The following is a 72,089-nucleotide window of genomic DNA, read 5'->3' as shown; positions in this document are numbered from 1 at the left end:
TACTGGCTGAGTGATATAGGCCTGCAGGTGCTAAGCGGTGAGATTTCAGCTGAGCACAATATATAATGTTTTTCATTATTGTAGATGCTGCAGAACAGAACGTACACATTTCCACTGTGCACAATGATCTGCAAGGTCATGAGAATTGAACAAGGTTTCATCTAGGCATTCTAGTACTTACTGGTATAAAATGTCCTGAAAAATGTTGTTAATGAAGTGTTGGAATACTGAAGGCAGAACTGCATGACAAGGCGCAGATGTAATAATTGCCACAATTCCAGCTAGATATATCCTGAGACCTCATTCCACATCCCCCTCTGTTGAAGGTCCAGGACAGAAAGTAGTTTGAACCTTCTTCTGGTTATTGAGCCACAGATTTGGGCTTGGATTTAATGTGCAAACACTGATGTTTCCATTATCACATTATGGAGAAGTGTGATTCACACTGGTACAGGGCTGTGACTGTCATTATCATGGGGTTATGATGTTTGTCCTGCTGTGTTTAAAGTCACAGTCACATATAATTGATCAGCCATAGCATTAAAGAAGCACTTCTCCAATTTTTATTTATTGTCTGGTAGATTAAAATAGTTAGATGATATAAATTGTAGAGAAGATAATCTTCTTACCAATGACTGTATTTGTGCCCTAACCTCTTCTGTGTCATGTAATTAGCAATAAGACTCTGCAATTTACACAGCTTCTTATGTTTACAAAGGAAGTCAGTTTAATCCCTATGGGTAAGTTCACGTGGAGTTTTTTAAATCAATAGGAGCCGCTCAGTTCTTTTTTCCGGGAGCCGGCTTGTTCCCGGAAAAAGAAGCAAGTTGCTCATTCTTCAGTCTGTTTCGCCTTGCAATTCGGTCTGAAGACACTCCCTTCTCCCGACTAGGCCCATTCATTGGGCCTAATCCAGAGTAGAGTGCGTGACTGGATGCCGGTGCAGTGCACCAGCATTCAGTCGCGGCTACCCGTATTTTGGTCCGGAACCTGAGGCGGCCTCCACCTCAGGTTCTGGTCCAAAATACTCCTTGTGAACTTAGCCTTATATTGAGGATTTCATAGGAATGAACAAAGAGACAGACTTCCTATCCACACCATTGAAAATGTGGGGGGTGAATAACTGTGATTATCTAATTTTAATAGCACCTGTCAAGCGTGGCATAATGGGAAATAAAGCGGACCCAAATCTGATTGACCAGATGATTAGGTCAGAGCATTTTTGAAATGGCAGGTTCTATGAGGTGTTTCCGCTTCCATCATTAGGCCCCGTTCCCACGGAGTAACGCGCCGCTCATTCTGACACGTAAACACATGTCAGAGTGAGCACTTCAAAACAGAATCCCATTGACTTCAATGGGTTCCATTTAACATGTGTAATACATTGAAATCAATGGGTTAAAAAGCCTCCCATTGATTTCAATTTGTAGCGCACATAAGACAGAACCCATTGAAGTCAATAGGATTCTATTTTGAAACACTCACTCTGACACGTGTTTATGTGTCAGAATGTGCAGCGCGTTATTCCGTGGAAATGGGGCCTTACATTGGTTAGTACTTCCTAAAAGTGGTCCAAGAAAATTCAACCAGTGAACCAAGTCTTGCTGATAGAGCATGAGAATTGAAGCTGACACAACTGTTCCAATCCACAAAAGAATTACTGTAGCATAAATTTCCCAAAAAAGGGGTTGTCCAGGCAAAAATTTTATATTTTAAATACACTGGGGAGGTGAAAAAAAAAAATCATACTCAATTTTCCCGAAGCTCTGGTGCCATCGAGCATGGTCTGAATCTACTGGTTCATTGTCGTCTTCCAGTAGAAGTCCTCGCCACATTTGACCACTGATTCCAGTCCAGGACATCACAGCTGTCGGGCAATTCCAATTTGATAAGACAGCCCAGCAGAAGGAGGGGACCATTTTTAAAAATATTTATTTGGCCCGGGCAACCTGTTTAATGCTGCACTTCTTTAAATGCCTTCTTGCATCAGAGTTGTATTGCTGGTGTAAGGAGGACATGTACAATATTACATAATATTTGTGTAATAGTGCTTTATCAACAACTGGAAAATCACAACACAAGTCAAGTAAAGTTCTAATAAGGCAAAACTACAACTGGCCAGATGTTAGAAACGGCAATGACAATAGATGATACAGAAATACCAAAGTGGCAGAAACAGCTGAAGCAGCAACCAGACAGAAGCCCAGAAGCCCTTGAAACCAGGAGGTGCCAGGAACATTACTCAAAAGTAACCAAACTTGAAACCAAAAGATAATATGAACAGCATTCAAAAGCAGGAGGGATCACATCAAAGAAGCAAAGTTTTGGCAAAGGAAGATCATTACCAACACAGGTAGACTCATAACAGACCACAGGACACAGGCCCAGCAGGGTACTGGATAAAGTCATGACTTTAAAGGGATTCTACCACTAAACCAAAATTTTTTCTATTTACCACGTTGGAATAGTCTTAAGAAAGGCTATTCGTCTCCAGCCTTGCTCAGTCGCCTCCAGCCCGCCGTAGAAATACAGTTTTTTACCGGTATGCAAATGAGTTCCATTGCAGCAATAGGGGTGGGTCCCAGTGCTCAAACGGCAATAGAGGCGTCCCCATTGCGGCCAGAGAAATGTCTCCAGCAACGCTTCCATCTTCAGCTGCAACCACCTCTTCTGTCTTCTGTCTGGGTCAAACTGCGACACCTGCACAGTTGGCTCTGCCAGTGAGACACCAGCAGAGCTGAGTGCGCATGCCGAACGCCGGCCAGCATGCGCAGTCGGATCTACTGCACAGGCGTCAGAGTTGACCCAGACAGAAGACGACGAGAGAAGGGGAGGATGCAGCTGAAGGTGGAGGCATCGCTAGAGAAAGTTCTCTGTTTGAGTGCTGGGGCCCACCCCCATTGCTGCGAGAGAACTCATTTGCATACTGGTAAAAAACGGTATTTCTACAGAACAGCGGGCCGGAGGTGACTGAGCAAGGTAGGAGACAAATAGCCTTTCCAACGTGGAAATTAGAAAAAATGTTGGTTTAGTGGTAGAATCCCTTTAAGTGTTGGCACCCCTGAAATTTTTCTAGAAAATTAAGTATTTCTCCCAGAAAATTATTGCAATTACATGATTTTTTTTTTCTCTTATACACGATTGTTATACACTAGAGATGAGCGAACAGTGTTCTATCGAACACATGTTCGATCGGATATCAGGGTGTTCGCCATGTTCGAATCGAATCGAACACCACGTGGTAAAGTGCGCCAAAATTCGATTCCCCTCCCACCTTCCCTGGCGCCTTTTTTGCACCAATAACAGCGCAGGGGAGGTGGGACAGGAACTACGACACTGGGGGCATTGAAAAAAATTGGAAAAAGTCATTGGCTGCCGAAATCAGGTGACCTCCATTTTAGACGAATAGTGGATTTCAAATCCGGGTCATATGAGAATGTGAACTTTGTGACTATGAGACAGGGATAGCTGTACAGGCAGGGATAGCTAGGGATAACCTTTATTTAGGGGGGAATGTTATTAAAAATAACTTTTTGGGGCTCTATCGGGTGTGTAATTGTGATTTTTGTGAGATAAACTTTTTCCCATAGGGATGCATTGGCCAGCGCTGATTGGCCGAATTCCGTACTCTGGCCAATCAGTGCTGGCCAATGCATTCTATTAGCTTGATGAAGCAGAGTGTGCACAAGGGTTCAAGCGCACCCTCGGCTCTGATGTAGCAGAGCCGAGGCTGCACAAGGGTTCAAGCGCACCCTCGGCTCTGATGTAGGAGAGCCGAGGGTGCACTTGAACCCTTGTGCACCCTCAGCTCTGCTACATCAGAGCCGAGGGTGCGCTTGAACCCTTGTGCACACTCTGCTTCATCAAGCTAATAGAATGCATTGGCCAGCGCTGATTGGCCAATGTATTCTATTAGCCTGATGAAGTAGAGCTGAATGTGTGTGCTAAGCACACACATTCAGCTCTACTTCATCGGGCTAATAGAATGCATTGGCCAGCGCTGATTGGCCAGAGTACGGAACTCGACCAATCAGCGCTGGCTCTGCTGGAGGAGGCGGAGTCTAAGATCGCTCCACACCAGTCTCCATTCAGGTCCGACCTTAGACTCCGCCTCCTCCGGCAGAGCCAGCGCTGATTGGCCGAAGGCTGGCCAATGCATTCCTATGCGAATGCAGAGACTTAGCAGTGCTGAGTCAGTTTTGCTCAACTACACATCTGATGCACACTCGGCACTGCTACATCAGATGTAGCAATCTGATGTAGCAGAGCCGAGGGTGCACTAGAACCCCTGTGCAAACTCAGTTCACGCTAATAGAATGCATTGGCCAGCGCTGATTGGCCAATGCATTCTATTAGCCCGATGAAGTAGAGCTGAATGTGTGTGCTAAGCACACACATTCAGCACTGCTTCATCACGCCAATACAATGCATTAGCCAGTGCTGATTGGCCAGAGTACGGAATTCGGCCAATCAGCGCTGGCTCTGCTGGAGGAGGCGGAGTCTAAGATCGCTCCACACCAGTCTCCATTCAGGTCCGACCTTAGACTCCGCCTCCTCCAGCAGAGCCAGCGCTGATTGGCCGAATTCCGTACTCTGGCCAATCAGCACTGGCTAATGCATTGTATTGGCTTGATGAAGCAGTGCTGAATGTGTGTGCTTAGCACACACATTCAGCTCTACTTCATCGGGCTAATAGAATGCATTGGCCAGCGCTGATTGGCCGAATTCCGTACTCTGGCCAATCAGCACTGGCTAATGCATTGTATTGGCTTGATGAAGCAGTGCTGAATGTGTGTGCTTAGCACACACATTCAGCTCTACTTCATCGGGCTAATAGAATGCATTGGCCAATCAGCGCTGGCCAATGCATTCTATTAGCGTGAACTGAGTTTGCACAGGGGTTCTAGTGCACCCTCGGCTCTGCTACATCGGATTGCTACATCTGATGTAGCAGTGCCGAGTGTGCATCAGATGTGTAGTTGAGCAAAACTGACTCAGCACTGCTAAGTCTGCATTCGCATAGGAATGCATTGGCCAGCCTTCGGCCAATCAGCGCTGGCTCTGCCGGAGGAGGCGGAGTCTAAGGTCGGACCTGAATGGAGACTGGTGTGGAGCGATCTTAGACTCCGCCTCCTCCAGCAGAGCCAGCGCTGATTGGCCGAATTCCGTACTCTGGCCAATCAGCACTGGCTAATGCATTGTATTGGCTTGATGAAGCAGTGCTGAATGTGTGTGCTTAGCACACACATTCAGCTCTACTTCATCGGGCTAATAGAATGCATTGGCCAGCGCTGATTGGCCGAATTCCGTACTCTGGCCAATCAGCACTGGCTAATGCATTGTATTGGCTTGATGAAGCAGTGCTGAATGTGTGTGCTTAGCACACACATTCAGCTCTACTTCATCGGGCTAATAGAATGCATTGGCCAATCAGCGCTGGCCAATGCATTCTATTAGCGTGAACTGAGTTTGCACAGGGGTTCTAGTGCACCCTCGGCTCTGCTACATCAGATTGCTACATCTGATGTAGCAGTGCCGAGTGTGCATCAGATGTGTAGTTGAGCAAAACTGACTCAGCACTGCTAAGTCTGCATTCGCATAGGAATGCATTGGCCAGCCTTCGGCCAATCAGCGCTGGCTCTGCCGGAGGAGGCGGAGTCTAAGGTCGGACCTGAATGGAGACTGGTGTGGAGCTATCTTAGACTCCGCCTCCTCCAGCAGAGCCAGCGCTGATTGGTCGAGTTCCGTACTCTGGCCAATCAGCACTGGCCAATGCATTTCTATGGGGAAAAGTTAGCTTGCGAAAATCGCAAACTGACAGGGATTTCCATGAAATAAAGTGACTTTTATGCCCCCAGACATGCTTCCCCTGCTGTCCCAGTGTCATTCCAGGGTGTTGGTATCATTTCCTGGGGTGTCATAGTGGACTTGGTGACCCTCCAGACACGAATTTGGGTTTCCCCCTTAACGAGTTTATGTTCCCCATAGACTATAATGGGGTTCGAAACCCATTCGAACACTCGAACAGTGAGCGGCTGTTCGAATCGAATTTCGAACCTCGAACATTTTAGTGTTCGCTCATCTCTATTATACACCATTTTCTGCTTCCATTTTATACCTATGCTGACCTACTGCCGGAGTTTCCTTAGTTATAATTGACATGCTGCAATTTCCAAAACCACAACATTTTTGGAAAGCACAGCATGTCTACAGTACATATTTTTTCTCAAGGTGAGGATGGGATCACTAGAATCCTATCCACCTTGCAGTGACTGTAAAATGGCTTGTTTTTTCCGCAATGTGTACGCCATGTGGGGTCCTGGCCAAAGTGTAGCAGAGGCAAAACAAAGATTTGGGTGTTCGAGGTTAGTATTTTTTACAGAGAAGTACATGTGTCAGTTATAACAATCATTAATTAAATTTTCAATGGTACAAGTTACAAATTGGCTTCTGCAAGGACTTTGAAGGTGTCCTGCATTAACTTTTTCAGCACTTTATGCTTATAATATATAAGCTATCTTCACAAACATGATGGAAGACAGCTTCAATCACGTTGCTTACATTAGTGTCAATGGGAACAGGCACAGAATGAGCCTTTGTCCATTCTCTGTGACAGTTTAATGTCCGTTGCTGTCATCCTATGACAGCAGACAGCAATGGACATTAACAATGTTAGTGTGAACCCACCCTTAAGGGTTAATGCTTCACCTGCAGGTATGGATAGATGAAAAGGATTATTCTAGTCTTAGTGGAGATAAACTATTAATTGCAATGTTTTAAGTATAAATGAAAAAATACTTCTTCAGCATTTTTTAGGTGTTTTGTAATATTTGGACTAAATGACATAAAGAATGTGAATATCTATAATATTTTTACCATTAATGCATTTATGTGGTTTATTCTTTAAGGCCGGGGCCCCATGGGACGTAAACGCCACGATTTGCCCGAAGCGGAAACGCTGCGGGAAAAATCGCTGCGTTTTACAGTGCAAGCAAAGGGGATGGGATTCGTGCGAATCCCATGCCCACTTTGTGGAAACAGACGCAGTGCGGACACGCTGCGATTTGCAAAGCCGTTGCGGTTTTGAAAATCGCAGCGTGTCAATTATATCTATGGAAACACCAGCGGCTTTCCCATAGATATAATGTTAAGAGAAAGTCCAGAGGAAAACTCTGAACTTTGTCTTAAAAGCACTGTGGAAAGAACTACAATGTGTTCACGCAGCGGTTCTTTCCGCAGCGCTTTAGCACTGCGATTACATCCCGTGGGGCCTTAGCCTTAATGTGGAAACTATAGGATACATTAGTATGTATGACCCGCACAAGACCTTAAAAAGCACGTACGTGTGCAAAATAATTGTAGGCCAGTGGAATCGCCACATGAGATGTCAAAAAGCAGTTAAAGGCTGACTGATATTTGGCGAGTGCTGCGGACATTGTACATTCTTCATTTTAATTTAGAACTTTGACTGACTGCAAGAACATCGGCTTTAGCCTTTGAAACAATTATTGATTACTGTAGGAAGTGTAGAAACAAATGGTTCTCTACTGTGTCGATCTTAATGGGACAGCGTTAGTATAATCGCTGCCAGTTTGATTTATTTCAACTTCAAGAACTGTGCATTTGCTGCCAAATATATTTCACACCTTGACAGGTGAAATTGATTGTAAAGGTAAATCAATGTTTTTCCATTTAATGCTATGGCTGATCAGTAAATACTTTTATACACATAATATGGGTACTATTACATGTAAATGTTTGGTTAAGAAACACATTAAAATGCTCATATGTAATAAGCTCTAAATGATAGAAGGTATTTACTAAGTAACAAGTTTGTTTCAAGCTTTAATGTGAAAGTAGTCGGTAGATTTGAAGATGGGGACTGACAGAACTTTCCACTGATTTGCAGAATACAAGCATGTCTTTATTCCTTCCTAAGGCTAAGGCCCCACTGGGCGGAAATGCAGCAAAAAAAAACGCAGCGAAAAAAACTGCAGAGAAAACACTACATTTTCTGTCGCTGAAAAAACGCGCATGTACATGCATTTTTAATCGCGTTTTTCAGTTTTGTGCTGCGGAAATTCATATTTTCTGTTGAGTTTTTCATCACGTTTTTGCTCGAGTTTCTCATGTGCAATAAAGGTAATTGAAAGGCTATGTTGAAAATCCTAAGGAATTATGGTCCTCTGCATGGGCCGGAAACGCTGCGATTTGGCTGTGGTGGAAATATTGCGGCGTTTTACAGTACTTGCAAAGTGGATGGGATTTATGTGAATCCCATGCCCATTTTGTGGAAAAAAATCGCAGCGCTGACACGCTGCGATTTCCAAAACCGGCACGGTTTTGAAAATTGCAGCATGTCAATTATATCTACGGAAACGCTGGCGGCTTTTCCATAGATATAATTGTGGTCCTCTGCATGGGCCGGAAACGCTGCGATTTGGCTATGGTGGAAATATTGCAGCGTTTTACAGTACTTGCAAAGTGGATGGGATTTATGTGAATCCCATGCCCATTTTGTGGAAAAAAATCGCAGCGCTGACACGCTGCGATTTCCAAAACCGGCACGGTTTTGAAAATTGCAGCATGTCAATTATATCTACGGAAACGCTGGCGGCTTTTCCATAGATATAATTGTAACAGAAAGTCAGCGGAGGAAAACTCTGTGAACTTTCTGTTCAAAGCGCCACGGGAAGAACTGCAATGCGTTCACGCTGCAGTTGCTCCCTCAGTGCTTTAGCGCTGCGGTTCCGGCCCATGGGACCTTAGCCTCAACCGAGCAAAACAGTGAATTTTTGTCTGCGGATTTTGATGCTTTTCCACGGTGTTTCTGCGGAGTTTCCACAACACATTTATCATGCTGCGTTTTTACTGCGGTTTTCACACTTTCCATAGAAATCTATGGATGGAAAAACTCAGCGATTCCGCAACTATAATTGACATGCTGCGTTATTCAAAAACGCTAAGTTTTTGAAAAACGCAGCGTCTTTTTTTCCGCACTGTGGGGCTAGGATTAGACAAAATTGCATTCACTATACTGGTACTGTAAAATGCAGCATTTTTTTCCGCTGAGTTTCCGCAATGCCCAAAAATGCTGCATTTCCACCCAGAGGGGCCTTAGCCTAAGTCTTGAACAATTGCTTTAATTAATAATTAATAATAAAATACATAAAGTTGAAGCAAAAATATTTTCATTTATTTACTGATGGTTCTACAGCCATCTTAGCTACCATTGAGTCCAAAAGATAATATTCATGGTGTTCAAAAACTTTGCTTAAATTTAGGTTATTGCTGGATGACCTTTATGATACGGATATCTCATGTGAAAAAAAGAGCTTAAGAGCTTTTGGGATGCCTTGACAGTCAAGCCTTATGTGCGAGAGCTAAATCTGCATCCTTATGCCTATATACATGAGAGTATTACTACTCGGAAAAAGAAATGGATTAGAAAAACAGAAGTGAGGACCATAATGATCACAATCTTTCTATGTCTGTCCTTACTTGTTACTGTTGCTGTTCACAGTAATATGGGGATCACATCCCAGGGGTCTGGGATCAGATAAATTTACTTGAGAAAGGAGCCTAGAGTTCCGAAACATTGTAATCTGTCATCATTATTAGTTGGCCATTAAAAAGGTATCAGCTACTGAAGACTATCAAGTTTTTTGTTTTTTTATATTTCCTACCCACTGGCTAACACGGTACGAGAACAAACTTTTTCCTCAGACAACTAAGGGCATGTTCACACAGATTGAATCAGTGTGGAAAGTGCTTCAGATATGCCTTGTATTATTTTCAATGACAGTCAGTGATGTCCTCTTCTCAGTGCACAAAAAAAGCATTGTGACTTACTAGCATTTCAACCTGCGACAATTCATAACTGCAACTTGTGGTACAAAAAAAACCCGTAGGCTCAGCATCGATGAAAATGTACACAGCAAGTTTTTCTAACTATTATTGCTGTGTGTACATACACTAACACAGATTAAATAAAAATACCCGCTGTTCTAGGAGTAGCTCATCCTGGCAAAGATAAGCAGCAGTACAGGTACAATTCAGTGCTAGAAGCGTTTCATAGAAGTACTTGTGGTGAACAGCTGGATCTTCTTGAACTTGTATGGTAAATGTGGCTTCAGATTACAATGGACCAGGGAAGTCATTCTGAAGATATAGTAACCTGAGGCCATTGCAATGAGTGATGAGCGTATGACTATTAGATCAAACATTCAACTATTATACATTGTATATGTATCTGTAGACAAGCAGTCTAGTTTGTACACCTAGATCCTTTATTCAGGGTATGAACTGTTCCAGGGGGAACAACAGGGACTTGTTGCCCCTAGGCCAACATATTTTTCTGACCTTCCAATCTATCAGAATATAGAATTTTTAAAGCACCATTGGTAGTAGCACACAATAATGCAATCAAAACCTCATTATTATGGACTTTAAGTACCAACATGCTGAGAGAATTCACTATTCTGGTCATTAAATGCTTCAAACAGCATTTTTTTTCTTCTGACTTAGAAAAATACAGTCATTTTGCTTAACAATTCTCTTCACACCAGTACATAATCTTGTTCCCCTGTGGTTATAGTGAAGCAGAACACACTTTTATTTCTGAGCTGAAAGCATAAAATACAGAAAGCTTCTTTGTGAACAAACTAATTATTTTACATTTCATTTGCTTTATTGCATGTTTATTGTAATTAATGCGCTAGGGATATCTTATAAACTGCATTTATTTTACCCTGCTTAAATAAATGTCTTATTCTTATCCAGATTGTCAAGTAAGATTGCCAAGCAAACAAGAATAAGATTCCTTAAAAACTACTATGCTACTGTGCTACTATAAGTCTGGGTTCACGCGGGGAATTTTGGACCGGATTTTGACGTGGAATCCGGTCCGAAAAAATGCCTCCCATTTATTTCAGTGGGAGCCGTTCACTTATTTTTTCGGCTAGTGGTTTTGTGCCGTTCGCGGAAAAAAGAAGCGACCTACCCCTTCTTGCCGCAGCATCCACGGCGACACCTCCCTCCAGACTAGGCCGATTCATTTTGACCTAATCAGGAGCAGAATGCCGCGACTGGATGCCGGTACGCTGCACCGGCATTCAGTCACAACGAGCCATTTTTTGGACCAGATTCTGAGGTGGCCTCTGCGTCGAAACCTGGTCCAAAAATCCCTGTATGAACCCAGCCCAAGTCTTCAAGTTGTGACCTCATTTGCATATGCATGCCATATAATATACTAAACATTAGAGATGAGCGAACACTATTCAAAACAGCCGTTTCGAATAGCACGCTCCCATAGAAATGAATGGACAAAGCCAGCACGTGGGGGGGTTAAGCGGCCGGCCGCTGGCAAAGTCTGCATGCCGGCCGCTTCCTTTAATTTCTATGGGAGGGTGCTATTCAAAACGGCTTTTTCGAATAGTGTTCACTCAGCTCTACTAAACATAGCAAATATGCAAACACAATATCACAATAGGAACAATATACTTCCTCAGGAGCCTTTAAATGGAAAACGTCACCAGTTGTTTAAATTAAGTTTTTATATTAAACATATTTTTGTTTCAATGATTTTTATTGAATTTTTCAACCAAGAAATAAATAACAAAGAAATTGTGTGGCAGCCAGAACACAAGAAACACCAATTACAAAATACCTACATACAGGGGGAGAAAGAAGGAGGATACAGGGAGCGGGCCAAACGAGAGATACCAGGAAGTCTCAGAATATATTTTTTGGCTAAGGCTGAGTTCAGACAGAGTTTTTTGGTCATGATTTTGAGGTGGATTTTGAGGCGGGTCATTTTTTTTTTCTGTGAGCAGTTTGTTCTGGCTCCCGGACAAAAAGAAGCGACATGCTTATTCTTCAGGCGGATGCCGCGGACGGACATCCCGACTAGGCCCATTCATTTGGGCCTAATCCAGAGCGGGGTGCGCGACAGTCGTGGCTACCCGCTTTTTGGACCAGAGTCTGAGGCAGCCTCTGCATCAAATTCCAGTCCAAAAACCCGTCTGAACCCGGCTTTAGTGTCCAAAGTGAGATCTGCAGGATTTTTTGATGTTCCAAGGAACTTAAAGAAAATCTCCAGCAAGGAGGTCTGCTAGGTGTACAGCCTGTATTCAATTAACTAAACACAATACTAGCACAACCAGGAAGTGTCAGGGTCACATATATATAGGCAGTCCAATCAGGGTTAGCTCAGGACAGGTACTAATCATTAGATAGTGATGATGAGCCTCACAAGTAGGTTAATAGTCCAGTAGACAACTATTCAACCAGCTGAATAGCTCAGCAACCAAGGACACACAGAACAAGGCACAAGGACACAGGTTCAAATCCTGACAAGGATCTTGGCTCTCATGGTAATGGGATGCCAACCCTGGGACTTGCTGAAGCTGCCTGTGATGCCCTGCAAAATGAGGGCACACACCGAAAAAATAATGCCTCGGACAGTTTTGACGTAGCAAATTGCAGCAAAAAAAAACAAAAACATGGTGGGAAAGTATCATGGTTTTTGCCACAGCATTTTTCACTGAAAGTCTGTGGAGTTTTCCTCACTAGACTTTCTACCTACACGGTATACTTTATACTTTCTACCTCTATGGAAAATAACATAAGTTTAAGTGATATGCTGAGATTTTCAAAAACGTGAGTGTTTACAGGTACTGTAAAACATTTCTACCACAGCCAAAATGCTGCGTTTTCGCAGTGTGGGGCCACAACCTAAATTTGGTATTCCTGTAATAGTACCAACCTAAGAATACAGAATATAGAAACTGTTTTTTTCCAATTACATCTCATTCAGAATTTTTTCGAGCCTCCCAGTACATCGTATGGAATATTAAATTATGCCATTATGAAGTACAATTTGTCCCGCAAAAATTAAGTATTCATATGGCTGTGTGAATGGAACAGAAAAACAAAAATGTTATATCTCTTGAAAAGTCAGGGAGTCAAAAATAAAACGCAAAAATTGAAAAATGGCTGTAAAGAGAAGTAGTTTATGGTCAACTGCATGTTTGCAAGGTGCCCAGGTTCAGTGGCTGCAGATTTATGCCATGCTGCCATGATACTTTTAGGCTTTATCTTGTCAACCTTTCCAAAATAGCCATGTTCATTCAGTCTTCATTTTCAGTCTTTTTCTAATTTACCATTGTAACTGAAACTTGTAGAATCTTTAACGCTTTGGTTTTTGCCTTGTCTCTGAGCTTTGCACCTTCTGACGCTAGGTTCACACCTTGGTTCGGGTCTCCGTTCTGTGCTTTCCGTCTTCTGCATGTAGAAGATGGAAAGCACAGACCGGGTCCGGCCATGAGCGGTGGTGAGCATTTTATTCTCTCCGCCGCGAAACCATTTTTTTTAAATCCGGACACAGAGTACTGCATGTCCAACTCTGTGTCCGGATTTTAAAAAACGATTTTGCGGCGGAGAGCATAAAACGCTCACCACCACTCACGGCCGTACAGCTTTCTCACCCATTCACATGAATGGGTGAGAAAGAGTCCTGCAGGGTTCGGTATCCTTCCTCTGTTTTGTGCAGGAAACGGAAACCTGCAGAACGGACACCTGGCGCAGATGTGAACGAGCCCTGACTTTAGATGAATTTGTCCATTCCTGGGAAGGAATGCCTTTGTTTTAATGTAGTGCTACCTAAGAGATTAAAGATCACCAGCATCCAATATTATTGGTCCACCTTGTCCCTTGTGCACATTGTTTTCTCCAGGTTCTCTGAATCTTATGATGATATTATATACTGAAGATGGTTGAATATTCACAGCATTTGCAATTTTACATTGAGAAACATTTTTATAAAACTGTTCCACAATCTTTACATGCCGTTTTTCAGAGATAATTGAACCTTTGACCATCTTTGTTTCTGATATTCTCGGCCTCTCTAACTTCATTAGTTGCAAATTGACCCTTCAGTTGTTTTTCATTAGTACCACTTAATTTTCAGCCTTTTGTTCACTCTGTCACAAATTTTTTTTAGATGTATCACTGCTATCTATTTATAAAACAGTTAATTTTTTCAAATGAAATGAAAAAAAAGGCTAATTTTCTGCTGCTATGTGTTCTATGTTCTATTGTGAATAAAATATGGTTATATGAGATTTCCAAATCATTACACTCTTGCTATCTTTACATTTTACACAGCATCCCAATCTTTTTGGAATTGGGGTTGTACTTGGTACTATTAGGATTCAGATGCAAGCCCAAACAAAAGTAAAAGCAGGAACTGGCTAATAACAGTGAGCAGTAGAATCAGCTACTTAAACTCAGCACAGCACTGCAAGAAACCCCCAGACACTTTCACCAGAGCCTACCATGAGGCAAGGTGGACTTTAGCAGAATCTAAACAGAATTCTGTACTAATAATAAATGCACTGCAAAACTGAAACAAAAAAAAGAGAACCCAACAACTGACTTACTGAATAGAACTTCAGATAGTCATACAGGCAGAGGTCAAAACCAGGAGAGCTCATCAGAGGGAATATCAGAAGACAGAAGCGATATCCAGAAACAAGCCATGGGTCAAAATCTAAGCAGGTAAGAAAATGGCAGAATCAACCAGCAGATATAATATCCAGAGAGCAAGCCAAGGGTCAGTATGCAAACAGGAAAATAAACAATATGCAGAACCAAACTAGGAAGCTGAGAAATTAGCCAGTGCCTGTGTCAGGAGGGAGGGGTCTTATGAAATTGCAAAAGCTTCCCAGGTTGACATGGTAATGTTAAAGCTAAAGCAGCCAAATTGAGAATCCTGACAGGTACATGTCAAAAGTATTTCAACAACAGACAGAATTTAAAGAAAGAAATCAATGGTGTTATGGAATTGCTAGGACAGCAATTCCAAGTAACTGTTTAAACCCTGGGATGGGGCACAAGAGACAGTGAGCCCTAATCTGAAGCCCCCAACTTTCCCTTCCTATTGCCAGGCCCTATCCTAAGTAATAGGCGGCAACCACGAAGACGTTCCCTCCCTGAATATGTGAAACACAAAACGCAGACAAGACGAACAACAACAACGGGAGGTCAGCTAGCCAAGGGTCAGTAACAGTCGAGCGATGCAGTACCAAATCGGAGTCCAAAGAATAGTCAGTGAGGAAAGCCAAAGGTCAAGGATAAGAAATGCAAGCAAAACAGTGACAGTACAGAGCGAGTATGCACAAGGCAATAGCAAGCATACTTGTGAATGAGAGCCAAGGGTAAATAGGGAGGAAGAACCCGCCCATGGAGTTGACAGGAAGGCAGCTGTCAATCACAGGGCAAGGCCAGATTAACCGTTAGAGGAGCACAGACAAACAAGGGCAGAAGATGGGTGTGGTGCAAATACAATCACAGCAGTAGAGCCGTGTTCACACAGTGCGACCAAAAACTTTATGCCATGAACCAAACTGCACACGCCTCCTGCGCCGCAGCACGCGAGCAGAGGGTGGCGCAGAGACCCGAACAGGCAGAGATGTTACAAAAGGATTCTATCACTAGGAAAGTCAATATAGACCAACCACAATGCATTGTAGCGGACATTATGCTGAGTGCTATCACATTTTTAAATGCACTATTTTCTTTTAAAAAGCTTGTTTTTTTTTAGAAATATGAAAAATTGTGCAATGGTATAGTCAGATTCTCCATGTGTTCCAACTGAGAAATTCCAGTTCTATGTGTAGGAATTCAAAAATCAGTGTAAGATAGGAAGAGGCTGTCAATCTTATGTACATGGGTAGCAATTCAAAACAGGAGTCAAAACCCTGGGGGGCTGTGACAAGGCTTTTCAAGGAAATGGTGTATCTAGTGGATTAGGTATGATAAAGATATTATGGTTTTCAACATAATGCCCTCTACAGTGCAGCGTGGCTGGCTTGATATTGAGTTTACTGGTGACAGACTCCCTTTAAGCAAATCTAGGATTAAAATAAGTTATGAACACCCACAATACATTGTAAATTCTAATATCCTGAAGCATTCTTAAAATTGATCAAATATGACAAAAAATCTCAGTAGAAATTAAAGTTTTAATACAAATAAGCTAAACCAATACTTAGTATGTGACTAAAGTATGTTTTGCCCTTTTATGCATGAAATATTAAAAAGTTCTGTACATTCTGAAATGTCTTGAAACAGGAATATGTACTAGCTGTTACTTCTTTGTCAGTGCTGCAAGATATTACCTATTCTTTTATTTCCCATGAGATGTATCAAAGCATGTGCTTATGGGCGTCTTGTTTTATTAATATGAATATATGTAAAGTAAGCGTTGGCGTAGTTAAATGTGCATTTCCATATTTTTATGTGTGGCAAAGATGGAAATTACATTATGTCTATATTACTTTATGTACTATATTTGTGAAATTTTATATCATATATTTCTACAGTGGTAAAACCTATATAGTAGGAAAATTGCAACTAACAAAGAATGGAATGCGCTATACAGTATATCATGAAGCTGACCGTTTATTCCCACATATTATCACTGGTTGATCTAGAAAAAGGGAGGGGATGTTTCTCACAGCCCATGAATGATGCTGAGCTATAAAGTACGCTCTTCTGATATTGGGGAGATATTGGTGCCAAAATTAATCTCCAGCACCAGGGAACATAGCAAGAAAGCCAACAGTGCGCTGAATTCAGAGCACTGTCGGCTTTCAAGCGATATATAAAACCACACATTTATGAGGACATGAAAGATCCTCTTAAATGTAGTGAGGTCTCAACCCAGACTGATATAGAGGTGACTATTGTATTGAAAAATTTAATGTTAGTGCATCTGATGCACAATCATTCTATTACTGCATCAGAAGCACAATCATGTATTGAAAGGTGCCTCTTTCGCACATAGTAAGCACAAGTGATGGACGTGTTTACACGTGGAATAGCCCCACAGTTTCATCTAGGTGTATTGAATTTTAGGTGAAGTGACTCTGTAATATGTTTCCCTGCCCCCTGTCCTCGCCAGGCAATCGTGACATTTGTTATACTTTAGACAATCTTATAGAATGTAATGTAGTATCTCATTATAAGAATTTATCAGAGGAGAGCTGGAGCACTAGCAGCTGTCGTAAGGTAAATCTGGCAAGTCAGGCCCGATCTCCCAGTACACTTGTAGGCTGATTTGCATATCCATAAAAACATGGTTTTCTCTGCTTTGCTTCATTGGTTTGTGGCCACAAAGGTATGTTTCTCATCCTAATGAAAGCCTTAAGACTTATTATTCAGACCTAGCATATAATAGAGATGTATCAAAAAATTAATTTGATACTGACTATCCACAATGGGACCGGGCAACGATGCCCCCTATCTCCCTTCTTTTATATGTTAACTAAACAACAACTTGCAACAGGGAATAATGATAAGACAGACCCTTTAAAACTACATTATTTGCCAATGATGTCTTATTAAGGGGTACTAATCCTTTCATTTCCCACCCTAAGTTATACAGTTATTTATCTGGGCACTGCATTGACACTTCTAAAACAGAAGTGCTACCTCTTAGCCTCTTGTCTCAACTGATCACCCAACTGTAATCCTCCTTTTACTACACCTGGTCTGACATTCCTGAAAGGGGATGTCCCATTTCAGAACAATATTAAAAGACAAAAATTAAAAGTTATAACATTTTCCAATATACTTTCTGTACCAATTCCTCGTGGTTTTCTAGATCTCTGCTTGCTACATTCTGGATAAAAATCAATTCAATGGTCATGTGATTTACAGTCCATGGTCATGTGATACACACAGATGCACAGCTGGTTACCAGGCAGGTGTCTAATTACTGTGCTGTGACTATAACGAGCTGCGCACCTGTGTGTACATCACATGACCATGGTGTAACATCTTCACCTGTCCGGGCTTTAGCATCATCATCTGGTCGCATGCTGTGGCGCAGGAGACGTGTTCCACTGTGATTTCTTCTTTTGGGTTCATTTTGCATTGTCTGAACACTGTCCTATTCCTTCACCTTGGTCATTGATTTCCCACCACACCCATCTCCTTCACCTTCATTTCCCTCTGCTCCTCTAATAGTTAATTTAGTCTTGCCCTGTGATTGACAACTTGCCTTCCTATCAGGTCCAGGGCGGGTTCATCCTCCCTATTTACTCTTGGCTCACATTGACATTTGTGCTTGCTCTTGCCTTGTTCGTTAAGGCTTTCTCTTGCTGTTTATTCTTGTATTCTGATTCTTGACCTCTGGCTTTCCCTATTGACTACTATTTTGGATATCAATTTTGAAACTGCATTGCTCGACTGTTACTGACCCCTGGCTAGCTGACCTCCCTTGTTGTTGTTTGTCTTGTCCGCGTTTGGTGTGTCACGTATTTAGGAAAGGCCTGTCATCCAGTTGTCGCCTATTACATAGGATAGGACCAAGAAGCAGGAAGGGACAGTGGGGGTTTCAGACCAGGTCTCACTGTCTCTTGTGCCCCTTCCTCCAGGGTTCATCTACAGCACTGGGGAACTGCTGTCTGGCACTTCCCTAACACATGGTCAGAGTTTTATCCACTGGAAGTAATCAGAATGAATGACAGCAAGCAGACATCTAGAAAACTGTGAGGAATTGGGTATAATGGAAAACTCTACAACTTCATATTATACAAACATAATCCCAATGATGATCCCAATAATGTGGCCATATGAGGGCTTGGTGTTTGCGGTATTAGATGTACTTTTCAATGCCACCATTTTGGGGTGCCTGTAACTTATTGACTACATTTTATTAACTCTTTCTGTGTGGGATGTAAAAGGAAACATCAATTCTGGCATTGCTTTTTAGCATTTATTTTTTTTCCCGTGCAGAGTACAGCATAAGTAACATGTTACCTTTATTCTGTGGGTCGGTACGGTTACGGCGGTACCTCATTTATATGATTTTTTAATGCGTTGCTATTTGTGCAGCATAAAATTCAATTTAGAGAAAAAAAATCAATTATTTTTACATCGCTATCTTCTGAAAGGCATAACATTTTTATTTTTCGGTAGACAGAGCTGGTTGAGGGCTTATTTTTTTGCGGGATGACCTCTGCTTTTTATTGGTACCATTTTGGTGTTTGCACATTCACAAGGGATAAAGGACATCATGAAAACTTTCCACCACTAATTCAGGAAGTCAGGTTCGTTTTTACTAAATAGAAATCACTGCACCTATCCCTAACGGGTGGATAGCCACATTAAAGATGTTTATACTACCTAGGTTTCTATATCTTTTCAAAACCCTCTCAGGACTTTTCTCTCCGCATTGTTTTGGCAAAAACCAGGTGGATACCTGGCAGACCCCATTATAGTCTATGGAGTCCACGAGTTTCTTCAGTTAACCACAGTTAAACAGGTTAAGATTCCATTCTTCAGGTCCTCAAGTGGACACAAACAATGGTAACCCAGGCACAGGTGTGAACCTAGCTTCAGCTGCGAACAAACTTTCAGTGCATTAAAGGGATCCTATCATTGAGAATGAATTTTTTGTCCCTAACACGTCGGAATAGCCTTAAGAAAGGCTATTCGTCTCCTACCTTTAGATGTCTTCTCCGTGCCACCATTCTGTATTAATACCGGTTTTCGCTGGTATGCAAATGAGTTCTCTCGCAGCACTGGGGGTGTCCCCAATGCTGCCAGAGAACTCTTTAGTGCCGCCTCCATCTTCTTCGGGAACGTCACCTTCCTGTGTCTTCTTCTGGCACAAGCTTTGAAACTTGTTGGCCTTGTGCCTCGGGCAGAGCCGTCTGCGCATGCCCACAGGCCACAAGAAAATGGCCACTTACTTACTGTGTAAGCGGCCATTTTTCTTGTGGCCGCGGCATGCGCAGTAGGCTCTCCCCGAGGCCGAGGCCTAGAAATTTTAAAGCCTGAGCCGGAAGAAGACACAGGAAGATGACGTTTCTGAAGAGGGCTTACATCCCATTACTCGATCCCCTCCCACCTTCCCTGGCGCCTTTTTTGCTCCAATAACAGCGCAGGGTAGGTGGGACAGGAACTACGACACCGGTGACATTGAAAAAAGTAGGAAAAACCCATTGGCTGCCGAAAACATGTGACCTCTGATTTAAAAGAACAGCGCCGCCCAGGTTCGTGTCATTCTGAGCTTGCAATTCACCGGGGACGGAGGTTTCCATCCAGTTAGCTAGGGCTTAGATTCTGGGTAGGCAGGGACAGGCTAGGATAGGAAGGAGAAGACAACCAACAGCTCTTATAAGAGCTAAATTCCAGGGAGAAGCTTGTCAGTGTAACGTGGCACTGACGGGCTCAATCGCCGCAACCCAGCTTTCCCAGCATCCTGAATGGAATACACTGACAGTGTATTCCCATATACCCTATATATACACCCCAAATCCCCGTTCCAACGGTGTGCCCCCCCCCCACCTTCACCCAAGAAATACCCTGCAAGTCCCCTAGCAATAGAATTGGGGCTATATACACCCACTATTTTTGCTACTGCCATATAGTGCCATTGTCTGACTGGGAATTCAAAGAATATATTGGGTTTACAAATACCCTCATTTCTTGCTACTGCTATATAGTGCCATTGTCTGACTGGGAATTCGAAGAATATATTGGGGTTACAAATACCCTCATTTCTTGCTACTGCCATATAGTGCCATTGTCTGACTGGGAATTCCAAGAATATATTGGGTTTACAAATACCCTCATTTCTTGCTACTGCCATATAGTGCCATTGTCTGACTGGGAATTCAAAGAATATATTGGGTTTACAAATACCCTCATTTCTTGCTACTGCCATATAGTGCCATTGTCTGACTGGGAATTCAAAGAATATATTGGGTTTACAAATACCCTCATTTCTTGCTACTGCCATATAGTACCATTGTCTGACTGGGAATTCAAAGAATATATTGGGTTTACAAATACCCTCATTTCTTGCTACTGCCATATAGTGCCATTGTCTGACTGGGAATTCAAAGAATATATTGTGTTTACAAATACCCTCATTTCTTGCTACTGCCATATAGTGCCATTGTCTGACTGGGAATTCAAAGAATATATTGGGTTTACAAATACCCTCATTTCTTGCTACTGCCATATAGTGCCATTGTCTGACTGGGAATTCCAAGAATATATTGGGGTTACAAATACCCTCATTTCTTGCTACTGCTATATAGTGCCATTGTCTGACTGGGAATTCAAAGAATATATTGGGGTTACAAATACCCTCATTTCTTGCTACTGCCATATAGTGCCATTGTCTGACTGGGAATTCCAAGAATATATTGGGTTTACAAATACCCTCATTTCTTGCTACTGCCATATAGTGCCATTGTCTGACTGGGAATTCCAAGAATATATTGGGGTTACAAATACCCTCATTTCTTGCTACTGCCATATAGTGCCATTGTCTGACTGGGAATTCCAGGAATATATTGGGTTTACAAATACCCTCATTTCTTGCTACTGCCATATAGTGCCATTGTCTGACTGGGAATTCCAAGAATATATTGGGTTTACAAATACCCTCATTTCTTGCTACTGCCATATAGTGCCATTGTCTGACTGCGAATTCCAAGAATATATTGGGTTTACAAATACCCTCATTTCTTGCTACTGCCATATAGTGCCATTGTCTGACTGGGAATTCCAGGAATATATTGGGTTTACAAATACCCTCATTTCTTGCTACTGCCATATAGTGCCATTGTCTGACTGGGAATTCAAAGAATATACTGGGTTTACAAATACCCTCATTTCTTGCTACTGCCATATAGTGCCATTGTCTGACTGGGAATTCAAAGAATATATTGGGTTTACAAATACCCTCATTTCTTGCTACTGCCATATAGTGCCATTGTCTGACTGGGAATTCAAAGAATATATTGGGTTTACAAATACCCTCATTTCTTGCTACTGCCATATAGTGCCATTGTCTGACTGGGAATTCAAAGAATATATTGGGGTTACAAATACCCTCATTTCTTGCTACTGCCATATAGTGCCATTGTCTGACTGGGAATTCAAATAATATATTGGGTTTACAAATACCCTCATTTCTTGCTACTGCCATATAGTGCCATTGTCTGACTGGGAATTCCAGGAATATATTGTGTTTACAAATACCCTCATTTCTTGCTACTGCCATATAGTGCCAGTTTCTGACTGGGAATTCAAAATGCGCAAGGCTCCCGGAAAGGGACGTGGACGAGGCCGTGGACGAGGTCGGGGGAATGGTTCTGGGGAGCAAGGTAGCAGTGAAGCCACAGGGCGTCCCGTGCCTACTCCTGTGGGGCAGCAAGCATTGCGCCACTCCACAGTGCCAGGGTTGCTTGCCACATTAACTAAACTGCAGGGTACAAACCTTAGTAGGCCCGAGAACCAGGAACAGGTCTTGCAATGGCTGTCGGATAACGCTTACAGCACATTGTCCAGCAGCCAGTCAGACTCTGCCTCCTCTCCTCCTATTACCCAACAGTCTTGTCCTCCTTCCTCCCAAAATTCCCAAGCTTCACAGAACAATAACCCCAACTGTCCCTGCTCCCCAGAGCTGTTCTCCGCTCCTTTCATTGTCCCTCAACCTGCCCCTCCACGTCGCGATTCCACGAACCTAACAGAGTAACACTAGAGTCTCCTCCATCTCCGTTCGATTTGGTGGTGGATGACCAGCAACCCACCCTCATCGATGACGATGTGACGCAGTTGCCGTCAGGACATCCAGTTGACCTGCGCATTGTGCGGGAGGAGGAGATGAGACAGGAGTTGGAAGAGGAAGTGGTGGATGATGAGGACACTGACCCGACCTGGACAGGGGGATGTCAAGCGGGGAAAGTAGTGTGGATGTTGAGGCAGGTGCAGCACCAAAAAGGGTAGCTAGAGGCAGAGGCAGAGGTCAGCAGCTTAGGCGAAGCCAGGCCACACCCGGAATCTCCCAAGATGTTCCAGTTCGTACCCAGCCCCGAAAAACTCCCACCTCGAGGGCACGTTTCTCGAAGGTGTGGAGTTTTTTCAAGGAATGCGCCGAGGACAGATATAGTGTTGTCTGCACAATTTGCCTCTCGAAATTGATTAGGGGCTCTGAGAAGAGCAACCTGTCCACCACTTCAATGCGCCGTCATTTGGAATCCAAGCACTGGAATCAGTGGCAGGCAGCAATGGCAGGACAAAGGCCGCCTGCCGTTCACGCCACTGCCTCTGCCTCTGCCTCTGCCACTGCCACTGCTGACTGTGCTGGCGATGCACTCCAGAGGACGAGCCAGGACACCACTTCATCTGCCTCCGCCACTTTGTTGACTTCTTCCTCATCCTCCCCTGTTCCTGTCTTATCTCCTTCTCCTGCACCATCAAAGGCACCATCAGGCGCTTCTTTACAACAACCCACCATCTCTCAGACATTGGAGCGGCGGAAGAAATACACTGCTAACCACCCACACGCGCAAGCCTTGAACGCCAACATCGCTAAACTGCTGGCCCAGGAGATATTGGTGTTCCTGGACCTGATGGCAACTGCGGCACCTCGCTATGCCGTCCCTAGCCGTCACTACTTCTCCCGATGTGCCGTCCCCGCCTTGCACCAGCACATGTCACTCAACATCAGGCGGGCCCTTAGTTCCGCGCTTTGCACAAAGGTCCACTTGACCACCGACGCGTGGACAAGTGCATGCGGACAGGGACGTTACATTTCACTAACGGCACACTGGGTGAATGTAGTTGAGGCTGGGACTGCTTCCCAAACTGGCCCGGTGTACCTCGTCTCCCCGCCTAACATTCCTGGCAGGGACACGAGAAGAACACCCCCCTCCTCCTCCTCCTCCGCCACCGCCTCCTCCTCCGCCACCGCCTCCTCCTCCACTGTTAGATTGACCCCAGCTACGAGTTGGAAACGTTGCAGCACTGGCGTTGGTAGACGTAAGCAGGCCATACTGAAGCTGATCAGCTTGGGGGACAGACAGCACACTGCCTCCGAGGTGAGGGATGCCCTCCTCAATGAGACGGCAATATGGTTTGAGCCGCTGCACCTGGGCCCAGGCATGGTCGTTTGTGATAACGGCCGGAACCTGGTAGCAGCTCTGGAGCTTGCCGGACTCCAACATGTTCCATGCCTGGCCCACGTCTTCAACCTAGTGGTGCAACGTTTCCTAAAGAGCTACCCCAATGTTCCAGAGCTACTGGTGAAAGTGCGGCGCATGTGCGCCCACTTTCGCAAGTCGACAGTAGCCGCTGCTAGCTTAAAATCTCTCCAGCAACGCCTGCATGTGCCACAACACCGGCTTTTGTGCGACGTCCCCACACGCTGGAACTCAACGTTTCAGATGTTGAATAGAGTGGTTGAGCAGCAGAGACCTTTGATGGAATACCAGCTACAAAACCCTAGGGTGCCACAAAGTCAGCTGCCTCAGTTTCTCATCCATGAGTGGCCATGGATGAGAGACCTTTGTGACATCCTATGGGTGTTTGAGGAGTCCACAAGGAGGGTGAGCTCTGAGGATGCGATGGTGAGCCTTACAATCCCGCTCTTGTGAGTTCTGAGAGAATCCCTGATTGACAACAGGGATAACTCAGATCACACAGAGGAGTCAGGGATAGCATCCGATCCGTCACAGCTGGAGAGTAGGTCCACACATCTGTCCGCTTCATCGCGTTTAATGGAGGAGGAGGAGGAGGAGGAAGAAGAGTTCTCCGATGATGTGATGGTGATACAGGAGGCTTCCGGGCAACTTCGAATCGTCCCATTGTTGCAGCGCGGATGGGTAGACATGGACGATGAGGAGGAAATGGAGATTGAACTTTCCGGTGGGGCCAGAGGAGTCATGCCAACTAACACTGTGGCAGACATGGCTGAGTTCATGTTGGGGTGCTTTACAACCGACAAGCGTATTGTCAAAATCATGGAGGACAACTAGTACTGGATCTTTGCTATCCTTGACCCCCGGTATAAAAACAACATCTCCTCTTTTATTCCGGTAGAGGGGAGGGCCAATCGCATCAATGCTTGCCACAAGCAATTGGTGCAGAATATGATGGAGATGTTTCCAGCATGTGACGTTGGCGGCAGGGAGGGCAGTTCCTCCAGTAGGCGACCAAGTTCTCACCGGTCCACACAAACAAGGGGCACACTGTCTAAGGTCTGGGACACCTTGATGGCACCCCCTCGCCAAAGTGCCGCCACGGAGGGTCCTAGTGTCACCAGGCATGAGAAGTATAGGCGCATGTTGCGGGAATACCTTTCCGACCACAGCCCTGTCCTCTCCGACCCCTCTGCGCCCTACACGTATTGGGTGTCGAAGTTGGACCTGTGGCTTGAACTTGCCCTATATGCCTTGGAGGTGCTGTCCTGTCCTGCCGCCAGCGTCCTATCTGAGAGGGTGTTCAGTGCAGCCGGTGGCATCATCACTGACAAGCGCACCCGTCTGTCAGCTGAGAGTGCCGACCGGCTCACTTTGATAAAAATGAACCACCACTGGATAGAGCCTTCATTTTTGTGCCCACCTGTGTAAAGCACCCCAACATGAAACTCCATGTCTGTGCTCAACCTCTCCAATTCCTCTGCATCCTCATACTCATCCACCATAAGCGTTGCACAATTCTGCTAATACTAGGCTCCCTCCACCCTGATTTCCCCCAACTCTGCTGGTTAGAGGCTCCCTCCACCCTGATTTCCCCCAACTCTGCTGGTTAGAGGCTCCCTCCACCCTGATTTCCCCCAACTCTGCTGGTTAGAGGCTCCCTCCACCCTGATTTCCCCCAACTCTGCTGGTTAGAGGCTCCCTCCACCCTGCTTTCCCACAACTCTGCTAGTTAGAGGCTCCCTCCAGCCTGATTTCCCACAACTCTGCTGGTTAGAGGCTCCCTCCACCCTGATTTCCCACAACTCTGCTGGTTAGAGGCTCCCTCCACCCTGATTTCCCACAACTCTGCTGGTTAGAGGCTCCCTCCACCATGAATTGGTCCAAACTAGGCTGTTTAGAGGCTCCCTCCACCATGAATTTGGCCTAACTGGGGTTTTTAGAGGCTCCCTCCACCATGAATTGGTCCAAACTGGGCTGTTTAGAGGCTCCCTCCACCATGAATTTGCCCAAACTGGGCTGTTTAGAGGCTCCCTCCACCATGAATTGGTCCAAACTGGGTTTTTTAGAGGCTCCCTCCACCATGAATTGGTCCAAACTGGGGTTTTTAGAGGCTCCCTCCACCATGAATTGGTCCAAACTGGGGTTTTTAGAGGCTCCCTCCACCATGAATTTGCCCAAACTGGGCTGTTTAGAGGCTCCCTCCACCATGAATTGGTCCAAACTGGGGGTTTTAGAGGCTTCCTCCACCATGAATTGGTCCAAACTGGGGTTTTTAGAGGCTCCCTCCACCATGAATTTGCCCAAACTGGGCTGTTTAGAGGCTCCCTCCACCATGAATTGGTCCAAACTGGGGGTTTTAGAGGCTCCCTCCACCATGAATTGGTCCAAACTGGGGGTTTTAGAGGCTCCCTCCACCATGAATTTGCCCAAACTGGGCTGTTTAGAGGCTCCCTCCACCATGAATTTGCCCAAACTGGGCTGTTTAGAGGCTCCCTCCACCATGAATTGGTCCAAACTGGGGTTTTTAGAGGCTCCCTCCACCATGAATTGGTCCAAACTGGGGTTTTTAGAGGCTCCCTCCACCATGAATTTGGCCTAACTGGGGGTTTTAGAGGCTCCCTCCACCATGAATTTGTCCAAACTGGGGTTTTTAGAGGCTCCCTCCACCATGAATTGGTCCAAACTGGGGTTTTTAGAGGCTCCCTCCACCATGAATTTGCCCAAACTGGGCTGTTTAGAGGCTCCCTCCACCATGAATTGGTCCAAACTGGGGTTTTTAGAGGCTCCCTCCACCATGAATTGGTCCAAACTGGGGTTTTTAGAGGCTCCCTCCACCATGAATTTGGCCTAACTGGGGTTTTTAGAGGCTTCTCCACCATGAATTTGTCCAAACTGGGGTTTTTAGAGGCTCCCTCCACCATGAATTGGTCCAAACTGCGGTTTTTAGAGGCTCCCTCCACCATGAATTTGCCCAAACTGGGCTGTTTAGAGGCTCCCTCCACCATGAATTTGCCCAAACTGGGCTGTTTAGAGGCTCCCTCCACCATGAATTGGTCCAAACTGGGGTTTTTAGAGGCTCCCTCCACCATGAATTGGTCCAAACTGGGGTTTTTAGAGGCTCCCTCCACCATGAATAGGTCCAAACTGGGGTTTTTAGAGGCTCCCTCCACCATGAATTTGCCCAAACTCTGCTGGTTAGAGGCTCAATCCACCCTGATTTTCAAAACAAATGTTGGTGCCAACCTCAACTTACTACAAGGGCCAAATTCACTGCTGGTGACAAGCTCTCCTCACTGCAAGTGCCAAATACACATGTTTCAAGGTGTTTTCCTACTGTCAGAGAGGTGGTATTGAGTGTGTAAAGTGTGTAGTTGTTAGGCTGTGATGTTGGGGTAATAGAGGGTCTTTGGTGTGTTAGATGCCCCCAGACATGCTTCCCCTGCTGTCCCAGTGTCATTCCAGAGGTGTTGGCATCATTTCCTGGGGTGTCATAGTGGACTTGGTGACCCTCCAGACACGGATTTGGGTTTCCCCCTTAACGAGTATATGTTCCCCATAGACTATAATGGGGTTCGAAACCCGTTCGAACACACGAACAGTGAGCGGCTGTTCGAATCGAATTTCGAACCTAGAACATTTTAGTGTTCGCTCATCTCTAGCTATCATCCTATGATGAATGAGAACAATAGGCATTAATAATGGTTCTGTGAACTTAACCTAATTGCCACAAATCCCCATAGAACCCTAAAGTTACAAAGCATGGAACTTTGACATTATTACTATTATATATCATTATCCTAAAAATGAAAAGTATATCATTTTTGCATAGAATGTAGAAATTATATGATATAACTAAACATAATAGAATTTGTAATGTAATTATAACAGTATTTAATACATGTGTTTATTGTTAATGTTTAATAATTATTTTACTAACATTACAAAAATAACACAATATATTGCGAAAACGGCAGCGCATTATTGGCACATAACATGAATAATTAATTTATTGAATTCTCAATATAAAATCCTATTACAAAATGTCAAAAAAAGTTCTGTATCATTAGTATATGGCATGCCACATCCATATACTTTACGATCATCTTGTAATATATCTATATTTTATTTTTCTATATATAATTAATTACAGAAATCTCATTAAAACCTGGCACCCACCTACACAAACTAACGTGGTAAAGCCCCCATAGTTAGACGTGGCTGCCCTTTTACTGCTTATTATCAGCGGTAACTATCACCTTTGCAGTTATTCTCGCACCTTCCCGCTGGGTGTTCCACACATTTGCTTGGTAATTGCATATATCAGACTCCAGCTTACTGAAACATGTTACCAATTATTTACTGTATGTGCCGCAAAGTCTGGGAATGCTTGGTAACTCGTTCATAATCACATCAAACCCTCCCAGAACTTTCCAATACATTTGTTCTGCAAGTCCCCACATATACACATAATCCCACTACTCAAGGCAGGAATTGTATTGTTTTTGGTGATGTGGGTCCACACAAAATCTGTAACTGGCGATAGTGCACCTGCCATAAAGAGAATGTTATTAGGAACAAGAAGCTGCTCTTTATAATTATTATTATTATATCTTGAAATTGGGTCTCATGGACATTTAGGCTAAGGCCCCATGTAGTTGGCCACAGCCAAAAAGCTTTGTGCGAAAAACTGTAGCGGAAACGCAGCATTTTTCGAAGACAGTCCAGAAAGGATTTGAAATCTCAGCATTTCCACTGCTCAAAATTTTCTGCCATGTGTGAATAGGATTTGTTACAGTTACTGTAAAACACTGCATTTTTTTCAGTGTCATTTACACCACATGGGGCCCTGGCCTTAGAGCAAATACATCGGCAAAAGGAGCCCCAGTAGCTGCATAATACAGAGAAACTCTATGGCACTATATTACGAAGATTATTATTATTTATTTATATAGCACCATTAATTTCATGGTGTTTTACATTTGATTGGTTTACAAACAATACACAAAATATACAGACAAATATAATACTAACAGTGACCGATTGGCACAGTGGGGTAGAGGGCCCTGCCTGCAATGGCTTACAATCTATGTGATGTCCTCTATTAGAAGCCTTATGTCATTCAATGAAGCGTGGGAGAATGTTTTTTTTCTGCTAGATTCATATGAAACCAGAGTCATTTCAAAGTACAGCAAGACCATATTGGTTGCCATATTATGGCTTCATATAAAAATTGTAATGAACCATAATACAGTAACGTACATGAACCCTAAGATACTTCAGGCAGAACTACCACATTGCTTAATCTAACACACAACCCCTTTCAGATATATAAAAAGGATTTATTAGTTGCAGAGATTTCTGCTGCAGAAATAGACATAATCTACCACGTGACTATAACCAGAAGGGTTCTTTAAATGGGTTTTAGGCAGGTGATCATGTTCAACCATTACTTTTCCAAAGGGTATATACATTTAGATGAATTATTTCATTGGACAGAAGATGAGTTAGCTGTTTTGATATTAAAGGGGTTGGCCACTTTCAAACTAATATTGACAAACAAATGTACAATAAAAAGATATACAATTTTCCAATATACTTTCTGTATCAATTCCTCAGGGTTTTCTAGATCTCTGCTTGCTGTCATTCATTCTGTTACTTCTAGTGGATAAAACTCTGACCATGGTCATGTGATTTACGGTCCGTGGTCATGTGATTTATGGTCCATGGTCATGTGATGAGTACACAGCTGATTACCAGGCAGATGTCTGATTATTGTGGTGTGATTAACGAGCGGCACCTGTGTGCTCATCACATGACCATGGACCGTAAATCACATGACCATTTTTTTACCATAACCCAAAACAGAGCAGGCCTATTGCTTTTGCCAAAAAAACTAATTAACAAAATTTAATATTATTTTTTAAATGTACAGGATCACACATATTTCCTATCATCAGTACAAGATGTACCAACCAATCTATAAACACAATAAAGCAAATAAAAAAAAATCACTTGTCAGTCATAAGTGCAGGAGAGGACTGGTCAGTTTATTGTTATAGTGTTCTTTCATATTTATTATCGTGTCCTTTCATATTTATTGACATAGTGTGTGCAATAACTCTCTAATGTAAAAAGGAATCACACGCATGTGAAATACAGGTATAGGAAAAAATTAATGGAGCGCTCAGCTCTATAGAAACAAATATTGCATTTGTAACCAGTCATCCATCTTTTATTAACTACTTTTGCAATGAAGGTTGTCAGCTAACCTTGTGTTCAATGCATTTTCATCCACAGTCCCAGCTGCAGTGTACTATATGTCTCTTTTGTAGTCGCTCATGAAGCTTCATTCTCTCGCCATTGTGAGCAGGTGGTGAATAAAATATAACAGACTGCTTTCAAAAGAACATTACTAGAAAAAAATAAAAGTACAAGGAAGGAAAAGTGACAAAAAGTGATTGATGATTTAGAAGCATAATAATAGAATAATAACACCAATAGCCGTAACCTAATTGACATGTACCTGAACTTTTCACACGCACTATCTGACAGACTTTGAAAAGATTTTGGATATATTCATTCTCATTATTAAATTACATGTCTCCTCCTGAGAATGTCTTGGAGACTTTATGATTTGGGGATTTACCCCTCCATTGCTGCGTCCCAGCCATGTGATGTCAGGGAACGTCCAGAAGTAGGCCCGAACCTGCTCGGAGCAGGGAAAGGTAAGTAACATCGTTTTTTATGTTCTCTTACCTCCCCTGGACCTCCGATCATTATACTCGGGGGTCTGAAAAGACCCCCGAGTATAATAATGATGTTTGTGGGGCCCGTGGCGTCACTTACTGATCCCGGCCACTGCCAGGATCGGTAAGTAAATAGGGCCCATTACCAGCCAGTTACGGCCTATTAAGAAAAGAAAAAAACAGCACGATAGCGGCTGTCGCCAGGCCCCTAATATAGGGATAGGGATCTGTAAATAAATAGAGCAGGTAACAGCCTATTTTTTTAAAAAAAGCAGCAGGGGCCCACTGAGCCACCTTACGTTGCGGACACATGGCAGCCGATACGGTTGCTATGGCAGTACTTACACAATGCTAATAGATAATACTTATAGCAGCAAAATTGGGGATTTGCTAAGGAAATTAGATGGGTGTCTAAAAGAAGTTGCAATATACAAGTACAATAAAAATATTAAAGAGATTTGTTTAAAAACTCTAGTATAGTCAAATTTAACATGCCATATGTGTACTCTTTTTTTTTTGTCTTAGAAATAGATTCTGTCACAGTACTAATAAATCTCATTCTAATTCGTGTCTTATACCGATGCAATGCAAATACAATATGTATCTGCAAGCATATAGAATCATGTAAAAATAGCGTTACTAATCTAGACGTGCTATATACTGTAAACAAGAGCTAAATGAAAAACGCTATGTTGCAGAGCATCTCACCAGAACTTGTTCTCCATGGTGACATAAAACTCTTGCTCTCCATGGTGACACAATCCACTTCATTAGCCATTATTTATGGAACAGTTGAATGATTCCTCAAGATTTATTCATAACACTAAATTATGCAAATGAATACCTTGGAGATGTAATTAATGTCCACTGGATTGTGCCATCCCTAGAATTTAAAATATTTATATATTTTTTTCAGGAAGCATAAATAATAACTTTCTTCACCAGTGTCAAGAAAGCGCTAGATTCCCTTCCCCCGCATTTAGAGGTTTAGGGTAACCAGTAACATAGTGCATCAAGGAAGGCAAGTCTCTTACAGCAATCATTCCTAAAGACAATATACATCTTTGCAGTCAAATCAGTATAATTGAATTTTCTGTATTTAAGAGCAATTTTCTAATTAGGCTCAAATAAAAATGTTGCTTCTTTTGATATCTACAGCATGAATAAGGCTATGTTCACACCACCATTGCCTGTCAGTTGCACTATTCTTTTTATAATTTAATGTTTTATTTGAATTTTCTAGGAAGCAAAGAAAAGTGGAGAGAAGGAGGGTAGGAATAGTCGTGATCCAATCGAGACGGTCATGGATATAGCAAGTAATAGGTACAACAATATCATTGCAACTTAATGCAAGTCCATTCATGACAGGCAAACTTCAGACATGATAACAGCAACAGACTATAGCTGTCACAGAAAACGGTCACAGACTGACTTTGTGTCCATTCCCATGGACACTAATGTAAAATCGTCATGCATGCACGAATTTATCTTCCATTAAATCGGAATAAAACTCAAAACATCCATTATCCATTTGACTAACACAATAAACAATAACAATATCAAACATAGTAAAGTGATTGATTGTAATCTCAATGAGGTTCTGCATAATATGATGGTGCCAAAAAGACAATAGGAAACACTGTAGATAATACACTCATTTGTTAACTGTACTCCGCCCATTACTATCATTAGACGGATCAGGGGTTTCCTAATCTGACACAGTTAGTAACTGATGCTAGAAAAAGAAAGCTGGATACAATGATGTAAGTGTCAAAGGACATTTACATTACACAGATGATTTCCCCTTGCCATGCAGGACAGTAGTGTAATAAAGTAGTCACTCAGCCATGCAATTGTGTGGCATTTATTTCTTTTCTCCATAAACTGGGCAGCACTCAGTAGCTCATCTTGTAGAATGAATACATTTAGTGGAAAGAGTTACATCTGATTCTAATACATGACAGGAACAGAATACAGCAAGTATTTTAGTTTATTTATAAATATTCCACCAAAAGAACAAGTACGTCGGCCATAAGTGAGCAATAAACACAATGAGGCTAAGACCACACACAGCAAAATACAGCAGGAAAAACAGTGTACAACCAGCAGAAAACATTGCAGCAAAATCGCTTGTTTTTTTCACTACTTTTCCGCTGCATTCTTTCATTCTATGGAGAAAACGTAGAATTTCCAAAAGTGAAATCAACATGTCGCCTTTTTTTTCAGCAGAGTTTTTCACAGAAACTCCAATGTGGACTTCCTGTCTCTATTATACCTCTTTGGAAATCGTCAGCATTTCCGAAGGTATAATTCTCATGGTACAATTTACAAAAACACAATGATTTTTTTAAATCGCATCATTTCCGCTGCAGATTTATTTCTGTCATGTGTGTGGATGGGATTAGACAGAATCCCATCCATTTTGCAGGTACTGTAATACACAGTTTTGTCAGAACGTGGGGCCCGGCCCGTAGGTCGGGGCCCCACGGGACGTAAACGCCACTATTTGCCCGCAGCGGAGACGCTGCAGGAAAAATCGCAGTGTTTTACAGTGCAAGCAAAGGGGATGGGATTCATGCAAATCCCATGCCCACTTTGCGGAAGAAATCTCAGCGCAGACACGCTGCGATTTGCAAAGCCGTAGCGGCTTTGAAAATCGCAGCGTGTCAATTATATCTACAGAAACGCCAGCGGCATTCCTGTAGATATAATGTTAAGTGAAAGTCCGCAGAGGAAAACTCCACGAACTTTCTCTTAAAAGCGCTGCAGAAAGAACCGCAATGCGTTCACGCAGCGGTTCTTTCCACAGCGCTTTAGTGCTGCAATTACGGCCCAAGGGGCCTTAGCCTTATGCAGTGTTTTTTTCTAAAATGTATGGATGAGATTAATTAAAAAACCAGTAAGACACAGAAAGTTTTTTCTAATTAATTTCCACCACAGCCAAAAATGCTGTGTTTCCACAATGTGTGATCTTAGCATTAGGCTACTGCACACAGAGAAACGCAGCTTAAAAAAAAAATAAAAAATAAAAAAATATGCAGAAATAATGTATTGGAAATTCAGCAGAAGGAACACAGCAAAGGCCAGGACCCCATGTTGCAAATACGCAGTGTTTTGTCCACAGCAAAAAAAGGCTCAGTATTACAGTACCTGCAAAGTGGGTGGGATGGCTAATACCATCCACATATTGCAGAAAAAGATCTGCAGCGGAAATGCTGCGATCACAAAAACCATCATGTTTTTGTAAATTGAAGGGACACTGGTTGCCCCATTTACTATAATTGGGTCCAGCAGGTGTCCATTTCCAAATTGATAGTAGTGGTGAAAACAGTCCTCCATGCAGGACTTTTTCCTCCATCGATTTTTGGCGGTTTCTGTGACCCCAGCCTTAATTTATGTTCTGCTCCTTGTTATGGCTTAGAAATACTGATTTAAAATAATGACGAATAAACAGGTGTGAAAGTCTGCAATATTTTCCAATGCGAAAAAATTATGGATAACGATACTGCCATGAGCTGCTGGCCCTCATGCCTCAACCATATATCTTCACAAGTTTATTTTCTGTTCTATCCAGTGACCAACTTCCCCTTGTTGTGGAAAAGTTGTGTGTTTTTTGTTGACAGATTTTGATGCAATGTTTTTAAGCCAAAGTTAAGACTGGCTTCATAAGTAATGGGAAATGAAGGAAGATCTTATACTTCTACTTTCTGCTAAATCTACTCCTTGCTTTGGCTCAAAAAACTGCAGCTTTTTTTAAATGTAGTTTGTGAGCCCCATTTAGGGCTCACAATCTACATTTTTCCTATCAGTATGTCTTTGGAGTATGGGTAGAAATCCACGCAAACATGGTGAGAACATACAAACTCCTTAGAGATGTTGTCCTTGGCAGGATTCAAGTGATGCAGTGCTAACCACTGAGCCACCGTGTTGCTCACAATATGCTGCCTCAACCTAAAACATTGTTTAGAGACTGTCAGACTGTGTATGATGCCAGGTTAGTGCAAATGCAACCCCAAAAAGGACACTCATAATTTGCGCCCCCAAAAAATTCAATCTTGTGTCTGGGCCCATAGAAATGAATGGGACCATACTTTTTTCCATAAATGTGGATAAAACCTACAGTCATGCGCATAAAGCCAAACTCAACCATGTGAAAGTGGCTTTAGTAGCACATTTAAAGAGCAGTGCAATAAGTTAGATAGAAAGATTTATATTGTAAAGACAGACAAATAAACAGATGTTGTGTTCACTATTGAATGTGGCACCTAAGAGGTTAAACTGTCGAAATCAGCATTATGTGATCACCTGGGATCACATAATGCCGCACATGGTGCTAACACTGCCCACATTCCACTGAATTCCTATTCCAGGCTGCTATGTCACTGATAAGCCAATGCCATTCGTGTGTGCCATGAAAACACAATTGACAATATAATAGTTTCTCCTAGCTACCCTAGACAATGTGGCAGATGCATACTAATAGATTCATAAACCTCTGTCATGTAAATATTTTAAACAATAGGCAAAGTAAAATGGAAAACCTCAGGCGGCTTAAGCAAATTATTAACATTTTACTACATGATTACAGTTTCAAGAAAATTGTTCTCTTCTATATTACTAAGAGCTAAACAATTTGTTGCTGTTAAAATGGTTACTTGCTAAAAGCTGTAAACAGGCGACTGACCTCACTGTTTCCTGGAGGGTTTCCATTGCATAAATCTAGATGATTACATTAAGAATGCAAATAAGAAGGAAGTTTACGGTTTGTACGTCACTTAAATTTGGGGATCTTTTTCTTTTCCCACAAACTGCCGTTCTTGAACAGAAGCCTCTCTGTGTTACATGTAGCTTCTTAAATTACCTGCAAGGCTTAATTCTAGAAAAATCTAATGACGGAGCTAGCTTAAATATTAGAAATTAATCAGAATTTGGCAGTTGTAAGTTATGGGTGTATATCCTGGGGCTGTGTTCTCATGAAATGAGTGCTATTTTTGTTGTTGGTACTGCACTTTTATATTTAATGAATGAAGAAGTAGGACATGAAGGGGTTAACAGATGGGGAGATGTAATATTTGATTGTAAGGGTAAGGCTAAGGCCCCACGGGTCATAATCGCAACTCTAAAGCGCTGCGGAAAGAACCGCGGCGTGAACGCTTTGCGGTTCTTTCCGCAGCACTTTCAACAGAAAGTTCGCAGAGTTTTCCTCCGCGGACTTTCTGTTACAATTATATCTATGGGAAAGCCGCTGGTGTTTCCGTAGATATAATTGACATGCTGCGATTTGCAAAGCCGCAACGGCTTTGCAAATCGCAGCGTTTCCGCACTGCATTTTTTTTCCGGCAAGTGGGCATGGGATTCTCATGAATCCCACCCCTTTGCTTGCACTGTAAAACACTGTGATCTTTCCTGCAGCATCTCCGCTGCGGGCAAATCGCGGCGTTTTTGTCCCGTGGGGCAAAGGCCTAAGGTGGCAATACCTAAGTGGGACTTGTGAAACTGATAAGAGAGTGGAGCCGCCATCAACTGTGATTCATAAGTCAGGTAGAGGATGTGAGCAATATGGGGGAAAGAAGATGACAATAAGGAGAAAACAGCAGGAACTCTAAATAGCAGAGCAATAATGCCCAGTCCGTAGAGATATATTTAAGTGTTGTCAGCATAGCAGTGGGATTGAAAGCAATTGGATTTCATGCACTGTCCTAGGCACAAGGTATAGATACAGTGTTGGCCAAAAGTATTGGCACTCCTGCAATTCTGTCACAAATTCTTTGGTATTATTATCTTCATTTATTTTGTCTTCAATGGAAAACCACAAAAAGAATTGTCAAAAAGCCAAATTGGATATAATTCCACAGCAAACATAAAAAAGGGGGTGGACAAAAGTATTGGCACTGTTTGAAAAACCATATGATGCTTCTCTAATTTGTGTAATTAACAGCACCTGTTACTTACCTGAGGCACCTAACAGGTGGTGGCAATAACTAAATCACACTTGCAGCCAGTTGAAATGGATTAAAGTTGACTCAACCTCTGCCCTGTATCCTTGTGTGTACCACATTGAGCATGGAGAAAAGAAAGAAGACCAAAGAACTGTCTGAGGACTTGAGAGGCAAAATTGTGAGGAAGCATGAGCAATCTCAAGGCTACAAGTCCATCTTCAAAGACCTGAATGTTCATGAATGTCATCAAGAAGTTTAAAGCCCATGGCACTGTGGCTAACCTCCCTATATGTGAACGGAAAAGAAAAATTGACGAGAGATTTCAACGCAAGATTGTGCGGATGGTGGATAAAGAACCTCGACTAACATCCAAACAAGTTCAAGCTGCCCTGCAGTCCAAAGGTACAACAGTGTCAACCCGTACTATCCGTCGGCGTCTGAATGAAAAGGGACTGTATGGTAGGATACCCAGGAAGACCCCACTTCTTACCCAGAGACATAACAAAGCCAGGCTGGAGTTTGCCAAAACTTACCTGAGAAAGCCAAAAAACGTTTGGGAAGAATGTTCTCTGGTCAGATGAGACAAAAGTGGAGCTTTTTGGGAAAAGGCATCAACGTAGAGTTTACAGGGAAAAAAAGAGGTCTTCAAAGAAAAGAACATAGTCCCTACAGTCAAACATGGCGAAGGTTCCCTGATGTTTTTGGGTTGCTTTGCTGCCTCTGGCACTGGACTGCGTGACGGTGTGCATGGCATTATGAAGTCTGAAGACTACCAACAAATTTTGCAGCATAATGTAGGGCCCAGTGTGAGAAAGCTGGGTCTCCCGCAGAGGTCATGGGTCTTCCAGCAGGACAATGACCCAAAACACACTTCAAAAAGCACTAGAAAATGGTTTGAGAGAAAGTACTGGAGACTTCTAAAGTGGCCAGCAATGAGTCCAGACCTGTGTTTTTCCATTGCAAGCAAAATAAATGAAGATATTAATACTAAATTGCGGCGTTTACGTCCCGTGGGACCCCGGCCTTAAAAACCCAACATACTCACCTTTCTCCAGTGCACCGATGCTCCCACCGCTGTCAATTCGAATGCCACTCAGGAGCTTGTTCTGGTGGAAGCCCTCAACACACGTGACTGCTGAGGCCTCAACAGTCACAGAAAAAGGTCCAGGGACATCACCAGTAACATATACGAGTAACATCGTGGGTCCTTTCCTGTGATCGCTGAGACCACATGCACCAAGGACTTGTGCCAGAACAAGCCCTTGGACGATGCTGAACCTGACAGCAACGGGGGGACACCGAAGCGCCAAGGACTGGAGAGTATGTTTGTGCCGATGTGCCGAGAAATCCAGGAAGTGAAGAGAGCACAGAGCCCTGCAACTCCCACAAGAGTTATGGGAATACCCCTTTAAAGATAGCGCCACTTGGGAGGCAGGCGGCTACCATAGCAGCCGGATGTCTTTTGTTTTATACAGCAGACACCAGGCACTAATGCCCATGATACTCATGAAAGTACGGTTTTATATACTGCTAGAAAGCTGACAGTGCACTAAATTCATTGCACTGTCGGCTTTCCTAGTATGTGCCCTGGTAAAGGAGATATTGGTGCCGTTAGTTTCGCAACTGATCTCTCCCCACTGTCAGAACAGCATTCCTCATAGCTCAACGTCATCACTGGGCTGTAAGGAACGACCCCCCCCCCCTCCTTCCCGACAATACTGCAACATAGTCTTGTAACTATCAGAAGGGGCGCTCCTTACCACCTTGTGGTAACGGTGAGCTGTGAGGAACGCTCTCCCAGTATAAGTCTACGGACGAGTACTGTCAGGGAAGTGCATTCCTCACAGCCCAGTGATGATGCTGAAATATGAAGAACGCCCCTAAGACAGTGGGGAGAAATCAGTGCCGAAGCTAACGGCACCAATATCTCCTCCATCAGGGGAAACATACTGGGAAAGCCGACAGTGCAATAAATTCAGTACTCTTTCAGCTTTCTAGCAGTATACAAAACCGCACTTTTGTGAGGACATGAAAGATCCTCTTTTACCTAAAGAGTAAGAATGAAATGTTAGAAGAGTATATTTAGCAAAATTTTGTTTTTAAAAAATAAAGGACAAATGAGCATTGTTAAAGGATCAAAAAAAACTGGAATAAGTTAATATTCAGTACTTTACACAGAATTATGAACACTGCATTCCACATAAGTACTTTACATTCTGTAAATGTAGATGTATAGCTAAGGCACCTGCGATTGGTTTCCATTAGGAGATTCTGTCCCCCATTTTGCTTGAAGAATGCAAGCAGCAGAACTGGGCAGAAACCTAGTGGATTGGTTTCCCTTTTTTTGGTTCCCCAAGTGTACCCGAAGAATGTAAAGCTAAGCGCAGGTGTGAACTTAGTGTCAGTCAAGTACTAAGAGTTAGCTTGCTTGAAGACTTGACTAAATAATCTGTGTAAAACCTGTTTTTGAAGGTCTGATCTTGCTTCTGCACTGAGCCTAAGGATGTATACAAGTCAGCAGATGAGATGAAAAGTTTTAGTATAAAAATAATGCACTTCATTAATATTTTATTTGCTTTTAATTTATTTGCTACTATTGGAAGCATACACTCTAAAATGTGATGTTTCCATTAAATGCCATTTAATGCAATGAAATCATGTATGAAAAGCAATGTATGGACAGCGAAGTACATAAAAGTCATAAAGTGTTATGACTTGACTGCAGGGTTTGTTATCTCTCTGTGGTGCAATATTCTTTAATGGAATGATGAATTAAAGTGTTATTAGCCATTATGAACCGTCATTAAAAGCTTATATAATGCATGAATGCATTACTTCAATGTGATGAGGCAATATTGGTATCATACTTTGTTGAACGTGCTATAGATAGATGTATATGATTTCACAGCAGATCTGTAATGATTATGTTGTTATTTTACATTATGTACAGCTTAAAGAGATTTTACCATTAAAAACTTTTTTTTTCTCCCTAACATGTCAGAATATTCTTAAGAAAGGCTATTCATCTCCTACCTTTATATGTCTTCTCTATTCTCTTCTTAATATCCCTATTTTAGTAAATAATTACATTCCATATAATATAACTATTCTGGAGCATCTTTTTTAGAACTCTGTGTTGTACTGTCCCTTTTTTATTACTTCTAGAATTTTATGAGTAGTTACCTGAGGAGTAATTTACTAGTGGAGGAATGTCCCTGCACAGCCTAAAATTGTCCACTATCAGACTGTACAGAGGAACAGCACAACATAGAATTATAAGTGTTATAGGCGGCAGGATTTAGACCCACTGTGCCAACTAAGTGGGGACTTTTCATACGGGAGGATTACCAGGTCGCTACCTCTCTGAATGGTCCTGGTATAGTTGGCAGAATATGTCACTTTTCCAGAGCAGAGCACCAAAGGTGGTAGTAAAATAGAATTACACCCCTCAAAGTATTTATTGAGACCTGAAATGAGCTGTTTACCCCCTCCCCAAGTGTTGCATTAATTATGTTTCCAGAAATTAATGCACAGCTGAAAATTGCATTGCATTGCATTGAAGTGCTCCTTCATTACGAGCTCTACTGTGTGCCTACACAGCAGTTTATACCCACACATACAACATTATTTGATACTGGATAACACACTTAAAATTAGAGTGCATGTCTCTGTTGACACAAAGTGGGCATAACATATTGGACATATTTCCAATTGAACATTCACTCTTGGCATATATTCTTGGTCTGATCACTGCTCAATTAATACATTTTTGAGGGGTGTAATTTCTGAAATGGGACCATATTTTGGGAGTTCATCTTTCTTTTCTTCACAGCTCCTGTAATTGGCAACTAAAATGCAGTGTAAATAACCAAATAAGGCCAAAAACACTCATCTTCTGGAACCTCTGTTATTTCGAAGAAAAAGATTAGGGCCGCAAGTAGGGTATTTTAAAAAATTAGGAAACAAAAAGTAGTAAATGGAGAGTCAACTATTCACTGTGCCACAAGATGCACATGACATATTCGGCACTGAAATAGCATATATTCTGGATAATTTAAATTCTGGGACCAAAATGATCATTATACCCCTTGATAAATTTTTGGACAGTACAGTTTCCAAAATGAGATCACTTTTTGGTACTCTCCACTCTACTGGCACCTTGAGGGCACTGCAAATGTATCATGGCATCTGAAAATGATTCTGCCCACCAGAAGTTTTCTCCTGTAACTCCTTTTTAAAAAAAGATGAAAATAAAAATTTGGCACTAAAGCAAAGTTTTATTTCCCATCTGAAAGTTAATAAATTCTGTGAAACAGCTGTGGAATCAAAATGCTCACTATACCCCTTGATAAATTCCGTGAGAATCCGGCCCTCGATAAGTCAAATAATGCTGTTTCAATTCTGAGCCATGTACACATACAGCAGTTTACACATATGGGGTATTGCAGTGTTCAGGTGAAACTGGATAACAAACCTCAAGGTGGTAATCTACTGTATGGCTACTAGGTGTTGCTCAGAATGTATTTATTAATATTGCCATATGAAATTTAAAAATTCCTTTTTTTTTCCAATAAAGTATCATTTTAGCCCCAGATTTCTCATTATAAAAAAGGGATTAAAGGAGATGATGCTTTCTAGAGGTATAAAATACCGCTGAGGGGGAGGTTCACACCTGCACTCGTTGTCCAATTTGTGCAATCCGGCCGGTTTCTGTCTTCTGCCCGCGAAACTGGACAGGAGATGGAAACCCAGTGGTCAGTTCTCAACGTCCTGCATGTCCAGCTAAAAAAAAACTGTTTCCCCATGGACAGGCAGAAGACGCACACGTACTGTCAAGTGAATGGGTTTGAAAACCGACCACCAGATTGTACAAACTGGATGACGAACACAGGTCTGAACCCCCCCCCCCCCCTCCGATCTGCGAGGACATGAAATGTCCTCTTTAAGGGAGTGTTGAACTCGGATTAGAATAATCCACTTTTGGAGCATTTTGGACTGATACCACATGCTTAAATTGTCTTGTGTTTTATGTTATTTTCTGTGCCAATGAATTTATGCTATTTTGTGTATTTTGTATATGTTATATATGTGTTGTGTATTTTCAGATTCCCTAATGAGTTCCCCTTTTTGGTTTATCCCCCACTATTGGCTACCCCCTTACTTGCTTGGTACAGCCATGGACAATCACAGGCCAGTGGGTGGGGTTTGGAGACTTTAGGTCTCTGGAGAACCATTAGAGCCTCAGTCTGTGAGTTGTGTGTGCTGGCACTAACAACTGAACTCTGACGTGCTCTCAACTGCCCTTGAGGAAGTGAATTCTGGCCCATGACCAACACCAGACAGTCCTAACAGGGGTGGATTGGGAACTGAAAGTGGCCCTGGAAAAATCTAAAAGTGGCTCCATTTTATAGGCGAGATCAGTGCAAGTAGATGGAGTCAGCGCAAGCAGGTGGGGCCAACACGTGAGGGTGAGGTCATAAAGCTGTTAACTGTATAAACATTGGTGGTAGATATGCCAGTGCAATACAGATGTAGCCTATTATAGTAGGCAGGGATGGCAAGAAATGGCATTGATAGATGGAGAAAAAGCAATAGAACAATAGATAAAGCAAACACATAAGTGAGTTAGCACACCAGTGTATGGAGCACATACTGTATTCAAAACCAGTCCCCAAGGAAGGGGAGTCTTTTGTTCTTCTGTACTACTAGTGTAGTACTACTGCAGATCCTTGCGTAGCAGTGTACTGTACTACTAGTGTAGTACTACTGCAGATCCTTGCGTAGCAGTGTACTTTTTAATGCTACAGTATCAATTATTAGATCTGATTCTAATCGCAGTAAAATGTCTTTTTCAACAGACATGAGAAGAAATACTCCCAAATGTTCATCACTAAGGGCTCTCCTCAACCTGTTCTTGATAAACTTGAGTGTTGAGAAACTTCTTACATTGGTGCCGACTACTCGACAACCAGTGCTGCACATTACTGAGTATTTTCTACATTCACTGTTCACTTAGCCTTTAGCATGGAGAAAATGGTACCTCAAACTTTGGCCACGTTGGGCTGACTACACTAGACTTTCCCCTTTATACCAACGCCACTTCATTTGACACCATTTCAGGTGTCCTACAGTCTTTCAGGAAATAAGTTATAGTTTGCAAGACTTACCCTGCGTTTTTTATATTTCCTTGTCTTTGATCTCTTCTATGCAGCAGTCACAGCCATTGTGTTGCCTTGTTCTACTTCTTCTGTTGTTCTGCTTTTGTTGGGCTATAACCTGCCTGTATTCCATCTACAGTTATATAGTTTGCCTCTGCAGCATTGATTTCTGACTTTTAGATACACATTTATTTTCATTCACGTATATCCGTTCTTCCATGTTATTGTGAATTATGCATCTTATGCTGTACTTTTAACCTTTTCCTGAAAAATGTAAAAAAAAATGTTACATTTAAAAAATAAATAATTTACAAATATTCTCAACACGTAAAAGACATTGCAGTGTTTGTCTGCTGAAAGTAGTACGAGCAGTTATTAACTATAACTAAGTAGTGAAATGGGTGTTAAAGGTTACTTTGCATTATTTAATTTCAGAAAGAATGTTTTAAAATTATTGTTTTTTTTATCAGTTTCACTTATTCTTTTATGATCAGAAACCATTGCATGTAACAAACATTTATTAACTGAACGGGGCTAATACTTTTATACATAGAATACATTGTTACAGCTAACTCTTAGCCTATATTCAGACAATTGTGGATGCAAACCGAAGTGAAAAAGGGCGTCCATTTTCCATATTCTTCATACATTACAGAGTATGTAGAGGTCCGTAAAAAAAGGACAAAAATAGAACATGGCCATCAAAATATCAGTCATGTGAATATGCCTCATTTACAGGCAATGAAATTAATGCGGCTGTATGATGGATGCTAAAAAAAAAATGGCCAATATTCACTGTCATGTGGATATAGGGTTAATGATTTGGTAAAGGCCTCAGGATTTCTGAAGATCACCAGTCGAAATCTGCCCTGTAGGCTAAGACCCCATGTAGCGAGACGCAGTGAAAAAATACTGCGGAAAAGACTGCGGTGGAAACGTATCATTGTTTTTTCAGCATCAGTTTTCACAGAAAGTCCTCAGAGTTTTCCTTGCGGACCTTCTGTCCCTATTATACTTAGAAGGAAAATGGCAGTGTTTCCATTTCTACAACATGTGGACGGGATTAGCCAGAATCCCATCCACTTTGCAGGTACTGTAATACGCAGCAGTTTTTGCCTCACCGTTTTCACTGTGGCCAAAACGCTCTGTATTCGCAGCATAGGGCTACGCTTCAAGGAGTTAGCACTTCTTGTGTTTAGCCATTTAATTGTCATGTGAGTGTGCATGGATGTGTGATTTTAATACTCTGCTCACAAAAATAAAGGGAACACTTAAGCAACACAATGTGACAATCAATTTCACATGCTGTTGTGCAAATGGAATAGACAACAGATGGAAATTATTGGCAATTATCGAGACACACTCAATAAAGGAGGGGTCTGCAGGTGAGGACCACAGACCACATCTCAGTACCTTTCTGGCTGATGTTTTGGTCACTTTTGAATGTTGGTTGTGCTTTCACACTCGTGTTAGCATGAGACGGACTCTACAACCCACACAAGTGGCTCAGGTAGTGCAGCTCTGATTCCTCTGACCCCACGTGATATGTCACTTAGCACTTGATAAAGGGCTTGGTATAGCCCAAAACGCGTCGTGCGGTACTGTCTATTATCTACTTCAATAAAGAGTTCTTCAAACAGATCCCTTGGCCTGTGTTTCACCTATATAACCAGAGAGCGCAGATCATCTGCTACGGACCTCTGGTCCTTGCTTCCGTCCATTGCATTTTCCAGTTTTCCAGTGCACACAGATTGAACCACTGCCACTCCCACCAGAACTGAGTAACATCTACATGCCATCTAGGGTGTTGTGACTTGTTCACAACCCCGCAAGGTGAGAGGCCATTTGGTTTTTCCATACGTTTAACATCACTTATTTCACTCTAATATGGTGTAATACTACACTCAGTGTGCTCGGTGTCTTCTCTCTTCTCCAGGTAGTGCAGCTCATCCAGGATAGCACATCAATGCAAGCAAGGTTTGCTGTGTCTGTCAGTGTAGTGTCCAGAGGCTGGAGGCACTACTAGGAGACAGACCAGTAAACCAGGAGACATGGAGGGGGCCGTAGGAGGGCAACAACCCAGCAGCAGGACTGCTACCTCCGCCTTTGTGCAAGGAGGAACAGGAGGAGCACTGCCAGAGCCCTGTAAAATGACCTCCAGCAGGGCACAAATGTGCATGTGTCTGCAAAAACAGTTAGAAACCGACTCCATGAGGATGGTATGAGGGCCCGACGTCCACAGATGGGAGTTGTGCTCACAGCCCAACTCCTTGCAGGACGCTTGGTATTTGCCACAGAACACCACTGGCGCCCTGTGCTCTTCATAGATGAAAGCAGGTTCACACTGAGCACATGTGACAGACGTGACAGAGTCTGTAGACACCGTGGAGAGCAATCTGCTGCCTGCAACATCCTTCAGCTTGACCGGTTTGGCAGTGGGTCAGTAATGGTGTGGGGTGGCATTTCTTTGGAGGACCGCACAACCCTCCATGGGCTCATCAGAGGTAACCTGACTGCCATTAGGTACCAAGATGAGATCCTCAGACCCCTTGTGAGACCATATGCTGGTGCGGTTGGCCCTGGGTTCCTCCTATTGCAGGGCAATGCCAGACCTCATGTGGCTGGAGTGTGTCAGCAGTTCATGCAAGATGAAGGCAATGAAGCTATGGACTGGCCCGCCCGTTCCCCAGACCTGAATCTGATTGAGCACATCTGGGACATCATGTCTCGCTCCATGCACCAACGTCACGTTGCACTACAGACAGTCCAGGAGTTGGCAGATGCTTTAGTCCAGGTCCAGTTCCTCATCAGGAGCATGCCTAGGCGTTGTAGGAAGGTCATACAGGCACGTGGAAGCCACACACACTACTGAGCCTCATTTTGACATTTTTAAGGACATTACATCAAAGTTGGATCAGCCTGTAGTGTATTTTTCTACTTTAATTTTGGGGGTGACTCCAAATCCAGGCCTCCAATGGTTAATATTGGTTAAATTTGATTTCCATTGATGATTTTTGTTTGATTTGTCATCACATTCAACTTTGTACAGAACAAAGTATTCAATGAGAATATTTCATCCATTCAGATCTAGGATGTGTTATTTGAGTGTTCCCTTTATTTTTTTGATCAGTGTATATCAGATTATCTCAGACAGGCGAGATAACATTAAATTACTCCATGAGCAACTAATATGCAATAAACTGTGGATGAGGAGAAATGTGAAACCCATCATTGTTATGATAAGACATTTCTCATCTATTAAGAATATGCATCCAATCTATCAAAAAGCAAAATAGAGATAATTATCCAGAATTCCTGCTGCGTTTTGGACTTTTTGCATAAAACATTTCTAAGACCAAGACAAATCCTTTGAATGTGCCCTATGGTTTAATCCTCTTAGATGGGCTCACATGTTTGTAATGCATAAAGGGCAAAATGCAAAAATACTTCCCAGTTTAAGTAAATGTGTTCATACACTGAAGCTAAATGAACTTTGAACATCTTAAGCTGGCTACAAAGAGTTCTTACATCTCAGAAGTACAGCAGCAGAATATGTGGTCAAGCACATGTGGAGAGGCCTTAATTTTTCCTAATTTACTTAGGATTAAACTCCAGATATGTGACTCCTCTAATAGGCATGACCAGGAGACCTTTACACTACAGCCCTATGAGATGAGCGTGCGCTCAGTTACCTCATTGCCATTAACAATGAATTGACTTACTGACACAGAATATTACTTCTGTATAAGGGAAGAAGTAAAATTCATGATGTCCTATAGCAAGTGCAGGAATGTCCCTCATCTTGTTCACAATAAAATGAATGGTTGTAATAGACACAGCAGCAGAACTACTTTTAGTTGAGTGGCACCTGTCCTGGGCTGGCTTAAAAGTGTAGGCAGTGGAGGAGAGAGGTTGGCCAGAAGGAAACCCAACCTTACGCACTTGTTTACTGTTCTGTCATATCTGGCATACGTCCAGCACGCCAAACCATGTGACATAATCGCATGGTTTGGCATGCATGTAATCTGTCTGCCCATCTTGTGAGCACACGTACAGCTCGGGAAATTTGCTGTTGTCTGGGGTGAGATGAGTGGCAAATTGGTGACCATTACCCTGGATTGCCATTCTCCAGATGAAGCAGCTGTAAACAGCCATCATTCTGAGTGGTTGCTACAGGTTCAGACTTCATGCTTCAAGCAGCCATGGCCACACAGTTTGACATATAATACCATACATCCACTCCGCCCAAAAAACTAGCGTTTATTTGGGCATTATTGTCTCATGCAATTTATTGGTCCATGGTCATGTGATGGGCACAGGTACACGGCTCCTTACAAGACTATTTTGATTACGATGATGTGACAAGCTGTACACCTGTATCATCACAACCAAGGACTGCTCATCAACTGGAAGTAAGCAGAGATCTATAAAAGAGTATATTGGGGACATTCCATATAACCACTTCAGGACTGAGCTATTTTACCTGGTTCATAGCCAGATATTTTGTACATATCTGTTGTGTTCCCAGTGGTAAGGCTAGAACTAGTTATGTGAATATGGTATTTGCTTACTTTAGTTTATTTTTTTTTCTTTGTTGTGCCCCACCAGGTCAGAGCAGATCTGCATCATGGCAACTCGCATAGCTGCCTTCTTGAGAGGCGCTCTGGCTGTAGTTGCAGCCGGCTCTACAGTTCAACCCCTGCATGAAGATCTGGAATTAAGTATGGGGATAGTAGCAGGTCACTAGCTCTCAGAGTGGTCCCAGTATAAGTAGTAGTCAAAAGGTCTGGGTCAGGTGGTAAGTGTTCAAGCAGGGGCAGCTCAAGTTCACCTGTCAAATAAATATTGACCCTTCAGACTTTTATTGAGTCAGTGCAGAAAATGAATGGACATAAAGAAAAAGTCATGGTCTTGTGGCTGAGGTTGCTTTGACTGCAATGTTGACAACAGTCAGGAATATGGGCATGTGAATAGGCATTGAAATTAGAGTGAACAAGACCTTTGTGTCAAAAAGCTTAATTTGCACTTCTAATGGCAAAGAAAAATATTTGTGCAGGTAAAATTAACCTGCTGCTTACTGTAAAATACAGTAGAGTAAGTGTAGGAGCAGTGTATGGAGCTGGAAGCAGACAGGTTAATCCTCTGCAGGCGCCAGCAGCATATGAACCTCAACAGGTAAATGACACAGCATAAATAGGAAGACATTGAGAGAGTGTCACACGCACAGCGCACCCCAAGTTACAGTGGGACCGGAAAACCCGAAAACTACTCAGCTTGGTGGGTGAAGAAAAAGATGAAGCTGGTCAGCAGAGTTGAGTACAGTAACAGATGTTCACCAGAATATGGTTAAAGCACCGCAGGGCAGTCATACAGGCCGGGTCAGTAGTCAGGAGGTCACGCAGTATCCAGGAATTTTTCAGGACGTAGTCGAACAAGCTGGGTCATACACTGAAATTCACAAGGTATCAGAGGTTACAGCAGAAGAGTAATCAGACAGGCTGGGTCATACACTGGAGGACACGAGGTACCAAGTCGCAGGTCAAGGAGAGGTAGTCTTCAGGGAAGCCGGGTCATACACTGGAGGTCACGAGGTATCCGAATCACAGGTCAAGAAGAAGTGGTCTAGGAGGCAATCAGGGTCATACATGGAGGCCAGAACAGGAACACAACAGGAAGGCAGGGAAAGGCATAACAAACAGGAACAGAAGCGCAGGGTGAGCTGATCCCCAGGAAAACTGAATAACCAGTGGTGGGCCAGAGCCAGAATGAAGCCTAAATAGCCTCCAGCCCACCATTGACCCCCTGGCCCTGGAAGTGCTGGTTCCAGTCCCAGGAGGAAACAGAAACCCCCACAGACTATTGCGGAGCTTCCGATCCTCCTCCTCCAGGAAGTAGGGTGGGCCAGCACCCTCCGTGCATCATGCACGGTTGCATTGGCCCATTCATATAGTGTGGGAGTGCATAAAAAAGGGGCCAACTGTTAGAGGGGACATAAATAAGGGTGGTCATGTACTGTGGGGGAGCCATAAAAAAATAAGTCATATACTGTGAGGAGCCAGAAAAGGAGATAATATACTGTGGGGGTGATAAAAAAGGGGGGTTATACAGTGTTGAGGCAAAGAATAAGGGAGTCATATACTGTGGGGAGACAAAAAAGGTGAGCAAAATACTGTGGTGGCCAAAAAAAAGGGGGGTCGTGTACCATGTGGGAGTTACATAAAAGGATTTTTTACCAGCAAATGAGGGGGCATGTCATACTATTTTAATTAGGGGGGGCCAACAGACAACCATAGATACCTGTGTTAGGTTTCTTTTTATGGAGAGGGGACGCCTTTCTATAGTATACCTGAGGCAGCAGAGAAGCTAGGTTCACTCCTGGTTGTAGTTACACTCCAGCTACTGTATTCTGTCATGAAATCTGTTTGCATTTACCCTACTACTTATTCTCAAAGTAAAGAGTTTTAAGTGATTACTAGTTTTATCATTATTTTTATTATTTTCCCATCAAGAATTTTTGGATTCCTAATGATAATGGCAACCAAGAGGTTACTACTTATTTTAAGTTTTTCACCGAGAAGTCTAAGTCAGCTGTCTTTTTTGTGTTATTGTTCTTCATATTAAAATTAAGGATTGTTCTTTCAAAAATACATTTTCAGAAAAGAGAAAGGCTGTCAAAATGTGAGATAAATGCATAAACACATATCCTGAGATGTCCTTTGAGTCTAAGCTGTATGTATCATTTAATTATTAATATCTATAATAGCTTCTAACTATCAATTATTTGTTGTACATTTTGCAAAGTGCTATGGAATATGTTGGTGCTATATAAATAAAATGTATTATTATTATTATTATTATTATTATTATTATTATTATTATTATTATTATTATTATTATTTAGACCTGTTAGATTTTTAATTCTACTTAGATAAATTTGAGCTCCCTACAGATAAGTTTTACACTTATAATCTTTCCAAGATGAAAGTCTATCTGGTGTTGGCCCCTCTTGGGGCCATTGCATTGGCATCCCCAGATTGTGGTATAGGCAGGAGTTGTGTTTTCTTTATGGCATCATGAGGAGCAAAGTGTTCTCAATAACCTCTTAGATTTTGTGGTCAGTAATAACCGCTATATCTAAGTTGCAAAGTGCACAGGATCAGTGTTATCTCAGTTATGGCAGCAGGATATCAGGCTGGGTTCACATCTGCCCTTGCTCACTGTTTTGGGATTTCATCCATTCCGCTTGAAAAATTTCAGGTGTCTATGAGGTCCATGAGTTTCTGTGCACAACTGCTTTTTAAAGTCTCCTGGACTTTTGGAAACTGGAACGCTAGTGTGAACCTAGAGCTTGTTTGGAGGTTCTAGCAGGGGAGCGCAGCTGCTCGTATACCCTTGACCAAAAAACGGTGCTTCATCTACCGGGCACAGCCATCCTCTAAGACCGAGTGCGCAGCTTCGGGAGGGATGCACATGGAGCAGTGAGGGAGGAAGGGGACAACCACATAACCAGCCAGATCAGCCAAATCAACTCTAGTGATCAATGGGGTGACCACTGAGCCACCGTGCTACCATAATTGGCTTACCAACAATGTTCTTCTTGCCAACTTTAGAAATATTTAGGCTATTATAATATTTACATGCATAAAGGAAATCTAACTACTGGGGAGCTGTAGATTCCTAATGATTCTTATCCATATTATCCTTTCTTATATACATAAGTTCAACAAGGAAATGTGCTCATCTTCTGCCAAAGTAAATGAGAAATAAATTGGGATCGAAGGCCAATTCATTATTTGGCAAAGCATGAAGAACAAATTTGACTTCTAAGTCAATGTTTGATCTTTCTCCTCTATATAACCTTTTCATGTTTTATTCTGTAGAATATAGAATAAATAAACTCAATTCAGAATGGTGCAAATTTACTGAATAATATTTTAGTTTTTGATGAGACAGACAAGACCTAACTCAAGTCAAACTAATACAAGTTATTTAAGAATATCTATAGCCCAAAATCATATAAAATGGCAACCTAAACTGAATCTTCTTCAACCTCCAATATACTGGGTTTCAATGCCTCATCTATGGATGTATGCATGGTTATGCAAATGTGCTCATCACATTTACACATCACAAATCACAAAAAATTATTCCATGACTGGTTAAACAGTGGGGTCTAACACTATCTATCAATCACCCACTAAGAAAGAAGGCTTGCAGCCATGTTTGTCCAGACTAACCCAAACTTTACTCTAATTTAGACCCTATGCATATTACCGAGTGTGCATCTGATGTGGAGCCAAGTTTTCAGCAGAATGCGCTCGGATGACACTCAGAGTGACATCTGAGTGCATTTCATGATGCAATTACCTCTATGGGGCTCGCAATCCATTCTGTTCTGAAGACAAGACCTGCTCTATTCTGTTCTGAAGGCAGGACCTGCTCTATATAATCAGAACAAAATGGACCATTGGATGCCCCCTTGGAGGAGGCATGAGGGTACAGTTCCAGTTTGCACCAGTTCAGGTTTCTAGTTCACTATACTACAGCAAACAAAGGCATTGGAAGATGGCTGTCAATAGCAGGACACATAATGAGTACCAGGACACCAAGTTTTCTTCTGCCAAGCACCTGGAAATAGTCCAAACAGAGACAGAGGTGTGTAATGAAGGTACTACCTGTATCTGGATGGTGGATAGCAAAATTGTGAGAGCTGGTCAAACCCTGTCAGTGGATCAAATGATTCTTTCTATTGGTGGTCTGTCTGTTTACCATGTGTGTCCTTACTTAACTACTGTTCCCAATACCTCATAACAGCTAGGTAAAAAAAAAAACTGAAAAAAGAGTGGTCATTTTGATAAAATGACCGCCCTTTGGGCCGAAGGATATACCTACATGACAACTTTTCTGTAGGGCAGAGAGAAACACTCTTCTATAAATCAATAAAAAAAAAAAAAAATGTTATTAATTTTTGGGGAGATCAAATGAAGAACAACAATTATTTTTTTAAAATAATTTTGTGGGTTTGTTTTATCCCCTTGTGTTAACTGCAGCAGTATTCATTTTATAACGGTGTCGCAAGAAACAGTGGCCGCAGTTTGCCTAGCTGCACCATACTATTATGTAGCATGTCTTCAAGGAGTTAATGTCCTTCCCCATGCGGTATAAATGACATTCCACTGGTACGATTACAGGGAAACTAAATGTCAATTTTCAAAATGTGTATATATATATATATATATATATATATATATATATATATATATATAGTGCTTGGCATTAACTATCAAAATGAATTTCCATGACTTTTTACTATGACATTCTTAGAGGAATAAGAAGGAAATGTTGGAACATTTACTGTCTGAAAGATTATTCGATTTGGCATACATTGAAGTTCCTACAGCTTCATGACTATAGCAGAATACTAAGTAATAAAATAGAAGACACTGATAGCAACGCACAAGCATTACCTGACGTACATTTTGCTCTGATCTTATATCGGCCTTATCAAGGTCTCAGTTGTAGTTCATAGATCTAAGCCTTTTATTTGTGCTACCTGTTAAAGGACATTGGGGATTTGTAAGTTTGATACAATCTGGAAAGCATGATTACTATTCTTTACTAAACTAAAAGCGCACTTGATATCAGTAGGGGGCAGAAGATCAGGCATTGTGTGCTGCTATGGTAACACTGCTGTATCTGAAGAAGGAAATATTTTGATTGTGTTAGATTAGAAAGGGCAAGAAAATGATATACTATCCAACCCAAGAAAATGCTGTTTGTATTGTATCACTAAAGAGAATCTGTTAGCTCCAAACTATCTCCGAAACCAATAATAATGACATTTAAGGGCCTTTACTAGATGCCATAACATACCTTTGTCACCATAAACGGGGGAAGGAATATGGAAATAATCTTTTATAGATATGCAAATCAGGCTGCAAGAACATTTGGGGTGGGGCCTGATTCACCAGATTTACCAACAGACAGCAATGACACAGGTAAAGGCTGGACATCACGACAAAAGAAGCATAAGAGCACTTGTGGCGGTCTATAGGCAAATATATATGTAGATATCCTCTCTGCAGGCCTGAAAAAGACTAACTGATGCTGTAATCTGACCCCCTCTTGTCCCTGTTCTATAGTTGTGTAGATTTCAGATTTATATGTAGTGTTTTGTATTCATTTATATAGCTATATTCTGAAAGGTTGCTTAGATACAGCAGGGATCGGTAAGTAAGGCCATGGGCCATGGGCAAACCCCAACAAATACTACTATTATTATACTCTGGGGTCTCTTTAGACCCCAAAATATAATGATTGAAGGCCTGGGGAGGTGAGGGAGCTTAACAATCACGTTTATTTACCTATCCTGGGCTCCAGTGCGACTCCATGCCGTCTTTGGACCTTTGTAGTGGTGTTACAGACATCTCATGGATCAGGCTGGCGTTGCGACGCATGGTGATGTCGGCATAACCCATGTCTGTGACGTTATTGAAGAGGGATGACACGTTTGTTATCTACCCTGGACCTCCAATCGTTATACTCTGGGGTCTGAAAAGACCAAAAAGGATAGTAATAGTTTGAGGGTGGTGTACCCACAAAATTTCGGGTTCTGAAGAATCCAAAGTTTTTGCAATATTTGCAAAGAACACTGTAGGGATCATAATGGGACATAATATTTTGAAGAGGAGCCACTATGGGACATAATACTGTGTGGAGGGGCTGCTATGGAACATTATGAAGTTGGAGAGGCCGATATGTGACATTATATTGTATGCAGGGGCCACTATAGGACATTATACTGTGTGCAGGAACAGCTATGGTACAATATACTGTGTGGAGAGACTGCTAAGGGACATTATACTATATGGAGGGAACGCTATGGGTTATTATACTGTCTAGAGGCCTCTTTGGGAGGGGCTGTACCAGAAATAATTGCACCAGACAAGTGTTATATATTTATAGTGACATTTTCATTACGAAAAGAGGGTAGTTTTAACCCCTTCCCGCCGATGGCATTTTTTGATTTTCGTTTTTCGTTTTTGACTCCCCTCCTTCTAAACCCCATAACTTTTTTATTTCTCCGCTCCCAGAGCCATATGAGGTCTTAATTTTTGCGGGACAAACTTTTCTTGATGATGCTACCATTAATTATTCTATATAATGTACTGGGAAGCAGGAAAAAAATTCAGAATGGGGTGGATTTGAAGAAAAAATGCATTTCTGCGACTTTCTTACGGGCTTTGGTTTTACGGCGTTCACTCTGCAGCCAAAATGACATGTCCCCTATATTCTGTGTTTCGGTACGGTTCCAGGGATACCAAATTTATATGGTTTTATTTACATTTTGACCCCTAAAAAAAATTCCAAAACGGTGTTAAAAAATTTTTTTTCTAAAAGTCGCCATATTCCGACGGCCGTAACTTTTTTATACATAGTTGTACAGGGATGCATAGGGCGTCTTTTTTTGCGGGGCCGGGTGTACTTTTTAGTTCTACCATTTTCGGGAAATGTTATTGCTTTGATCACTTTTTATTCAAATTTTTATCAGAATCAAAACAGTGAAAAAACGGCGGTTTGGCACTTTTGACTATTTTTCCTGCTACGGCGTTTACCGAACAGGAAAAATATTTTTATAGATTTGTAGAGCGGGCGTTTTTAACTACTTTTATATTTGTTCTAGGGAAAGGGGGGTGATTTGAACTTTTAATACTTTTTAAATTTTTTTATATTTTTTTTACTTTTTTTTTATTTATTTTTTTTGCATTTATTAGACCCCCTAGGGGTGTTGAACCCCAGGAGGTCTGATCACTAATGCAATGCATTACAATGCTAATGCATTGCAATGCATTGCAAAAAATCATCATCTCTTTTGCAGGCTGCATAGACCAGCCTGCAAAAGAGAGAATTTGCAGACCGGCTGGGAGCCTTTAACAAGGCTCCCGGCTGTCATGGCAACATGACGTCAGCCCTGGAGCATGCTCCAGGAGCCGGCGATCCCTGCCAAAATGGCGGCGCCCATGCGCCGCCGGGAAAATGGCGCCTCCGGCACCTTTGACAGCAGCGCCAGAGGGGTTAATGCCTCCGATCGGTCCGGGGACCGATCGGAGGCATTAGAGCCGGTTGTCTACTGCTTAAAGCAGTAGACACCCGGCGGCTATGGCGGCCGCCCGGCTTCCGGGCGGTCGCCATAGTTACAGACCCAACACGCGCCGTACTATTACGGCGCATGTCGGGAAGGGGTTAAACTTGCAAAATAGTCTGTCCTTGCTTTTGCATGTGTATAAATCATTTGACTAAAATAGCAAGCTAGTGTACACTGTACTCAAAAAATTATTTTATACAGACTGTAGAAGAGCTGTGGTAAATATGGGTTTAACCCAGTTGTATTGCTTTCATGGCAAGTTGGACCTGGTTTGTTATATTTCACAGTCTTGTACATCTGCCCCTAATAGTGTTATACAATCAATATTAGTAATCAATATTAATAGTAATCAATATTATACAACCCCATCACAACTGAGGTTTTTTTAAACATAACTTATAAACTATCAGCTGTTTGCAAACAAATAAAACAGGAATCTTTCAAATAGCTCAACATATTAATATAACAAAAGTTTTCTCCATACTAGATGCAAATGCCATTTTAATTACTCTTGCCATTTCAGAATCCTCATAAGTGTGGTCCCACAGGGCGCTCTAGCCCCAGGAGAAATAAACACAAAAACCCTGGTTATTCCCGAACATTTCACATATCTTTATAATAAAACCACTGAAATCATATCACTATTTACCTAATGTTAGATGAAGCAATAGCTCTATTCAGTATGGAGATAGGTCCAAACTGAGGAGGATGCAAAATACTGACAAACAACGACTCACACACACCTATAGTCCATGAGGGGTGCGGATGCCTTACAACATGTCGGACCTCATATTTACATGTGACTGGCACCTTATAGATCCATTACCTATATTTGGATTACTATATCATGGAAGAACTCTTCGCAAGGTGATTTGTAAAAAGGTAGAGCGTTTCCAAGGTGAGAGCGGTCTTTTCAAGGATGATGACCTTTATAAAAGGGCACAGCTAAATATATTCCGATCCTATTAAAATAGTAACAGGCTCCAGGTTGTTACTCATTAAATAAAAAAAAAGGTTTTATTTTATTCTTTAACTAGGTGTGTCCCAGGTCCTTCTGCATAAGAGACAGACAACGTAACAGTCTCAGCCACAGACTCATACTGCTCATAATGGAAAGATTCTCTCTGACTACAAGCCTCAGTATCTCTTTGACAGCAGAGGTATTCTTGAACTCATCTGCATTAAGTACACTGGTGAATTAGGAAGTAGGTGATATAGTGACATCAATACCCAAGTCACCGGCAGCATAGACTAGAGTGGACTCCAGGAGAATTGGGTGAGGTAAATTGTAGTTTTATATTTTGTTTTGTTAATTCTTCTGTGGGGGCATCAAGAAGGGACATTATATTATGGGGACCACATTAAAAGGGACATTATGCTGTAATGGCCACATTGGGTGCATGATACTATGGAGGGCATATTAAGGAGGACATTATACTGTGGGGCCACATTGGTGGGGCAATATACTCAGAAGACCAAAATGAACAGGATGTTATACTGTGGGTGCCACATTGAGTAGGGTATTATATTGTTTAGGGGGCCCCAAAAAGCCTAATACCATGATAGGGCCAGTCACGAAGCACTGTACTGTGTGGGGGCATAATGGGACTGGCATGGCCTGCAGATTTTGTTGCCCTTTCAATCCATCAGAATTACTACATGATAACCTTTGGAATCCCACAAACTCTAATCTTTACCTTGTATCTGTGTACTTGTAAGCCTGGTGCAAATGGCACAATGACATGATTGCGCGTCTATACCTGCCTTGGCCCTGGACACTTGTGGAGAGAGGCTAGGCACAACATTTTTCACTGTATCCACATCATGAGGACAGACATACAGTTCAAAATGGACACACAGAGTAGGTGCAGTGTTGTCCCATAGTAAAAGTGACCATGGTCATATATGACTGACAATAGTAGTACAAGTTTTCACTGTATAGTGTGTGTGGACATGGTTATTGCTGTCGAAAGATATCTGACTGGAAATGGGGGCATGTAGTGTTACGGGGTGTGTGGGAAACACATGGACATTACTATATATGGGTCTTTGTATATGACAGCTCGAGGTCTACACTGTTACTAGGATACTAATAATTACCATAATTGACCATTAGTCACTTTCTGGGGACCCTGTGGCTTCTTCTGGTATAGTGGCCCTATTGATGTCATTATGGTTGATACTTATTTACAGAGGAAAGGGACAGTTTCCACAGAATAAGAACAATAAAACCATATAACCATATATATTCTGCCTTTTTGCTGTGTATGTGGGCTTTTTTTCTCTGTTTGAAAACTGTGGACATGGTATTCTTGTTATCTATGAAAGTAACATAGTTGAAAGCATTATTAAAAAAATAAATAAATCCATGTAATTTGTAAATTCCATTCATGTAAGTAAATCATGTTTATTTTGCTATTCTCTTAAATGTTATCCCTGAAAGAGCAGTTCTTTAATTTCATACTTTAGGTACCTCCTGCAAAGCGAATTATTCTATACTGTACAAGCAGTTCTTGGCATCATAAAAGGTGTCACTTCGGCTGGCTGAATTTTATAATTGCCTTGGTATTCATGGGAGAGTTGATTTGTCTCCATTGGTTTAAAACATAGTTTAATCTTTTCTTCCAACATTCTTTATTTTGTTTCATGTAGTGTGAGAAAGGAACCAAAAGCGCAATTGATCATTCCTATCATAATTCTAGGTACATAGTATTTGTATAGAGACAATCACAGCAGGCACATTGATTGCTTTCCCTTAACTGAGATTTTTCTGTGTTGGCTAGGACATCAGCAATGAATTTGTACATTTTAATAAATGAGTGTCCCCGAACAGTCACACAATGTTAGTGTGACCATAGCCTTATATAGTTTTTGTTATTTGACATCTTAAAAAAAAGATCAAAAACTTTTATAAATTAAATTTGAATCTCTATATTTTCACACAAGTAACTTTTTTATATTTCCATATACAAGCAAAACACGGTGGTTATTGCATTTAGATTTAGCGTTTGCTGTATGGAAAAAATATTCAGACACAGGGATGCCCAATGTGTTTATGTTTAGTTTTATTTCTTTCTATTTGAGATCTAAGGGGGAGTTCACACGGAGTAACGTGCCGCGTGACGTGGCACGTATACGGCGTGAGACTTTGTGATTTCAATGGGAGTCTGGATCGTATCACGGCCGCAAAATAATGCGGCGTATACGATCCAGGCTCCCATTGAAATCAATGGGAGCGTATACGGTGCTCAAAGTCTCACACGCTGTATACGTGCCACATCACGCGGCACGTTACTCCGTGTGAACTCCCCCCTAAGAAGGAATGGTACAGCCGTTTCGAATAGCACGCTCCCATAGAAATGAATCCCCCGCGTGCCGGCTACGTCCATTCATTTCTATGGGAATGTGCTATTCAAAACGGCTGTTTCGAATTGTGTTCGCTCATCTCTAGTGATTAGAGATGAACGAATAGTATTCGAAAATCTAGTTTCAAATACCTCGCTCCCACAGGAATGAATGGAAGCGGTCGAACACCAAGGGCTTAAGCGCCGGCCGCTTCGATTCATTCCTATTGAGCGAGGTATTCGAAATTAGAGTTTCGAATACTATTCACTCATCTCTAATGGTGATTAGAATTTTTAGGTTTTTTGAATTTTTAAATTACTGTATTTTCTGAATTATTTTTAAATATTTAAAACTTTCTAAAAAAAAAATGTATATTGTTTTATTAGCCCCCCTTACATTTCTATTACAGGCTTGAGAGCTTTCATGGGTACCCGACAGCTCCTGCGGTCTTGCCATGTGGAAGCTGTACTAGTAAATGAAAGTAAGTGGAATGGAACAGAGAGGGGAGGAAACACTGGGAAATATATATTTTTTTTTACAGTGCTATCTATGAATAATGTACATAGGTTACAAGCAGGGGAGTAATTAGCAAAGACTGGGCCACATGGCAAACTTTTGACTTCAACTTCCTCCCCAAATGATATAGCAACCCCTTTCCTGGCCCCGACATTGTATAACCTCATTGATGAACACTATAATGCCCCAAAGTGGCTTCTAGACAGTATAATATCTCATAGTGGCCTTTCCACACACTATAATGTCTCATAGTGGTCCCACGACACAGTATAATATCACATAGTGGCCCCTCTTCATAGTATAGTATCCTATAGTGGTCCCTCCATACAGTATAATATCCAATAGCAGCCCCTGCATACAGTATAATGTCCCATACCACCCCCATACAGTAAAATGTCCAATAGTGGCCCCTCCACACTGCGTCCATTCATTCCTATGGGTGCGTGCTATTCGAAAGGGGAGTTTTGAATAGTACTCGCTCATCTCTAATTATAATATCCCATATTGGCCCCTTCACACAGTATTATGTCCCATAGTGGCCCCTATGGTTCATTACAGATATTACAAAGATATTGGGTTCGGCAAAACATGAAATTTTTGGGGTACACCACCCAAAATCTTTTCAGACCCCAGAGTATAATGATCAAAGGTCCAGGGGAAGTAACAAACATAAAAAACAGGTTTATTTGCCTCTCCTAGGCTCTGGCACAACTCCTTTTCAATGACTTCACCGATGTGGTTTAATCCAGCGTCAACACATAATGATGTCGGCATGACATCACAACAGAGGCCCAAAGACATCAGAGAGTCCCACCAGAGCTCAGAAGAGGTAAGTAACACTAGTTTTTATTTTCATTCACCTCCCCTGGGCCTCCAATAATTATACTCAGGGATCTAAAAATACCCTCAAGTAATAATAGCAGTTTCAATTTGGACGTATTTGGTCAGAATGGAACTGCCAGATAAACAAATAACCTTTGCCAGTGGCCCTCCACCATACTCAATGATTAATGCTTCTGCTCACAGTTTTAATGTCCCCCCTTCCTATTTTCCCCCTTACTGTGGGGAAATTGGAGGGGAACATTATAATATGTGGGCATATAATGTTAGTGACTGTAGGAGCATTATACTGTGTGGGGGCACATGGTAAAATGGATGAGAAAGGCGGAGTCAACATAGAAGTGGGCAGAGCTAAATTTGCCACAGCACGCATAGTGCGCTATATAGTTTGTCCCTCTTTCTGTTCTTTGAAAGTTGGGAGGTGTGCATCTTGAATGCATGTGCTATGAGTTAACTGGTGGGACACACTTGCACTTTCCCATTTAAACAAAAAGCAAATACAAGTAGAAATCCAGTAATTAGCAGTACACACATATATGCCCATTTATTGTCAGGTAACATCATTACTTGCTATTACTTTAAATGTGAAAGTACTGGTGTGTCCTGAAAATGAATCTATAGTGCAGGCATCTTGGACGAATTTATTAAAGGAGTTGTCCCGTCACAAGGATCCTATCTATAATGCTTGTTAATGTGAATGTAAGACTTTTCCTAAATACATTGCTTCAGCAAAACTGCTTTGTTTGTCCACTATCTCACTTTATTCATTTTTTTGTGGCCACGGCCCTGACCTAGCTGCTCCTGAGTCAAGTGATGTATCAGCCTGCTCTCAGGGGGAGGGAGGAGGGGCTAAGGGCACGGGAGCGAGCCTGGAGGGGGGAGTTTACCCTTTGGGGGAAGGGGCCGCCAATGCAGGGTTAGACGCCGGCACAGGGTTAGACGCTGGCACAGGTGAAAGCCAGCAACATCGCTATGCTTCTGCCCTGCATGAAGCCAGCAGTGGCAGAAGCGATGCTGTTATTCCGCTCCGCGGTCACATATGCAAAGCCAAGCGGCGAGATGCCGCCGGCCCAGCATGCACGCTCATACACCAGTCTAGCCTTCACAATGCGAATACAGACCCGGCACCCTGTCGGGTCTGTATTTGCATTGTGAAGGCTAGACTGGTCTATGAGCGCGCACGCAGGGCCGGCGGCATCTCGCCGCTTGGCTTTGCATATGTGACCCCGCCCACCAATGACGAAACAAAGCCGGAAGACAGAAGATTTCAAAGAAACGAAGACTGGTGAGTATGCGACGTGGGACAATCCCTTTAAGTTTGGTATCAAACACCAGACTTAAATGGATACTATCATTAAAACTCTTTTTTTTTCTGCCTACCACATAGAAATAGCCTTAAGAAAGGCTATTCTTCTTCTACCTTTAAATGGCTTCTCCGCGCCACCATTTGGTATATAATCCAGTTTTCGTCGGTATGCAAATGAGTACTCTTGCAGCACTGGGGGCAGGCCCCAGTGCTCAAACATCGCTGGGGCGTCCCCAAATGCTGCGAGAGAACTCTCCAGCACCGCCTCCATCTTCTTCAGGAATGGGTCTTATTCCGACGCTGGCTTCAGACTTCTAGACCTCGGGCAGCCGACTGCGCCTGCCTGCTGGCCACAAGAAAATGGCTGCTTACAATACTGTGTAAGCGGCCATTTTCTTGTGGCCGGCAGGCATGTGCAGTTGGTTTTACCCTAAGCCCAAGGCCTAGAAGTTTGAAGCCACTGCCGGAAGAAGACGCGAAGAAGACCCATTCCTGAAGAAGGTGGAGGCGGCACGGAGATGACTAGAGATGAGCAAATATTTGAGCATTCGATCGAATATCGAACCCCATTATAGTCTATGGGGAAAAATGCTTCGTTTCAGGGGAACCCACCATTCGACTCAGGAGGGTCACCAAGTCCACTATGACACTTCAGTAAATGATGACAACACCTCTGCAATGCAACTAGGACAACAGGGGAAGCATGCCTGGGGGCATCTAACAAGCCCAAGTCACAATTTTACCCCACTATCACAGCCTATCAACTACACACTTTCCACACTCAAAATAACCTCTATCAAAGTGGGAAAATACCTGGAAACCTTCTTTACTCCCCAATTGTATGGACAGAAACCCAAATTTTACTCTAATGAAACCTTAACAAGCACCCCTTTAAATCGTGTTGCCCATGTCAACCACAGATGGAATAGGCAATGGGAAATCCAACAGTACCCACCCTGAACTGTCATTGTGGATGTGTGTGTGATGTGGTAAGGCCTTCCAAAATTCACTTTTATGGCCCTTAACGTGAGCCCTTCAAAATTAAGTTACAGGCCCTTAAGCTGACCTACCAGCAGAGATTGAGGCTCTTTAGGTGACTTCAGCCTCTTACCTGCAGAGTTTTAGGCCCTTAGAGTGAGTAGAGCCTTGCACCAGCAGTGTTTTTGGCCCTTGGAGTGAGTTGAGCCTCTAACCAGCAGAGTTGGAAGGAATCAGGGTGGATTGAGACTCTAACCAGCAGAGTTGGGGGGAATCAGGGTGGATTGAGACTCTAACCAGCAGAGTTGGGGGGAATCAGGGTGGATTGAGACTCTAACCAGCAGAGTTGGGGGGAATCAGGGTGGATTGAGCCTAGTAGCATAATTGTGCAACGCTGATGGTGCAGGAGGAGGAGGAGGAGGAGAAGGAATTGTAGAGGGTGAGCACACGCATGAAACTTCATGTCGGGGTGCTTGACACAGGTGGACATGAAAATGATGGGTCTATCCAGTGGCTGTTCATTTTGATCAGTGTCAACTGGTCAGCACTTTGAGCTGACAGCCGGCTGCGCTTATCCGTAATAATGCCACCGGTTGCACTAAAGACCCTTTCCAAAAGCACGCTGGAGGCAGGGCAGGAAAGGACCTCCAATGCGTACAGTGCAAGTTCCAGCCACAAATCCAACTTGGAGACCCAATAAGTATAGGCCGTAGAGGGATTGGAGAGGACAGGGTTGGGGTCGGCCAGGTACTCCCGCAACATGCGCCTATACTTGTCCCTCCTGGTGACACTAGGCCCCTCAGTGGCGGTCCTTTGGCGAGTGGGTGCCATTAACGTGTCCCAGACCTTGGAGAGTGTGCCCCTGCCGGGTGTGGACTGGATGGCAGTTGTTCGAGTGTTAGAGGAACTCTCCTGTGTGCCGCCAACGACAGTTGATGGAAACATCTCCATCATATTCTGCACCAGTTCCTTGTGGCAATGACTCATGCGAATGGCCCTCCCCTCTACCGGAATAAAATTAGAAACATTATTTTTATACCGGGGGTCAAGGATTGCAAAAATCCAGTAGTCATTGCTCCCCAGGATTTTGACAATGCGTTTGTCAGTTGAAAAGCACTGCAACATGTATTCAGCCATGTGTGCCAGAGTGTTACTTGGCATTACTTGGCTGTCCCCAGCGGAATGGTCACTCTCCATTTCCTCCTCCGCCTCCATTTCACCCCATCCGCGCTGCAGCAATGGGATGCACTGAACTTCCCCGCTAGCCTCCTGTGTGACAATGAGATCTGCCACTTCGTCATCCTCCTCCTCCTCTTCCTCCCTCAATATACACTGTGAAGTGGACAGGAGTGTGTCCTGACTATACTGCTGGGATGGTTGGGCTCCTATGCCCGACTCCTCAGCGTCCAATGCGTTATCCCTGATGGCGATGAGGGATTCTCGCATCACACACACAGGAGCGGGAGTGTGACACTCACGAGTGCATCGTCACAGCTGACCCTCATGGTTGACTCTTCAAAGACACGCAAGATCTCGCATAAGTCTGCCATCCATGGCCACTCATGGTACAGAAACTGCGGGAGCTGACTCTGAGAAACCCTTGGGTTTTGGAGATGGTACTCCATCAAGGGTTTCTGCTGCTCACACACTCTACTCAACACGTGGTATGTCGAGTTCCAGCGTGTGGGGACGTCGCACATCAGCCGGTGTTGTGGCAGATTTTGGCGTTGCTGGAGGCTTTGGAGGCTAGCAGCAGCTACTGGATACTTGCGAAAGTGGGCGCACAAGCGCCGCACTTTCACCAGTAGCTCGGGTACATTTTGGTATGTTTTTAAAAAAACATTGCACTACTAAATTGAACACGTGGGCCAGGCATGGATTGTGTTGGAGGTTGGCAAGCTCCAGAGCCGCTACCAGGTTCTGGCCGTTATCACACACGACCATGCCTAGGCCCAGGTGCAGTGGTGAAAACCATGTTGTTGTCTCATCGAGGAGGGCATTCCTCACCTCGGAAGCAGTGTTCTGTCTGTCCCCCAAGTTGATGAGCTTCAGCATGGCCTGCTGACGTCTCCCCACGCTAGTGCTGCAGCGTTTCCAGCAGGTAGCTGGGGTCAATGTGATGGCAGAGGAGGAGGAGGGTGGTGGTTCAGAGCCCCTGCCAGGGATGTTGGGTGGGGAAATGAGGTAGACCGCCCCAGATTGTGACCTGGTCCCAGCCTCAACTACATTCACCCAGTGTGCTGTCAGTGAAATGTAGTGTCCCGGTCCGCATGCACTTGTCCACACGTCGGTGGTCAAGTGGACCTTTGTGCAAGTCACGAGAACTTAGCACCCGCGTGATGTTGCGTGACACGTGCTGGTGCAAGGGATGGCACAGCGGGAGAAGTAGTGATGGCTAGGGACGGCATAGCGAGGTGCCGCACTTGACATCAGGTCACGAAAGGCCTGAGTTTCCACAAGCTGAAACAGCAACATCTCCTGGGCCAGGAGTTTGGAGATGTGCGCGTTTAAAGCTTGTGCATGGGGGTGGGTAGCGCTGTATTTTTGCCTGCACTGAAAAGTCTGGGGGATGGTGGGTTGCTGTGAAGAGGCACATGATGGTACAGGTGAAGGAGCTAAGGCAGGAGAAGGAGCTGAGGCAGGAAAAGGGGAAGATGAGGGAGAACTCTCCAAAGTGGTGGAGGCAGATGTGGAGGTTTCCTGGCTGCTGGTCTGGACTGCAGCGTCAGCACTGGCAACAGTGGGAAAGGCAGTGGCGGCAATGCCGGATGACGGTTGTCCTGCGTTGGCTCTCTGCCACTGAGCCCAGTGCTTGCCGTCCAAATGACGGCGCATGCCAGTGGTCGTAAGGTTGCTCTTTTCAGAGCCCCTACTCAGTTTGGAGTTGCAGAGTGTGCAAACCGCACTATATTTGTCCGCCGCACATACATTAAAAAAAATTCCACACCACCGAAAACCGTGGCCTCGATGTGGGAGTTTTTCTAGGCTGGCTACAAGAGGGAACATATTCGGCCCTGCTGGCTGTGGCCTGGCTTTGGTGAAGCAGCCGTCCTCTGCCTCTGGACATGCCTCTGCCTCTAGCCACCCTTTTGGTGCTAGAAGAAGTAACTGCAGTGGATTCCTGCTATTTTTATGGGGGGACACCCTGTAAGGATTGGAGTCAGGGTCAGGCAGTGCAAAGTGACACAGCTGGAAAGCAACACTGTGCAGCTAATGACAAAAGGGGTCATAGGCCCTGCGGCTATAACTATGCTGTAATATCTGAGATGAAGCAGACCAATGCACTTCCTAATTGAAGTGCGCCTACCACGACTCCTACACTTCTATCCCAGCGGCTAGGATAAGGGAAGAGGAGGCCCTGAAAGTCCTAGGGACTGGAGTCACAGGGTCACACCTAAACAGAAAGCACAGTGTAACTGCAATGCAAAACAAAAGACTAAACAGCATAGAACCAGGGAGGACCACAAGTCCCAGCAAGACACAGAAGAGAAGGCGAGGTCAGACGAGCAAGAGGTCGAGCCAGGAGATATAATAAAGGTACCAAATCAAAAGACAAGGGATAGTCAAAAATACAAGCCGGGTATACAAACCAAGAAACAGACCGAATACAAACAGACAGGGAATCAGACTGAGCAGGGGAACCAGGAAACACAAAGTGAATAGCTGGCAAGGATCCATGCCTGGGTGGGGTTTAAATAGCAGCAGAGAACACACCTGATGGCTAACGGCATGGAGACTGAAGGCCAGGAAAAGATTAACCCTTAATGACCTAAGCACACCCAATAGAACTCCTAACACGTCTCCCAGGGAGACGCCGTGCAGCAAGGAGACCACGGCGACTCCGTATCCTGACACACCCCTAACAAAAGCTGGTTTGCACGTATATAGCAAGAAGTAACTGCAGTGGATTCCTGCTATTTTTTGGGGGGACACCCCTGAGAAAATCTGGTTTGCACGTATATATCAAGAAGTAACTGCTGTGGATTCCTGCTATTTTTCTGGGGGGACACCCCTGAGAAAATCTGGTTAGCACATATATACCAAGAAGTAACTGCTGTGGATTCCTGCTATTTTTCTGGGGGGATACCCCTAACAAAAGCTGGTTTGCACGTATAGCAAAAGGTAACTGTTCTGTATCCCTGTTTTCCACCATCCGTGGAAACCTGGACTCCTCTCCCTGCAGTGCATAGCTCTGAGAAGAGCTGTTGTTGTTCTTCGGTTTTTCCCTGCCTATCTGAAGCTAATGCCTATCTAGCCCTCAGCAGATATGTTTCTCTCCCTATCTCTGACCGCAAATCTGGCAAATATGGTGGCGGCCGTTCTTTATAAATGGGAGGTCACATGTTTTCGGCAGCCAATGGGTTTTTTAAATTTTTCATTGTCGTAGTTCCTGTCCCACCTCCCCTGCACAGTTATTGGTGTAAAAAACGTACCAGGGAAGGTGGGAGGTTTTACAATTTTTTACTGCATATGCCGCGTGGTATTCGATTGGGAACGAATACCTCGAACGGTCTGATATTCGATCGAATACCTATTCGATTGAACGGTGTTCGCTTATCTCTAGAGATGACATGGTAGGAGAAGAATAGCCTTTCTTAAGACTATTCCTACGTGGTAGGCAGAAAAAAATTGATTTTAAATTATAGGATCCCTTTAATAAACACTGTAAGCCGATGGCTGGTCAGGCAATGGAGGGGGTGTACATCTCACCCAGACTACTCTGGGTGAGATGAGAATACTCCAGGAATGTTTGTTCTTAGCAGACAACTTTCGTCTGCTGAGCATATTGATAAATGCTCAGTACTGGGCTGGATTTTTACGAATGACAGGTAGATTGGTAGTGGGACCTGTCATTCCACCCCCCTCCAGTCCACACTTTGGGGATGTTCCGGCAGCGACTCAGCTGCAGAGAGTCTCCTCGTCAAGGAGGATTAAGAAGCCAGCTCCAGCAGCAACACTTGGCTGGAGAGCCAAATAGAGAGGTCATATTTTTGGAGCTGTGTCCTGAGTGATTCAACTGGCTTTTGGATTTCTGTTATTCCAGGTGAGGTAACCGATTCTATGTTTAGTTAGAGCTTAGCCGGTCAGGTATTTATTTTTTTATTGTTTCCTTTTGTTGCTGCACTACCTTTTTGAGTGAAAATAAACTCTACCTTTGTTTTGGACTAAAAGAAACTGGACTTGTGTGTCTATGCCACCCCACCTAGCAACTCCAGACTCTGACAACACCAACTGATGCAGGACCTGAGAGATTTATGAGGAGGCTGCAGCCTCCTCATAAATCTGTCTGCCGTACCTGCACAAAAATGGAAATCTATGTCGGTTAAAAACTGGCATAGATTTCCATTGCAAATCACACCAGAAAACTGTTGAATTTCAATAAATCTTTTGGGCTTAGGCATGGATGCCTTGAACATCACCACTGCTTCCACAATGCCCACATTCGCACAATGTGGTGGGCAAGATGAGGATCGGGGATCGAGGTGGATGATAAAAAATGCTGTATTACTTTTTTATAAAGCCAACTGCAAGGATCTGTCGTGTTAATCTTCAATATTATTGGTCTGTGTTCTTATCCTTACATAGTCTAGGCTGCCTTTAGCACATTTTTTTAATGAAGTAGCAAGTAATTTTAGCCAATATGTAGTACAAATACAAACAAGTAGATGCTAAGAAGATAAATGAAAATAGCAATAACATTCTTTTCTGAAACACAAATATATTCAGACTTAAGATCACAATGAGCACCGCTGTAAAGTGCTACATTTTTTTTTTACTTTGCCTATTAGATCCAGAATGCAGTACACAAAGCTGAACACAGAGGACTCATGTTCAACACTCAGAAATGCTCATGCATTTATTAGGAGCACAATAAGGGAGCAGTGATAGAATTCATGCATAGTGTTTCAATAGGCAAGATTTCCACTTTCACATGAATACAGACAAGGATGATTACCGAGACAGAGAAAGGTATAAAATTATACATCTGTGACAACAGGATGAAACCAACAGCAGGGTCTCAAGTGAAAATTGTGTTTATGTTTCGCAGACAAATGATGAAAATAGGTTTTGTTTGCGGCTTTGAACAAAACAGTTAGAGCCCTTGCATATAACCTGGTGTTGTCTGTGGAAAATGGTCTGTGTGTGGGCTATATTTCCTGGACTGAACTCAGTTTTGTGCATAGAAGTCAAAGTTAAAGGACCTCTCATGGGTTTGAGAACATGCGGTGTTATATACCGCTGGAAAGCCTGTATATTCAGACTGGTAAAAGGAAAATGTTTGTTTTGGTACCGTATTAGCCAGTGGTTATGAAATATAAAAAAAACAAAAAAACTGCAAGTCTTCAGTAGGTGATACCTTTTTTAATGGCTAACTCATAATGATGACAGAATATGACGTTTTGAAGCTTCCTCTGAGCTCCTTCTTCAGATATATCTAAAAACACTTTCTAGAAGCTGCATATTTATAACTGGTCACAGGGGTAGGATTACAGGAGGGAGGGGGGAAGAGGCTTATTACTATATACTTATAAAAACAAATAATCAATTGCCAGATCCTAGGTTCTTATCTTAATGGCTGTCTTAGTTCAGTAATTTGTATAGAAAGACATAAACCCATGTGAAACGTTCATTCCACTGTCCAGTGTCTTGAATAGGGTCATGGCCTTGTACTCATAAATCAGTCGCTGTTTCCTTGATTTAAAGTTACCTTTTAAGATCAAGATTTTCATGTCATTGATGATGTTGTGATCTTCCTGGCAGAAATGTTTTGGCACGGGAAGATCAGTTCTCTGTTGTTTGATTGTATGGCAATGTGAATTAATTCTCATTATGAGTTTCTGTCCGGTCTCTCCAACATACAGATTTTCAGTGGAACATTTGGTGCAAATTATCAAATACACTACATTAGGTGTGTTACAGGTGAACGTACCTGGGATTTTATATTCCCTGTTAGAGTTTGGTATCTCTATCTTGTCAGTGGTCAGTATGTGCGGGCAGGTCTTGCACCTCTTCTGTCCACATGGAAATGTTCCTTTGTTAGTTTTAGGTGACAGTGAGCTGCTAATAACCATATTCCTGAGGTTTGGTGGCTGTCTGTAGCACAGGAGAGGGGGGTCTGGAAATATGGATTTTAGACGGTTGTCTTTTTGCAGTAGTGGATGTAATTTGCGTGTGATTCCTCTCAGTGTCTCCAGGTGTGAGTTATATGTGACAACCAGGGGCACTCGATTGTTCTCCTGTTTGGTATTGTATTTTAATAACTCCGATCTTGGTATTCTGGTGGCCCTGGTGATTTGGTTATCAACTGATCTTGGATGGTAACCCTGCCTCAAGAATGAGTTTCAGACTGTGAAGTGCTACGGTACCGGCACAGATAACTCTTCATCCGGGGCACAGATCGGGAAAGCCGACAGTGCGCTGAATTCAGCGCACTGTCGGCTTTACAGCGGTGTATAACAACGCATGTGCTCAAACCCATGAAAGGTCCTCTTTATCATGCAGTGAGCTCTGATCAGCCCAATTACTACAGTAATGAAGTGACATAACACTATCACTTCATTACAGTAGCAATCCTTCCATTCATCTGGGCCTAATCACTGTCAGAAAGCCGCGGGAAGCCAGAGGGTGCATTCCTGCAGAAAAAGGAACTCATTGAAGTCAATGGGAGGCATTTTTTTAGCGCTGAAATTCCACACCAAATTCAGCGCAATTTTCCTCCTTGTGACTAGATCCAGAGTCCGGAAAATGAAGTGGAATCTGAGGTGGATGTCCACTTCAAATTCATTTTCTGACACATGAACAGGGCCTAAGGGTAAGTTCCCACAGAGTTTTTTTGCAGGCAGATTTTCTTTCCCTTGAGGGTAAGTTCACACCAGTATTTTGGTCAGGATTTTGAGGCCCTATCTGCCTCAAAATCCTGACCAAAAAGACGGCTCCTGGAAAAAGAAGCAAGGTGCTCATTCTTCAGGCCGTTTCACCTCGCGATTCAGTCTGACATACTCTCCTCCGGACTAGACCCATTCATTGGGCCTAATCCGGAGCAGAGTGCGCGGCTGGATGCTGGTGCAGTGCACTGGCTTTCAGTTGTGGCTACCCGGCTTTTGTTCCAGAACCTGAGACGGCGGCTTCCAGTCCAAAATACTCTGTCTGAACTCACCCTTAGCTGATTTTTCAGCTTGAGGGGAAAAATTGAATTTTTTTCTGCCTCTCTTTCATTTTAATTGGCTTTGTGAGGTAGAATCCACCTTTGAATAGGTCATAACGTTTCTTTTTTGTGACAATACAGCCTGTCATGAGATGGATAGGGAAGGGATTTTCACAGTGAAATAAATCCATTTTAAATGCATTAAAATAATTCTCCAGGAAAATACCATATATATTTGAGTATAAGCCGATTTTTTTCAGCCGCAATAGTAATGTATAGAATCTCATAAAATTGTGAGAAAAAAAAGAAGCTTTAAAAAAATATACAAATAAAAGTTGTAAATCACTCCTTTCCCTAGAATACATATAAAAGTAGAAAATGACTGTGAAGCACATACACATTAGGTATCTCTGTGTCTGAAAGTGCCCGGTCTACTGAATATAGGGTATCTGCAGTGCTCCTGTTCTGTGGGGAGGAGTTAATAGGAGCACTGCAGATACCCTATATTCATCCAGGCTGAATTCCAAGTGGGGGGGATAAAAAAACAGTCCTCAAGCTCAGGGAAGGGGCAGACAGACAACCAAAACACCCCCTCCCCTTCCCCAGCATCTACTGCATCCAAAGATTCCGGCCATCTTAATTTTTGAAATTTTCCAGTAGCTACTGCATTTCCACCCCCTCGGCTTATACTCAAGTCACTAAGTTTTCCCAGTTTTTGGTGGTAAAATTAGGGGCCTTGGCTTATACTCGAGTATATACGGTATAACAAATTTGCAAAGAACGATAACGTGGTTTCCTAAGTCCTTTGACCAATTGTTACGGTTCTGTGTATATATTTAAAAATAATATTTTTAAACGACAGACCCGCTAGTCTGCAAGGCACTGCAGCGAGGTCCACAGGCCCAGATGAGCGGCTGTAAGATCTGAACAGTGTGCTACCAGTTAAACTGCACTGGCAGTGATGTAGCATGGTACACAATGTGAACAAGCTGCAACAACACCCTGCCAGTTAACCTCACTGGACAGGTGCACAGTATAGCTGAAACAGCAAGGCTGCCAAGGGTTAAACTTCACCCCATCGCCTTGATAGGAGAACTAGGTTTAGTTTTTTGTGTTCTTTCTGTCTGCAATGTAAAGGTAAAAATAGTGTAGGACAGTGTGTGAAAATGGTAGGTATTTATTGGCTTTATTGGCTATTCATAAAAATTACATTTGAAAGCTTTCAAAGCACAGAGTCTCCTTCCTCAGGCTTTCCAAATGAATGTGCTCTATACCCACAGCTAATATTAGCTATTAATAGTAGTGTGTACTTCACTTTACTGTCCTGGCATTCATCACTGGTGAAAGGGTAATAATACCCACAGTACTCCATAGCAAATAGAAATGAAGGTGTTAATTAATTCCCTCACTACTACGTAGCTAACAACCTGCTATAATGGCTGCAAGAAATTAGAACACTGTTCCCGGGGCTTTTTAACCCCTTAGATGCAACCATCAACAATGGGACATCTAAGGGGTCTTTTTTAGAGATGAGCGAACACTAAAATGTTCGAGGTTCGAAATTCGATTCGAACAGCCGCTCAATGTTCGTGTGTTCGAACGGGTTTCGAACCCCATTATAGTCTATGGGGAACATATACTCGTTAAGGGGGAAACCCAAATCCGTGTCTGGAGGGTCACCAAGTCCACTATGACACCCCAGGAAATGATGCCAACACCTCTGGAATGACACTGGGACAGCAGGGGAAGCATGTCTAGGGGCATCTAACACACCAAAGACCCTCTATTACCCCAACATCACAGCCTAACAACTACACACTTTCCACATTCAAAAAAACCTCTATCAAAGTGGGAAAATACCTGGAAACCTTCTTTACTCCCCAAATGGATGGACACAAACCCCAATTTAAGCTCAACAAACAGTAACAACCACCCCTTTAAATCACGTTCCCCATGACA

This window comes from Leptodactylus fuscus, chromosome 1 (genome assembly GCF_031893055.1).
Source record: "Leptodactylus fuscus isolate aLepFus1 chromosome 1, aLepFus1.hap2, whole genome shotgun sequence".
In the NCBI taxonomy this organism is placed as follows: Eukaryota; Metazoa; Chordata; class Amphibia; order Anura; family Leptodactylidae; genus Leptodactylus; species Leptodactylus fuscus.
Note: the sequence above shows the minus strand (reverse complement) of the source record.